This window comes from Haliaeetus leucocephalus, unplaced genomic scaffold (assembly GCF_000737465.1).
Source record: "Haliaeetus leucocephalus isolate CR32 unplaced genomic scaffold, Haliaeetus_leucocephalus-4.0 Scaffold239, whole genome shotgun sequence".
NCBI classification, from domain to species: Eukaryota; Metazoa; Chordata; class Aves; order Accipitriformes; family Accipitridae; genus Haliaeetus; species Haliaeetus leucocephalus.
The window spans coordinates 135,924-208,012 of record NW_010972675.1 but is presented as its reverse complement, the minus strand read 5'-3'; the positions used below and the strand labels follow the sequence as shown (position 1 = coordinate 208,012).

General features: G+C 38.0%; 2 protein-coding genes across 6 annotated transcripts in view; one reads left to right on the top strand and one right to left on the bottom strand.

Annotated features, from left to right (window-relative positions):
- The window catches only part of CPNE3 (copine III), a 52,023-nt gene extending 41,109 nt beyond the window's left edge, over nucleotides 1-10,914 (top strand). For 4 of the 5 annotated variants that reach the window (XM_010568149.1, XM_010568151.1, XM_010568147.1 and 1 more), the window contains 7 exons: nucleotides 524-583; nucleotides 1,342-1,475; nucleotides 1,923-1,977; nucleotides 2,079-2,130; nucleotides 2,771-2,904; nucleotides 4,994-5,230; nucleotides 6,705-10,914. In XM_010568149.1, the coding sequence (XP_010566451.1) occupies nucleotides 524-583; nucleotides 1,342-1,475; nucleotides 1,923-1,977; nucleotides 2,079-2,130; nucleotides 2,771-2,904; nucleotides 4,994-5,230; nucleotides 6,705-6,815 (783 nt within the window). In that variant the 3' untranslated portion in view covers nucleotides 6,816-10,914. The remainder of the gene's footprint in view (nucleotides 1-523; nucleotides 584-1,341; nucleotides 1,476-1,922; nucleotides 1,978-2,078; nucleotides 2,131-2,770; nucleotides 2,905-4,993; nucleotides 5,231-6,704) is intronic. The other variant, XM_010568152.1, reaches the window with a different exon arrangement.
- Nucleotides 10,915-13,415: 2,501 nt separating this feature from the next.
- CNGB3 (cyclic nucleotide gated channel beta 3) lies at nucleotides 13,416-66,058 on the bottom strand (the record flags this gene model as incomplete). Its single annotated transcript, XM_010568156.1, has 15 exons — nucleotides 13,416-15,300; nucleotides 17,778-17,924; nucleotides 22,488-22,606; nucleotides 24,729-24,812; nucleotides 25,850-25,947; nucleotides 26,359-26,518; nucleotides 28,536-28,677; nucleotides 35,768-35,890; nucleotides 39,792-39,856; nucleotides 41,123-41,209; nucleotides 43,150-43,196; nucleotides 45,064-45,276; nucleotides 45,855-46,040; nucleotides 47,495-47,649; nucleotides 65,947-66,058. Coding segments are annotated over 15 exons (1,943 nt in total), but the record flags the coding sequence as incomplete, so codon positions are not given.
- Between the last annotated feature and the right edge of the window lie 6,031 nt (nucleotides 66,059-72,089).

Genomic DNA, 72,089 nt, shown 5'->3' with positions numbered 1-72,089 from the left:
GCCTTCACCCTCAACTTTAAAATGTCTGAAAGTTCCAGACACAGTAAATATTTAAGAGCTCTGATTCATATAAGGAGACAGACTGACAGCTGAATCATGTGTCTGTCCTACCCTATCTCCTCACTTTCTCTTGAAGATGCCATCTATATGGCAAAGGTCGCTTACCAATTTGTAAGGCCATTCCTGAACCACTGCATTTCCCAAGTCACTGTTTTATGGTGAATTAGAATCTGGTAAGTCTGTTGTAATATGTTGTTTTATAAATGATAGTGCTTTTGGAGCTTCTTTGTTGTCTGTCTGTAATTTTGTAAAAGGCCTGATCCTGATGCACTGAGTGTGTGATGGCATACGCTATAAATATCCTCACTGCAGTGGGTGGATGGGATATCTATAGAGTAAAAGTAGTGCCTTGCATGGGTGAAGATAACAAATCCGGAACCTCAAAAGTTGCTGCAATAATACTTATTGTTTTTCTCCCATTAAAAAAAAAAAGTCAATTTCTATCTTTAACTTCTATTTTTAGATCCTAGTAGAATGCACATTCCTTGATTACATCATGGGTGGGTGTCAGCTGAATTTCACAGTAAGTTAAATCATTTATATAAAGTAGCTTTTGAGTTTTGGAACAAACTGAAGCATATAATTGATTGCCCGTGCTCTTAATTTGATTATTGGGGGGGTTTTTTTGCTGTTGTTGTTCTGTAGCATGGAGGGGGGAAGCCATTTTGCTAGAGCCCATCTAGTCTGTTTAGAAAAAATTATTTTCCTTATTCAGGGCACAAAGTTCTGAACCTGTAGTTAGGAGACCAAGGAGACATTTACAGTTCTCTGATTTCCTTCAAGTTTCCTTTTCCTAAGGGCTCCCCCGCCCACCCTTTTTCTGACCAAGGATTTCACTTTTGCCCTTAATGGTGGTTTTCAAGGCCCTTTGCCATTGAGGTCAGAGAACGAACTATCTGTAGGCTTCTGTGATGTCTGGCTAGTCGTACTTCTGAGACAAAATATGTGTATGGCAAGATACAGGATGAAATTAATGTAACAGCTATTGAAGAGCTGCTGTGAATGGTAACTGAAAGTAAAAACACAGCAAAAACCTGACAGATAAAAGTCATTTCAGCCCTTCTGAGAGATGCAGAGCCTTCTGCTGGTTTTGTAGTGGCATTGTTTTAAGAGTGTTAATATTCCAAGAAACCTGCATCTATGTATTGTGCCTGTTAGATTTGTAGATGTCCTGGTAACTACTATTTACAACTCTTTCATGATTTTCACTTTGGCTTTGCCAGAGATAAGAAACATAATTTACCTCTAACAGCAATTTGATATACATATTGCATTTGACAGGTGGGAATAGATTTTACAGGGTCCAATGGGGACCCTCGCTCTCCAGACTCTCTGCATTACCTCAGCCCTAATGGAGTTAATGAATACCTAACAGCCATTTGGTCTGTAGGAATGGTCATTCAGGATTATGATACGTAAGTTTTAGATTTTCATTTAAATAATTTTTTAGGTATGTATTGATTTTTGTGGTAGTTTCTTAAACTGGTGTTGAAGATGCCAGCAGATATATTGGAATGAAACTTCTGAGCTGAAATGTAGAGCTAAAAAATTCTTCATAATCACTGCACGATCGCATACTCAGAAGCAGAAGCTTGTGTCTACAGCAGACAAGCAAGGCTTTTCATCTGTGATGTAAAGAGCAGCATTAATTTAAATAAATGCTTGCATTCTTGCCAATTTGGTGGTAAAGATTGGTTTTGGTCCTAGAAACAGTTATGGGGGGAACTTCCATTTAATTTTGCCTCTTAATGCTTAATAAACAGCATTTTTAATGCTCAAAAGCAGCACTGATTAGCTAACTTACTGAACTGTGACAGCTTTTAAAGGAACACACTTCATTTTCTTTAAAATTACTTTTTTAGAGATAAGATGTTTCCAGCCTTTGGATTTGGTGCACAAATTCCTCCTTCCTTTCAGGTAATGGGATATGTAAATGCACTACATGAGACAACTAAAAGCACTTACTTCAGGAGGAGATTGTATATACAGTCCTGACTATGTCTTTTGTGTATTGGCAGGTGTCACATGAGTTCCCATTAAATTTTAACCCATCAAACCCATTCTGTAATGGTAAGTCTGAGAAAGACCTAGAGAATAAAATGTCGAAGGTGAAGGGATAAACACACTTGAAAAGTGAACTGTGAAGCATGTTGTTCTAATTAAATAATGAGTTTAGTCATGTAGCAGGAAACAGTTTTATGACTGTTTTCTTAGTTAATATAAATAGCATTTGGTCTCTCTTCTGTAATGATTTGTGAAATAAGTGTTTTAAAGAGCTAGGGCACAGTACAGATAAGCTGGGAAGGGTTCTGTCATGTTGTCAAGCCACTTCATTCTACTTCACTGCTGGCGTGGAGTTGTCTGGTTTGAGTATGATCCTAGTGCCTGTTCAATGTGGCCTCTCTGATCACACTAGTAACTACCACAAGCTGCCAGGCAAAGGGAACTGTTGTAATTAGTTACACACACTTGAGTGTATAGTATTTCTATTCACATAAAGCCAAGCATGTTAAGCATGTGCATTAAGCATTGGTCAAGCTGGAGGCCTCCATTGCTCATGAATAATTCTTTTTTTTATCATGATTAGTTTTAAATCTTTGCATCATCACTTTAAATAACTGATATATACAGTGTTTTAGGAAAATGGAGTGCTTCAAAACATCCTAATTCTAATATGAAAAAAATAATATGATCTATTTGTGTTCTCTAGGAATCCAAGGCATTGTTGATGCATATCGGGCTTGTCTTCCTCAAGTGAAGTTATATGGGCCAACAAATTTTTCTCCAATTATAAATCATGTGGCAAGATTTGCTGCTGCAGCTACACAACAGCAAACAGCATCTGTAAGTTCTTTAGGGTAGTATGTGTATTCTGCTTACTTTTTTCTTTCCCTTCTAGTTTATAAATACTATTTTTCTCTTTTAAGTATGTTTCAACAGCTGGCCATTTACTTTGTGAATTGGTGTTTGGTACCATTAAAACGATATAAAAGCTAACTGATTTTTGCAGATCATACACAACAGTTGTCTCCTAAATTAAATAAAGTCTTCAGAGTTGAAATATCAACTTAAAAATACATGGCACTTTTATGAATCTTCTATTCAAAGCTCTTGCAGTGCTATATAGGTGTTAAAGTCTAATTTAAGCCTTGGCATATAGGCGAATGATCTAACGTCAGCTGAGAAAAATCAACTAGACCTTGTTTCATATCAGATAGCTGAGGGACAGAATTCAGTAAGGTATCAAAGAAATGGAGGATATAGCTCCTGACACCTAGTTACCACCATAGATAATTAACTGTCCATACTATAAAGCTTTAGGTGCTATATGTGCTGTGGTCTCCTCCCTATCATAAGTTGTTGACCTTATTAAGAAATAGGAGGTCTGAAAAGCAAGTTTTGAGTAATGAACCATTTAGATAATAATCCATGCAAGTTCAGGAAATCTGAAACCATATATATCCTAAATCATTGATGATAGCAAATACTAGTATCTCAGATGTCATGTAAAATCAGGAAGTAAAATCAGCTATTTTTGCATATTAAAGTACCTGTGGAAACCAATTTGGAAAAGAGCTATTGATTTTCATATGCCAAGAAGTTTGTAAGGTTTTGCTTTGGTAGCCTTTCAGTAGTAACTGTCATCTATATATATATATATAAGGAAAGTAGCAAAACCTCTTGTACTTATTTTTTTCTGAGACTGCAATATGCCTAGCAAGAGCTTTATTTTTTCTGCCTAAAAGCATGTATTGAAGAAATTTTGCTGCCTTGGCCTTTAATGCATATTGTAGGTATTTTGGGTTGGCTTTTGGTTTTGGTGTTGGGTTTTTTTCAGTACAGGGGAAGTATAAGAAGAGAGAAATAAATCTAATGTGATGTGCTATCGTGCCACTGGTTATAGCCTTCTCTGATCGTGGCTGCTTTGTAGATATTCTTGCTGGAGTGGGGGAGTGGAGTGGTGGGAAGCCATGAGAAAAGGTGATACCTGAACACAGAGATAAGGGAAGACCAGTTATTTTGGAGGCAGATAAGGGAAGATGGGAAGCAAACTACTGAAGAGGAAGACTTCTGAGAATACTGGGAGTACCTTTGGAAGTTGCATTTGTGCTGCCCAGGAATCATCTGAAATGAACCAAGTGAGAGAAGACCAGAAGTTCAGGAATTTAGTAGTTTCTGAACTTTGTACTTCTAGTTTGTTCTTGGTACTTCAATCCAGAACAGAGGCGAAGATACCAACTTTTAGAAGCCTTGTCAGTATAGTGGAAGTAACTCAAGTGGTACTTGAATAAATTACCGAAATACTGCAAGGTGGTTTCAGATGCCTAGGTAATTAACTTAATAAAGCAGCTAGAAAACATGATTAAAGGAATTTGAAAAAGGGCATTCTGTTTTTTGGTACAGAAAGATGTGTTTTAATCTATGTTTAGGATTTTAGGGATACATTATGAAAATGAAGGCCTGTTCCATTACCCTTGGTAGCACTTTTTTGTTCATCTGTTCTTAACTGAATGAAACGAAGGCTAGCATTTCATAAAGATATTGATAGACCAGAAAGGAAACAAATACAAGTTTCATAGCTGTTAAACTGCCATCTATCCTAGGACAAATACTTGGAAGATAGGTTAACTGTTGGTTTGTCTGGGGATTTTGGAGAGGAGGAGGAGAAGGGTGATACCATTGGTTTTTTGGGAGGTGGCTGTTTAAAGATTACTTCTTTTAAAGGATTGATTATGTTGTCCTTATAAATTTCTTTGGACTGTACAGATGAAGCCTGACCACAACTTAAGATGTTTGATTGTAAAATTCAGTGAGTGCATTGAACATGCTCAAAGTAACAACAGTATGTAGTCTGTGTGTGCATTTTTCTAAGTGTACATGTCTACACATTTTCTATTTCTCTGTCATAACACAGTGTGTATTGATTTGACAGCAATACTTTATACTTCTGATCATAACGGATGGTGTGATAACAGACCTTGATCAAACTCGAACTGCCATAGTTAATGCTTCGAAATTGCCTATGTCCATTATCATTGTTGGTGTTGGAGGAGCAGACTTCGATGCTATGGAGTTTCTTGATGGTGACAATGGAGTTCTCAGGTCCTCATCAGGAGAACCAGCTGTCAGAGACATTGTCCAGTTTGTGCCATTCAGGAAATTCCAAAATGTAAGTAAACTTAATGGTATGCTTAATAAATATCGTAGAGGTATGCTGGGTTTGCTAGGATAATCCTACGTATAGTCCTAAGCTTTTGCAGTGTCTCTAAAATGAACTCTGAAGTCTGAGATAAGTCTTTATCAAATGCTAAAAAAAAAAAAAAAAAAAAAAAAGACAAAAGACTTCAGCATCTGTAGGATTTCCATTAGGTCTGCTGATGCATGTTTAAAAAGACTCCATTTCTGGTATCAGCACTGCATTTCTGACAAGTTGCTGCAGGGGAATGACCTTTGTATAAATCTCTCCCAGACTTGATTAAACAGATGGATGTGTTTTTCATTTGGGAGGAAGAACTTACTGTGGTTTTGTTCTTATGGTAAAGTGTTTTTTATTGTGGATGCCCATTTGTAAACGTGGATTAGTCTCACATTTTAGTGCAGTGTTAAAATTCAAGGTTAAATCAGGGAGGTCGTAATCAGTAGAAATTGTGTGTGGGCACAATAGTGGTGATAGTTTTCATTTTCATTAAAGCAAATATACCAAAAAAATAGGTGGTGAAAGAATGGAGTCCTGATTTTTTGCTGTAGTACCCAATAAATATGCACAGGCTAATATAGTCCAACTTTTAAATGCCATATCGCTGGAAGTAGCAGATTTAAAAAAAAACAAACAGCAAAACAAAAGTTTCCTCAGGATGGGGAAGATAAGGTCATTATTTTTATTTCCATCCTCATATGTTCTAATTTGGTTTTGTTTCTTCATATTAACCCTATTAATAATACTCCCTATACCTTTGTATTTTGTCTTTGTATTTCTGTTTTTACTTTTGATACAAATTCTTTGTTTAATCTCAGAGCAACTCAGGCAAACTGAAAAGAGAAAGAGAGCAAAATCAATATAGATTATACTTACTGAATAATGCACTTGGATGTAGAGTAACTAGGGTCAATATTCAATATAAAATTACACATTCAAATGCTTTCAGTTTCTAGAAAATGGGGTGCTTTTTTTCCCATGGATACTTAGTATTACAGTAAAAACTATCTCTTAGAAGAGCTGCTCTGTAGCAATACAGTTACTGTGGATGAGACTTGGTGCAAAAGGTTGCAGATGATTAGACAAGCCCCTAAAGTATCATCTTAAGCAGATAGTGGAAGTGTGTTTACATGGCTGAAGTTCAACATCTGCACTCTGTGTGTGTGTATATTTCACATGACAAAAGGTATCTTAAGACATGGCAGCCCTTTGAGCACCCAGCTCCTGTTACTTCAGTGGAACAAGGCAGCCAGCTGATTCCTGGTAATGGGAGCGAGCAGGTAAAGATGTCAGAGAAACTTCCACCTGTCCCACAAGGGCACTGTGTAAAGCCCTCTATAAAATGTCAGACTTTAAATTGGTCTAGTAGAGGAGTTGCTTATTACCCGTCTTAGGATCTCTGTTAAAATTTGGTGAAAACTGAAACTTGATGTTCTTTCTTTCTAAGTCTCCAAAAGAAGCTCTGGCGCAGTGTGTCCTGGCAGAAATCCCTCAGCAAGTGGTGAACTACTTCAGCACCTACAAACTGCAGCCTCCTAAGAATCCTGCTGTAAAGTGAATGGGCTGAACAGGGAAGCTGAGACTTTGTGCTTGCTTTACTTGCTATATCTGCAGACTCTGGTTCTCAAGATACTTCTGTATACCTGTAAACACACACCTCTGTGTGGTAATGTCTGTTAGCTTTTGCCTGCAAATCACTTTGCCAAATGTGCCTTTTAAGGGCCAAAATCTAATTGTGTTAATATTTGATGTTGATTTGAGAGATAGGGCTTGCATGGGTGCATTTTATTTTGCAAAGTAAGAGTGGAAAAAAAGAGGTTGAATATGCAGAGAGAAGGGGAAGAAGGGGTGGAAGTGGAACAGCTGCCTGTTTGATAAATATGGCCAGTGGGAGTGTTCAATTACTTTTGTGGGATCAGTACTGAGGACTGCAGTTTCTCAGTGGTCGTAAAACCAGTCTGAAATGAAAAAGAGGGTATATCCCCACTGAGCAGATAAAAGTTTGTATGTGCTTCAACGAATCTGGAATACTTTAAGCTTCTGTGTCTATTAAGCCACCAGAGCAAAATTTTGTCACAGGAGTTTCATAATTAAACAAGTGCCAGAACAGAGCATAAAGGCCCTCCTTGCATGCCTACTTTACGTTTGCCACTTCAGTGCCTTTGGCCAATGCCTGGGATTCAGGGCTGTGTGAACATAAGCCAAACAAGTCATTAAAGTATATATTCTTTTATAGTATACATTCTCTTAAGGTAGTACAGGAATAACTAGGGTGAATCAAGGTGAACTTCTAACATCTCAGAATACTATTGGCCTTCAAGGCTACTACTGTAAAGGCTGTAAGATGTATTTCAGTGTGTACTGTGCTGGAAAACAGGAACTCCAGATTTTATTTTGGTCAGGGTTTTGTTTTGTTTTGGTTGTGGTTTTTTTTCTTTTTTTTCAATAAGAGTCATGACTACTGATCTTTAAAGGGCTTTTTGTGAAATGGGAATTCACTTTCTAGTTAAAAAGTTTTGTCTGATTTATAACTGCATATTTTCAAGCAAAGGCAGTTCTTGAAAGTGCTACCTATATTGGTTTCGTCATTTTGAATCATGCTTCTTTGTCATGAGCCTACTAATGAAAAGTGCCTGCAAAAACCCCAGTCTTCCTTCTTCTCTCCCAGTAGGAAGACATAAAGTCTCTAAGCTCTAATCGTGTAATCACACTGCGTTTCTCTAGGGCAAACAATTTCTGGTTTATTTTCTTGGCTTGAATTTTCTCTTCACCATTTACACCAAGTGTAAATCATATTGTTTGCTTAGTGGAAAGATGAAGCTTTCTTGTCTCTCAGTTGCATACTGCTTGCTGAGGATCTCTTCTGATCCTGTCAGTGCGTGTAAAGTAAGTGGATGTAAAGGTCTCATTTATCACTTCCAAAATGCCCATCTTGAACATTAATTTTGCAGTTTCACATTTGAAGTGGTTTAGAGTTAGGTATCTGACTGATCTGATTCTGGATGGCTTACCTGTAACATGTAAGAACAGAATGGGCTAACACTAAATTTAGAATACTTTGGCACTCAAGATTGCACCAGGTCATAGTGTATGTGACTTCTTTTTAGTTGCTGGAGCTGCAATGTGTGGTTGGTTTTTTTTGTTTTTTCTTTCCATACATGTATACTCCTGTCAAGAATCTGAATTCACATTAACATTGATGGATGAAAGGTATATGTACCAAGATTGTCTTACACATCCTGTAAAACATACCAAGTGTTTTGTAGAAAGTTGACTAGTTACCAATCATGAATGAATGTGTTATTCTCCACTCCATTTTCCTTGGTGGATGGGGTCCTGAATAGTTTCAGTAGTGGAATACTGAGGAAGAGATTTTGTTTCATATTAAGCCAAGCTCTTTCTTTTTTAAATCTAATTCATGTGTTTATATAAAAATTTACAGACATCTTTTTATCAGCGTAGTGCAAATGTGTTTCTACTTCATACATAAATTATAATGAAGTGTCATGCCAGATATGCAACACAAAATATTAAGATCAAGGAAGTAGTTATAATGAACCTAAATCACACTGCTGCAAATTGATATTGTATGATTTTGGAACAGTAAACTGTTTCACAGCTACATGCTCCATGTACAGAGATAACTGGATGCAGTATTAATGCTTTGTCTAGATTAATTGAAGTGGGCGAGTACTACTGATAGGAGTACAGGATACTACTGAAGTTCCTCTGAGCTGTCTGCCAAAAATATAATGCTGCATCTGAGTTCTGTTACCAATTCTGTTTTAAGTTGCCATGGAAGTGCATTTAAATGCATTTACCTATGTTAATAGGTATTATTGTACTAAATACCTGCTTAATATAAAATAAAACCTTCTGTTTTGTCTGTATTTTATACAGTAATTCTGAGTTTCTACAGTAGAGAATTCATTATCTCTTACTGGAAAAGTGCCCCCATGTTCCTCAAGCTTAGGGAATTAAATAGCATATCAACAATACCTACTTCTTAATGTGCCCTATTCTATGTAAAAGAAAAGTGTTTCAAACCTGACGGTGACAAGAACCATTTTTCAGGTATAATTTCTCTTAGAGGTGTACAGCTAACACTTGTTGAAAAATTTAGAAACTTACAAGTTAAGCTGAAGCAATATTCTGAGTCAAGGAATGCAGCAGATTGTGAATCAAGGGGGAGGGGAGTTACTATGTTGTTTTGCCATTTTTTGTTTGTTTTTACATGTAAAAAATGCCTTATTAGCTTGAGGGTGACAAAGCAAAATATTGTCAGTTTTGTAAAGTGAATGTGCTTATAGTTCACTTGCACCACCTTGTGATAAAAATCATGTATAGCAGTTTTTGTAATCAGATGCTTTTTGCCATTTAATGGTCTTGATTATATACATGTGTACAGCAGAGAAATAACCTGTAACCTCTATTTTTTACTTTCCTATGTATTTCATTTCTGATGAAGTTAACTGATTTACAGTATATATGCATTCAAAATATAATTTCAATATCCTGTTACTCTGTTGTGCTTTTGTATTCAGCATTTTCTATGTAATGATAAATGCTGCTTTTGCAGTTCCTATGATGAGTATTCCACAGGCTGAACAGCTCAGATTTATAACAAGTATTATCAGATGAAAGGAAAAATGCCTTTTCACTCAGTGGTTATGAATGTGCAGTGTATATTTCATAAAGCATCTTATACTGGCTTTTAGCAAGAAGATATTCTGAAATGGGATGGTTTTAGCAGTGACTGTTTCATGCTCTTTGCCATGTTAGAGTTCTCCCATGCATGGTATTTCATACAATTATCAGATTTTCCAAAACTTTTTTCAGAACAGTGTCTACATTTTAAGTAGAGAGTCATGGAGATTTGGTTATTTTAATTTTCAAATACATCGTTCTACTCCACCCTTCGGTTTCTTTACATTCAAGTGTAGTCAAGTCTGAGATGCTTTTATTGGCAGAGATACTAGAGACATAGTATTGCAGCAGAGCGTGATGCCATACAGAACCTGAGTGAGCTTTGATACTGGAAGTTCCGTTTTCTAAGTGCTTCAGAGTAATTCACTCAACTTCTCCACCAGTCAAGGATCCACAGGGTAGAATTAGTTCCTGAAAGGATTTAATAGATCTTGACATTTCTTGTGCTGTTCTTTCTGGTGAAAACCCTATAAATAGTTGCAACTTGGATTCCTGGACCCTTCCTCCCCTTGCCTATGCCTAAAAATGGTGGAATTCAGGGAAGGGGAAAATACTCCAACAATAGAAAAGTAGAATGTCAGAGAAAACCAGATGGATGTTACTTGTGTGTGGCCATGATCTTCTGCAAACACTGACACTTCTCTTTCATTTTGGGTCTAAGGAACTCAAGAACTGTGCATAACGGTAATTTTGCAGACAGAACTGACAGGCTTTCCTGCAATCCTGAGCTGTTAAGAGCTGTACCAAAGCAGCAACTTGTGGGATGATGCTCTGTTGCTGCACTGTAACACTTGCTGCTGCAGTCTCAGCCCTTACTTTGTAATATATGTCAGTGCACGATTGATGAACTTAAAAATGCCAATAGTGAAAATGTTTGAAGTTACCTGGTAGCACGTGTAGGCAGAAGGGGATTGGATCTTTTGCAATGAGAGAGTGGTTTACTAATTAATATAAAAAATGTTAAAATATGGGAGGTCATGTTTTTTCTCTCTTTCCATAATGTTTTGACAACTCTCAAAAAAAATTGAGAATCATATATTGTAATGAATTCATAGATCATCATTATTCACAGAAGGCCTCATTTGTGAAGCAGTTCTGCAATATTTCTAATTTTGAGATTGTATTGAGACGTTCCTGGATGTGCAATAGATGAGTAAGTTTTTATGATTAATCTTATAATTTTCTACCTCTGTTGTGACATCCTTTTTTTTACATACCAAACAAGTAACATACAATTAAAGATCGTTCTTTCCATGTAGCAGTTGAACCTTGACCTCACTGTTAATGCAGCAGAACTTTCTTTTTGAAAGAGATTTGGGTTTTTGTCATGTCAGAGGATGTGTGGAATACACAACATGTGGAGTTCAATCATCCAGCTTTGACTTGGTGAAAGCTCCTACTGATTCTGGTTGGGCTGCCAGCTTTGCCTGTGATGAGAGAAGTTCAAAGGCGTTAAAAGAGCAGGCCTACAGAATGCATAGCCTGCAGGATCATATATAGCCTGCAAATTGAATGTTTAATTTTGGCACGGTGCCTTCTGTGGTTGGCTGGTTAGCTGAGGAGCTGTGAAGCCTGCCCTTGCAATTTCTTGGCTTGGCCTCTGTGTAATGGTTTTAGTTCCCAAAACTGTTGATCTAGTGGTGTCCCGTCCCGCTCGGTGGGCTCAGGGGAGGTGATCTTTTAGATGGACCATTGCCGCACACAGGAGTCATGACAATGACTCAGGAGGGACAGGGAAAATTTCAACACCCTGTTTCACTTGGCGAATCCCGGGGTAGGAGTCATGACAATGGCTCCTAAATGCTCAAAATATGTTTTATTTAATGTTGACTTATAACACAAGTGTGGCTAACTTTGGCGTAGCAGATACTTTGAATAAAAAACTTGACACCTAACAGCCGTAGCAAAATACTCCTAACAACAAGGTAGGAGGAAGAGAAAAGAGAGAGAGAGAGAGGAAAGAGAAAAAAGGAGAGGCATCACCACCCTTGGATCGAGCGAGGAAGGAGTCTCAGAAGTAGCTGTGTGAATTCCTCAGGTGGATTCCTCAGGCAGCAGGCAGCCGCCTGGGGCTTGGTCTCTCCCCCTTTTTCACCCTCGTCCGAGAGGTCTTTGCGCAAGTGTTGTGGGGTTTTCTCGAAAGTTCTTGGGGGGGTGGGGAGGGTGTGTGTGTCTGTGTGTGTTACTGATGTCCCCTTATCCCATTGAACTTGTTTATACAACTGCCATGGTAAGGGCCTGTGGCAAAACTCCAAGCCTGTGGCAAAACTCCAAACCTGTGGCAAAATGCCTGAAGTGCAAATGCTAGCAAACTTCTCAGAAAGAGAATTGCCAGAAAGCCTCTGAGGCACAACCGCTAGAAAGCCTCCCAGAAACAGTTCACTACCCCACCTCCGCAGGGCCCGTCCTGTTTTGGCTGCTTGCTGCTACATGCTTGGTTGGCTGAGACAAAATGGTTGCCACAGTCTCTCACAAGTCTCTTGGTTCCTCACAGGTGGGGACTGAAAGTGGATAGGGGGAGAGGGGAGTTGCAAACCCATGGAAGAGAAAAAAGTAAGTGAGAATTAAGCTTAAAATACAGCTTCAGCCTTTTGTTTAATATTGCATCCCTTTCTGTGATGAGTCAATAGAGAATGCTGACAGTGTGGGAGCTCCCTGTTAGGAAGCTGTATGCCACTCAGCTGTGGCACTCATAAAGGATTTACTTTAGTTCACAGGTATGATGTAGCTCAGCCCTGGTAAGGCACAGGGCTCACTTTGCACCATCAATCGAGGTCTCTGATAGAGGTGAACAACTGGAGCATTGGTTGAAACTCTGCACCACATAGTCAGAAAGTGCAAATCCTGCTTTTTGTAAAATAGCCTTTATTTTTGAAATGGCCGGTTTAAATACCAAGATTCTTCAGAAAGTTAGCCAGTATCAGCTGCTTGCTCTTCAGAGAGCATTATTAGTGCCCCATCCCTTGAGAAGATCAAGTGTGTAAATCAGCAGCCCAAAGTTAAAGGTCACCCCTGGGGTGGGGGCTAATATCCAAGTCTCTGCCATGTTTATTCACCAGTCAAAGACTACTGGGGCAGATGTTCCTGCTTTCAGAGAGCTGGCAATAATTCTGTAGTCTGCTTCCCCCTTGTGGATTTTGTGATTTTATTTTTCGACAATGGTTTTGTTTTGTGGCCCTCTGTCCCAAGCTAAAACATCCCAACGCACAGCATCACAGCTTTCTGCACTGAGCCATGCTGGTCACAAAAGCAGGTCACTGATTACAAGTATAAGGGGAGGAGAGAGAAGGATCGAGAGAAACATGAGTAACCTCAGCAACAGCAGGGCAGTAACCAGAAAAAGGATAACTATGGGAAACCAGAAAAGAAAATAGAAAAGAACACATACAAAAATTAAGAGCAAACTGAGCAGCAGGAACAGCAGTAAGAAAGCAAGGATAAACAGGAGAGGGAAGAGGAGAAGCAGGAACAAGACAGAGTAAGAGATAAGGGAGAGCATGGATCAAACAAGAAACAAGTGGTCCTGAAATACAGTCTGAGCTCTAATTCCTATTACATCAAAGGTTGTCTCTTCAGGCTCAAGGTTAAGAGGTAAGTATATAAATAATTTGTCCAGTTGTCAGGGGAGGAAGAAGAGAAGAAGAGGAACTGGGGTAGATTTTTCTCTTGAGTAGTCTCTACTATTATCTTCTGTACTCAAAAGCAAAGTCACGCTAGCCCTCTGGATTCAGCAAGACAATAGATGGGGCCACAGCCCAAAGCACCATCTATTGCTTGTTTTTCTCTTTAACTTCAACTTTAAGGATCTCTCCTTCTCCTGCTCTGGGAGATGGAGACATACTAATGATCAGAGACTCATTACTGGTTCCCCTGTGCATAACAGCAGGTTTAGGCTTAGCGCCTGTATTTGGCTCTTCCTTTTGTGCAGGAGGTGCAGATGGGGCTGCGGGCTCCACGAGTTTCTTCTCTTCTCGTTCAGGCTTATTCTCTACTTCAGCCTGAGTTTCCTAGAAACAAGAAATTAAATGTTTTCCAATGCTGCAGAAGAAATTCAGGAAGTAGTTCTATTCTGTATATGCAGTGGAAAGGCACAGCATGGATACTGTGATGCAACATATGTAAATTTGTATTTAGATGCTGAAAATCAGTTTCTAAATGAAAAACACAATTTCAGAATCAGAATGTCAACATAAAACCTAGGAGAAGCTTGTGGATTGTGATAGTATCTGCTTCTTATTAATACAGCAGGATGAAACAGGCACGTTTTGGGGCACGCAACCCTTCCTCAGGTCTTGCCTTCCTTTATGTACTTACACTAGTATAGAAAGAAAAGGTGTTACGTAAATCTCGTCATGTTGCCCAGTGCCCCAATTCCTTGGCAAAGCCTATTTGCTGTTAAGTTCACAAACACACATTAAATTGACCAATGTTTCTGCTCCAATCATAGTGTTGTAGTCATTTGTGTAAGCAAAGTTCTTTATTTAACTTAAAAAAATAAATAAAAGCACAGCCAGTTCACCTATAAAAACAGAAAAAGATTCTGCCACCTTTCGGTAAATATGTAGAACTGAGCAGGTTCTTATTAACATTTCTCAGAACAGAATATAATATGGGAATTATTTTTAATCAAGTAAAATAGCAGTTTTCCCATAAGTGCAATATGTTAGAGATGTAGTCAGTTTTAGCTGTGTGGGCTACACTTTAAATTTTGTCTTCAGGATTTTTGACAACCAGAAATCAGACTTTGAATTGGAAGGGTCCACCATGTGCTTGAGTCAGCTGGATCAGATTACTGTTAGGATATTTCTGTATTTACTGTTGTGAACATAAAATTAGAAGATAGGATGCCCTTAGGGTCTTTGTAACGTCTATTTTATCCTTACTTTCTTTAAGGATTTTTGTTTGCTTGCTTTTTCCCTTGCTTTTTCTTTGCTTTTGTTTTCTCTATTCTGCATAGAGTCCAGGTCCAGGAAGATTTGAGCCAAATTTTAGAATTAGTGTTTACAGAGGTTAGGTACAGTGATTATATCTCAGCTACTGAGAGTTTTTTTCTGTCGATTGCAGTAACACTGCATTTTTATCTACTCTGTTTGCCTAAGCCCTCCCAGTGTCTTTCAGCACCTGGAAGAATCTAGTCTATTTTCTGTGGCATTACCTGAGTGTCTTCTTGTCTCTTCAGCTGCAGCAGCCTGGCAAGGCCTTCTTTTCCTTTTCCTCCAAGCATCGCTTTAAACAATTTTGGAGTTTCCTGTTTCTGCCCGAAGAGACCGGCCAAGCCCCGTGGTTGTTGCACTGGTGGTCCTGGAGGAGGTTTCCCCTTTGTCTTCAGCAGCACCCTGGAGACAGGAAGGAATGAGAACACACAGCATTGCTGTGAAACCAAGCAAAGTTCCTGCAAAACTAAAATGTCATATTCATGGATGAAAATCTGGCAACTTTTCCGGCCAATTTTTTTTGGTCCTGAGTCCAGTGGCAAGAGCAAAGCTGGAAATGGTAAAGGTAAGCCTCTACAGCTGGAGGCTACTGCTCAAATTTGCAGCTGCTTCCCTGTATCCTGGAGAATAAACAAGTGCAGGCTCAAATTAAGGTGTTGCAAAGCAGATGAGAATTTTATAAGGTGAGAAGTAGTATGGAGGGAGATGGATGCCTTGTACCTGAGGTGGCAGTCTCTTACCTGGCCTTCTGGATGGAAATTCAGAGAGCATTTAGTGCTCAATTGGGAGTCCAGCTGATGCTTGTTCAAGTAATAGTTTACCAAGCTAACTTCCAGCATGGCTTATCTCTCACAGGTCAGGTTAGACAGCGGTACTTACTTTTAGTCTTCTTCAGTAGAAGACGACACCCTGAAGATATAAAAATTACTGCCAAGCATGTGGCAGACAAGATTTTCACACCTTTCTATAGCTGTACTGATTTGCAGCCATAACGACAAGAAGTGAGAACGAATGACAAGGGTAAAGAGTAGATGATAGTTCCGAGATAGATGGAACCAGTGAAAAGCAGAGGATTCCTGTGCTGATTTAAGGCTTTTTATGAACAAGGACTATACTTGCAGTCTGAAGTACAGTAAATCCCATAATACTACAATTTTCTTAAGCATCTTGTAGTTTGTAACTTTGGCAATTTCAGAAGTGAAGATTTTACTTTTTTTAAAGTTTTATTGACATAAATTTAAAAAGTACACTTCAGCAGCTTGCGTGGGTTTATTATGTAAAAAACATACAGTGACTATAAGGCAGCTGATAATAGAACAAATTTCTTCCTTTGATTTTATTTCAAGGAGGCCTTTAAAGGTGTGGGATGGCCAATGCAATCCCACAGAGAACTCTAACATAAATGTTCCAGGGCAGAGCAACTGATAACTTGATTCCAAAACTGAACAGAACTGCAATCTTTAACAAAACAGTGCACAAATCTCCTGTCGATGCCTAGTTTTTCTAGAGACATGGCTGACCATATGCAGAGCATGGGAGTTTTGGAAGAATTAGTGGATACCTAGACAGGTGACCAGAATACATGCAGGTATTACATATCTTTCAAATTAAACAGGATATCCTGTATCTGTTCTGATATCTAGAGAGGGCTTTGAGCTCAAATAGGAGTGCAGATATGAAGGATGGATGATTAAGCTCCTGCAGCTGAGAAAAGGTTATCTGGAGGAAAAAGAATTTAATGGCTTGGCAGGGTATGATTAGGATGGGGAAGAAAGCAGAAGGCAGCAGCGTGGGACAGAGAGACAGGAATAACAAGTAACTGGTCATACAACTGTTTAGAAAAAAGGTGGAGAAAAGTCAGGATGGATGAATGCTGGGGACCATCAGTCAGTGGATTTGTTCCACCTTTCTACCTGTTGATGCTAGTTTTGAAAATTGGGAAATCAGCCCATTCTGTGTCTATGTTCCTTATTCCTCAGGGATGTGATGATTCTCAAGATACTGTTGTTTGACAACCAGGCCTGTTGAAACATGCTGAACGCAACCATCTGCTAGCACTTTTGCTAAACAAAACATCACTCCTGTGCTATGTTTAGTCTTCTCTGGTAGAATTTCAACTGTCTGGGAGCAACCTTCCAACCTTTGCTAGCAATGCAAGGCAACAGCTGAGAACAATAAGAGTGCTGAAGTATACTAATAATGACAAACTGTTTCAAGTATTTGGACCTTTTACAAGGTAGCAAGGTACACATTTTGTTTTATGACAAAATCTGACAATATTTTGCCCTTTCAAAGCTGGAGAAATGGTGACCCTAGCAAGCTATAGCCAAAGCAAGATGAACAGCAGTTAGGGTTTGAAATCCCATTTCAGAATCCTTTTGAACAAAATGCACACCTCTCTAATCTGTGTACTTCCATCTTGTTGGGCCTTGCTTTAAATCCATTCCTAACTACTTCTTAAGGTTTTGGAAATGCATACAAGTCTGTGGGTGCATTGAAGTGTATCTCTGTAGAATTGTGAGTGTTCGGTTGCATCTTTGAAAACCTACTCTTTAACTGACATCTGTCCTGCAGTTTCTTTCTTGGCTATGTAAGGAGTCCTGATATGCATCTGTATCTCCTATTTGTTTTGTTACCTTAAACACAATGGAGAAGGCAACTACATTCAGGACTTCATTCTACTTACCACATTTCCACAACCCTTGAAATCCCTGCCAAGACCATGACTTCCACTAGATACTACTGGGCAAATTGACCTCTAAAACAAATGTGTTTACATCTGTTTCTTTTCTAAGAAAGGAATGCAAATCTGTCTAGAAGCCACAACTGTCCATTCTGCAGCTAAATAATGTGATTTAAAAACTGTTATTAGGACATACTTTGCTTTCTTCATAAGAAGTTTTTCAGAGTCAGGATAGTGCACCAAGATTTCATTGAGCGTTTTCTTGTCCAGAATGAAAAGGTTGGCAAAACCATGAGCCACCACATCAGCAGTCCTTCGATTTCCTCCACCTGCAGCTAATAGGCTGGAATGAAAATAAAAATCATCTGTCACATCGTTACTTGACCTAGTGAGAAATCTCTTTGCTGGTGGTTGTACATTAAAGTCATCATAAAGCTCACTTACGTACCCAACTGTTGTGTCTGACGTTCTATAAAGGCCCTTTATGGTTGGGATTAGAAATATCTTTTTGCCTCAGGAAGGCAAATTGTCACTACTGGTCAGGCATATGTAGATGCTAAGGACTGTGAAAAGTCTTGCTAGGTAGAGACATTTCTCCCAAGAGACACCCACTTCAAGGACTGCGTTTGTTTTAGTCCTCATGTGAACTTGGCATCTCCTCAATTTTATTGTTGAAAATTATTTACATCAGAAGTAGAGCAGCACAAGTCTGTTATTGCTGAGTGTTATTTACAGTGAATGAATGATTCTTCAAGAATTTTAATTTTCCTGAGTGAATAACTTCTGTGGGACTCTGGTTTTCAGTTTTCTCACATACCACATCTCACATTTGAATGTTGGCAAATTGAATGATACAGGTTAGGAAGGTCTTTCAGGCTGACAGTTACAAATGTCTCTGCCAGAAGAAGGAGACTATTTTGTTTTCAAAGTAAGGCATTAGACCAGTTTAGCAAGCAGAAGTTGGCCATAGGAAGGATATCCACGTAAGAATTAGATGTTGTACAAATAAAAATTAATTTGTTCATCTTGCATTAAGCAAATGAAATGAAGAGACTTCACTTCTTAGCTTGGGTAGTACGCAAGAGAAGTTGCATTTTGCTCTTAGTACTAAAATTGCCTTATTACTATGTTCAAGGAGATCTACGCTAAAATTTGTCCCTTAAATATTTCCCAATGAGTTAATACTTTCAGAGAATATTTAGTAATCTCCAAATTTAAAAGTTATTAATAAAGGATAGTCTGGACCCCGTAAAATATGAAGAAATACTTATCTAAAATATTAATCAAGGATATACAAATATTGGTTTTAGTATGAAATATATACTATATTTATAAATATTAGATCATACAGATAATATATTTTATTTATAAAGGATAGTATGAGACATCTGCAACTGTGTGTACTAGGCTATTTTTACACACATAAACACACACACGCACAGTGGTTTTCTGCAACCCAAGACAGCAATCGATATATGAACTCAAGCTGAAAATGCAGTATATTGTCTTCTTTTTAAACAACTCTGTACAATTCCTCAGATAGAATAAATCTATTTGCACAATAAGAAAAGCAGCTAAAGAAAATTGCAAACAGCTTTAAGTTCTGATGAATCACTTCTCAACAAGTCATTGAACAATCATTTTCAGGCTTTCCTAACAGAAAGCTCATTTTATCGAGGCAGACTAGGACTGAAGAGATCAGCTTTTTCATTATTGTGAAGATGTGAGGTGAATTTTACAAGTAAGGCAGCCCTTACTCAAACAGAATCATCTTTGACTAAGGACAGCATTATGGACTTCATCACTGAATCTGTTTTGGCTAGTGTTCTAGGAGTTACATGATAGACCATATCTTTAAAAATAACTACATGTGCCTTGCAATGGTTCTTGATAATGTAATATCTATATTAATAGAGAAATTTGCTTTTTTTACCTTACATTTTTTACTTCAGTTGTTAGCCTGAAATGCTGTAATATTAGTATGAGATGATAACTTTTGAATTCTTATGCTAGAAAATTTAATTTTGAGGTATAAAGTTGTCAAAGTAAGTGATGACTCAGCTTATCTATTACTTTTTTTAAAAGCTGATCTCTGTAGGAAGCTGCTGTTCATTGAAATTAGCAGATCAATCCAGGGAATGGTGTGCGTATCAGCTGAACGTGCAAGGTTGTGGCAGCTCAGCTCAGCACCTATGTGCATATAGAGAGAACTGGTAAGTCAGGAAAGGGAAATAGGTCTGGGTCTTGCTTCTGACCAGGATGTTAAACACCGAAGGACAGAGCTCATTGAAAAGAAGCAGCTGCCACTTTGTGGGAAATCCTGGCCCAGAGTGGAAAATGTAATCTTTCACAAAGCTAAATACTGCCTGTAGTTTTGATTTTTTTTTAATAAAAAGTTAAAGTTACCAAACAGCTGAAAGGCTGAAGCTGACACCAAAAACTTAGAGATCTTCCTGTCAAAAATTTACATATAATAGAGAAAAGTTTTAATTTTTCCAGAATTATCATTTTCTGATAGGAAATAGTTCTAGTGAAATATCAGTAAATGGATGAATGATGACAGCTGGTTTAAAGTATAAATTTGTCTGGACTAATGAAGTGTTGTGTTATAGCTGAATTTCTCTCTTTCTCAATTGTCTGTGCAGACAGGCTCTCATTAAGGCAGCAATCTGTTTGTCTCTGATTCTAAGATTATTTTGCTTCCCCAAACTGATATTATCTATACAGAAAAGTAGTAACGAGGCTAAGATGTTAATTGGAAGGCAACTCCTATTAGTTAATCTGTTTCTGTAATAATTTTCAAGGATGAAATTGGCGAAGGACTTGCTTGAACATTAGTCTTGCATTGGCCTTCTAGTATAATTCAGGGAAATTTTTTGAAATAAACATTTTTTGTTTTCTCAACTCCTTTGCCCTCAGAGACTTTTTAAGCATCATTTACATGCATTTTGAACAGAGTGAGATTAAATAACGAGTGTCTTATAAATTGTGTAGTTAAACCACTCTGAATAAAGCTGACCTATTTCTCTAAACAAATCTTGAATCAGAAGTCAGAAGGAAATCAGTCTGATATCAGGTGATAATTACGCTATGAATACTGAGGGGAAAATTTGGATGTGCTAAATGAAGCAGTATTTCATCCATTAAAAAAATTTTTTTTCATTTGCTTCTGCTATACAGTATTCAGAAGACCTTGACAAAACTTACATAGGAAGGCGCTATACAAACTCATTATTTTCTAACACTTTGCCACAAGGAAGAGGATAAATCTCTACTGATACACTTAGTGCTTCATGTCTTTGCTTTTCTTCAATTTTGGAGATGTCTGCCAGTTGCTGTGTCTTTTCTCCTCGAGTTTATCCACTGCCTGACATTTATATGCAAATTACGTGTGTCTGAATAGTATGCTGCCACAGTAGGTCAATGATGAATAAAACAAGACTTGTAGGGTTGTAGCATTGCTGAGGGTTTTACTGGCCATATTGGCAATTGTGTAAAGAGTAACACGTATTGGGAAATGAATCTTTAAAGGCCGTTGTGTAGTTCTCACATGGAAACACGTGCTCACCTGTATTAGATCAAAAGTTTGAAAATCCCTTCCTTGTTTTAAAACCAGTCATTATCATTTCTCAGTTTAAAAAATAAAGTCCTTGCTCCAAATACAAGACTAATAAATAATTGAAAACTATGTGCATGTTATATATCTGGGCTGCTGTAGCTTGTCCTTTTATCTTTTCATTATTCAGCCCTTACTGAAAACCAGTGTATTCTTAGCCTTTCCACATAACTTATAAAGCATTTTGTTTTGAGGCTTTGCTCAGGTATTATATTGTCACACAGAGAAATACCTTTCAAATAACCTTCTCTCAAAGAGCTGATATAATTTCACTTCCCCACTCAATGAAAAAGTTCTGAATCTATGAGATATATCAGGTTTTTTCCACTTGAGGTCTAAGCAAGTTCTGGATACACGTCACTGGATAAACGGGAATGTTTCCCCTACTACAAAGGGAGACACAAGTAGAAGATAAATGTAAACCTGGCAAAGATCTGATTACCACTTTTCAAAAGGCAGATTAAAGCTACCAGCAAGAGGATTAACAGTAACAGAAAGGCAGCTGGAAGAAATCAAGGATCCAGTTTATCACATGCAGCAGCACATTTATTTTATTACTTTTCTTCAGGCCAACCTCAGCAGGGGATGTAGTGCCTAAAATCTAGCACTTGGTTGGCTAATTGGGTACCATGGCATGTAAGAGTTAATAGATTTTGCATAGCAACCACATGGAGAATATAGAAAACATTTGTAGCCACAAGAGAAGAATTTTTCTTCTCCAGACCTAAAAACTCAGAACCAAAAGTCTGGTCTGTCAGCCTTTTTCTTGTTTTGTATGCTCTTAAACAAATACATTTTCAAATGTGGATGCCTGATTTTTGGCAACTTAATCCCTACTTCAGCTCCTAAATGAACTAGTTTTATTTGCTATTCTTTTAGACTTTTTAACTCTTTTGTTGGAAATTAATTATCATTTTTACCATCTGCTGTGTAAGGGCACCTAGTCTCACTATACAGGCAATAAAATGCATTTGGTCCTGCCGTATTGCAGACCTCAGAACAGGAAGATGTGTTAAATCTTTTAAATGCTGAAGGAGAAATTTGTCTGTATACTCCTGTGTACATTGACCAAAACACTGGTCTCAGATCTTGCCAGATTAGCCTCTGATGCTTCACTTACTTAGAATTTCCTTCACTTACCTGCACCTCCTTGCTCAGTGTCCTCTTGGTTGATCCTACCCACTTTCTAGCCTCCCCATGGTAGCTGTCGTGCTTACCACAGAGAAGTTAAACAACCATTGATTATTTGACCAGTTCTAAAGAAAGTGTTAAAAATAGAGATGGACCTACCTGATCTCCCCAAATACAGCTCCTGCTCTTAGGGTAACCAGGACTTTTTTACCATCAGGTCCACCAAGGACTTGAACTTCACCCTGTTTGATGATGTACATCTCTCTGCCAATCTCTCCCTGGGCACAAAAACACATAAAGATCCCATGTTTTAGCAGCACAGTGGTTTTTTGTTAGAATAATCTGACAGACTCTTCTTTAAATATCTTTCCTCTTTCTCATAAACAGGTTTACTAGTATTACGGAGAAATAAATGTTTGAGCTACTTTTCCTAGCACTGAGCACAAGCACAAGGACTGACTTTGGCAGTTCCAATTGTGATTTGGGACAATATTTGAACAGGAGTAAGACCATCTAGGCCAGCTTGGAAAAAGAAGAGTAGATAATAATCAGGATTGTAGCAGTCATTTCCATCAGCTGTTCTCGTGGAAACTAAAGTACTGCAGAAGTGTATTTAATAACAGAGAAGTGCAAAAAAGCCCATGCTTTATGGTCTAAATTACTTCTAATCATCATTTATCTATTTTAAAAGGAAAATAAGAATAAACAATCATTCAAAACTTCATCAACTTTTATGTAATCACTGGATAGTTTAAGAGATTATTCATTTATTTATTATCCTCCACATGATCTACTAAGATTCAAAGGTGTGACATCAATATATATAACAAAAAGCAGGCAGACTGGAGCAATATAATGGACTTCATGAACATGATCATAAAAGTCCTCACAACATCTAAGTAAGGCAGGCAAATAACTATTTTTCCACTCGTGCAGCTGGAGTAACTGAGGCAAAGCAGCAATTTCATTTTAAAAGTGAAAAGGCAACAACAACAAAGCCGGGACTGAAAACATGGGGCGTACACTTGCTATCCCTTCACTTGCTCTTCCAAGCCTGCATGCAGGCCTCCTCGGTAAAGTACAATGAGGTCAAGATACATCCAAGGAGGACGTAGTTCCAACAGGGTTTTATTCCCTACTATGTGTTACAGCACTAATAGGATTACTATGGTTGTTGGCCACATAGTAGATCTATAAAAATGAGAGGCCTTTTAGCTCTGAATCAAGCTGGAATAAACTGATAACTCAATTTCCCATAATCCATCCTTGTTGAGAACTGCTTTGCATCTGGCTGTGGTATCAACACTTTGAATCTGTTACTGTCATTTATTTCTCTGTTGTGGCAGAGTTCCAGCCGCAGTCTAAGATCCTTCATGCTGTGCATTGTACAAGCAAACACACCAAACTACTCTTCTACCCTTTCTAGCCAACAGTAATTCTGGGATTGGTCTTTGAAAGGACATGCGTGATCCTTTGGTGCATTCACAAATGTTTAACTTCCTACACTGTAAAGTCAGTGGGACTACTCGGCAATCAGGAAGAGGATCCTATGCTTTACTTTTGGAGGGAGCAGGACCTTAGTGAACATGCTGGACCAGAACTGCTAAAGACAAGTTAAGGGGTTCTGATGGTCACTTCTGAGTGTGGTATGAACTGTGGGTTGCTTGCCAGAACAGTAACAGTACTGATGCTTCATCCGCCCCATGCTTTAATTACATCCTACACTGCCTATAAGTATGTTTACATGCCTTCTGAAAACAGACTTCAGCTCACTTGGTCAGAAGCTGAGCTATCTACCTGTTTTACTGTAAGGCCATGTTTGAGCCAAAATGGTAAGAGAAAAATAGACGTCTTTGCAAAGGGACAGTGTGACAGCATTCAGCTGGAAGTATGGAGACAGCTCAGAGCTGTGAGTGAAGGCAGAGCAAGATCAGATCCTGCTCTAAGGAGCAGTATGGGATGCAGTGTATTTTCTACATACTTGGATAATTCCACTTAAGAGTTTCTGAATGCACAAATGAAGCACATGCAGAGCATCATAGTTTGAGATCTGTAGGCTAGGTTTGTTTGTATATATTTATAAAAAAAATTAAGCTTGCTCCATTTTAAATATTAAAACTTCATGATGTATCATTAGATAAGCCTTATTTACATTAAATACTTTCCCATATTACTATAATCTTATGTTTGATAATGTAAGTAATAAAATCCATATAGTCTTGTTCTAGGTTGAAATTTGAGAGCACATTTGTTATTATTGCACAGAGTACCTTAATTACTTTTATGCTATCTAATTCACTCAGGATTAATTTTATTTAAAGGACACTGTTGACCAATATCTGAACTCTTTTTCTAAAACACATGCTATAATTATTATTTGACAGAGACAACAATGCTCACCTTTTTGCAGACAAAGTCACCAGGTAAATACACAATGGATTTCAACCTTAGCAGCATGTCATATATCATCTGGGTATCACACCCCTGTTAAAATAGTTAGAATTGATTGCTCTATTAATTCAGTAGCACAAGTGACTATCAGTGCTTACACTGGGCAGTAAAACCCCAAAATACATGAATGATCCAGGGATTCATAAGTGGAATGCAACCTCAAAACATCATAAGGATCAGCTTTTAGAGCAGAGAAAAGACTGAAAGAATTGTCATTTCAAATACTTCTTATAAAGTCCTCTTTAAGTTGAACATCTCTTAATTTTTTACAAAGTAAGCTTCTGTACATCTAAATTTGCTGTGGAAGCTCAGTTAGTGTTATGTTCAGGAATTTATGGGTCTTTTATGTGAATGTATTTTACTGATCCAGGGAAAAAAAACAGATCATGTCAAATGTTCCTATGAATCTATGAATTCCACGTCTTCAGCAAATGTGGCAGAAACTGTGCAGCTATGTTTATACTGAGATATCATGTGATTTCTTGCAATTATCCTAGCAAACAAATTAGTGTTAAGGTTACTGTATGTCAAGACTACTCCTTAAGTACTAAGACTACAATCTTAAGTAAATACCACATTTAAATTGTATCTCTGGAAATCTATCATGATAATAAAGAGAAAGCTCCTTTGCACAAAAAGTTACTAAAAAGTAGCATTCATTACATCAAAGTTGTGTTGCCAGAACACATAGCATTTGTGATCTCTCAGGCAGACCTAGGTGGTATACATTAAGGTGGACTGTGTTAAAAATTACATTCTTCTATGTCTGACTCTTGAGATTAGTTATACTCTGAAATCATTTACACTCTGACCATAACATCAGCTTTAGTATGTCGACATAACAGGACTGTGTTTTAATCTCATTTGTTTTTTTATAGTTTTTTTGACACAAAATTCAAAGGCAGGCACTTGGCTTTGTCCTGATATGTCTCCATTAACTGAGATATTTCTTACACCTATTTTGCCTTGCATATTAACGAACATGTTCTTAAGTGTTGCAAGATGGACAAAACAAGGTTTCTGTCTCAGGAATACCACACATTTCTGCATTCTCCTGTAAAACTACTTGCTTTGAATAAGTCAACTTTATTGACAATGGCAAAGTTCACATCAATTGCAATGGCTAATTGCATTTTGGTTGGCATCTGCTCCAGTAATTCTGATTCATCTGTAAAAGAAAAATAAAAGCAAACTCTGTTAGTTAGAAAATATAAAGGAAGAATAAAAGAATGTCCATATAAATGAGCATTGTACAGAAAAATAACTTAATGCAGCTATTCTAGCATTTATGAGTTCAAATGAGAAATCTGGTAATATACTTTTACTAAGATATTGTCTTTTAAGTTGCATATCTTGTCTAAAGGTATAACCAAAACATTATATAAATTAATAGAATCTGTGAAGTAGTAAGTGCCATATTGCTTTGGATTTTTTTTCTTTTCTAAACTAAGTTGAATACTCTCTTCTCACTTCTCTCATGTAATTCAGAAAAGGAGAAATGTGAATTTCACCCTGTATATGTATCTATACAACCACTCTCACTTGAAGTTGCTACATAACTGGAATTAGAAAGTCTTACCCAGCATTCCCTGAGAGTCCCATGTATATTCATACCAGGTTCGAACACGATTTTGGACCACTCTTGGAATAGAATAAGTGTTCATATAGGACACAGTGTTGTCCATACAGGAACGGTAATAGTTCTGTCCTGCTGTGGCTGCTCCAATTACATCTCTCATCTGCAAACATCAGTTGTTGTTACTACGCATTTTAACAAAAAATAGTCTTGATTTGAATATCGTGCACCAACATATAAAAAGAATAAAATACTTGTTTGCAAAATCACTGATTAATTATACATTCAGCTGCATGTTTTGAATAGGTCCTTCATCCGCTTTTTCAGAAGCGTTACAGATTTAATCTAATTGTGTTGGAAATTCTATATTTATGATTTTAAAGGGATCATTTGTGCGTTTTAACTTATTCTTCTGTCTCATATTTCTGGACATGGATGAAAAATGTAGATAATGCTTTTCTTAAAAATCCATAATAAAGCTACTCTGCATTTGGTGTGCAATGCAAGTCAGAAGTGAAGCAAACTGGGCTAAATTTCTCTAACAACATCAGCTGGCACCACTAGAATTAAGAACCTACCGCTGTTTAAGTAGCTAAGAGAATCTAAATCAATCCTAAAAATGCACTTTGAACTGAAAGGTGACCTTGAAGTTTTTAGTGCAGGAACATCATTTAACATTCCAACACAAATGTAATTTAGTTTTTAGAAAGTGCATGAGTTAATGGTCATAGATATTCCTTCTTCAAAACATAACTATATAGACATTTTTTTAGTAGGATGGATTTATGTTGCAGTGGCCAAGGATTAGTGTGCCAGTGGGCTGAATTCTGCTCTTTATTACAGAGATACAATTGATTGCAATAGGAATAACAATTTTTAGGCAAGTGTGCTAAACCAGGAATAACTTGGTAATTTTAAGAGCTCTTTGTAAACAGAAATTATAAAAAAAATGCAGTGAATATGTTCATGTGTTAAGATTTAAGGATTGAGTCTGCAAATTAGTGTACTAGTTACAAAACCCAATCTGCAGAATCTTCTTGGGGAATGGTGCTTTCATTGACAGTTATATCAATTTAGGAAAAAAATATAAATATCCAAACTCCAAAGTTTAATCCAATACACTTGAATTCAATAGTTTTCCAGAAGAAATATCTTATATGCACTACTTTGTTTTATTCTTGGTAATTCTTGTTTGTGGATGAATTTTAAATCCTACAGGCAAGAGTCTGTTTCATGATGGTTATCTTTTCTTGCACTTCTAAATGACAAGGGACATATGCAATTTTTAACTGTTTGATTGAACTTTTTGAATCCTGTATTCAAAATAAAAATTACATTTCAGTTTTCATTTTTATTTTTTTATAATAATTCTTCCAATAACAGACATGTACAAATCAAAAAGTCTGGAATGATTTCTACAGGAATCTGATAAATCACAGTATCACGTAGGAACCATGGCATTTCTTTTTCTATAGGCAAGGCATTTTAAAACCATGCGTTTGTTTTTCTGTAGGGAAGGTATTTTAAAACCTATGGATCTAAAGCCCAAGTTTAGTAGTTATAAGCCAGAAATAGTTCAGTTTTATTCATTTGGAAATATAACTGATGTGCTGTGGTTTGCTGTGCTATGGGCTTTTTTTTTTCCCTCCTGCCAAATAAGAACCAAAAGAAATAAAAAACAGTTAATTTTCAGGTTAGCAAATATATTGTAATTTATGGAAGAGAGCAGAATTCTAGTTTGACAAAAATCATAGGATTTGCATTAACAGTATTCTATTGGCAGTAGTATCAAGCATGACTTATTCAATAATTTGTACATATTAATACATACCTATAATTATATTTTTTCTATCAGATTTAACAGTATAATGTGAATGTCAAGGAACTGGCTCCTTGGCTGTGAGGAAGAAAAAAGGAATTATGCATAGTTTCAAAAATCATCCATGTCCTGCAGAGTCTTGGCTTTAAATCAGCTTGTGTGCAAAAGGACTACAAGACTGGGAACTGATTAAACACATGTATTTGTCAGAAGAATAAGTACAGATGACAGTTAAATAGAAGGACATTCAGATGGAGGCTAAACTTTTTCCTAGAACAGAACTCTATTAAATTGAATATATTATCACTACCACTACATTACAGTAATTTGAATGTATCTAGTTATTGATTTTTTTATGTACCTGACCAATTAAGCTGGAGAAGACAAAGACACCCAAGAAAAAATTCAGCAGTTGAAAAACTATTTCAAACAGAGTTTGTGGTTCTGGAAGGCCACCGATGGTGATTAAAGTACGAACTGCCCAGTAGTAACACCTCAGATACCTGTGGATACAGAGAGCATTTTTGTTACTGACTGTTGGTATTTATGTGTTTGAAGTTAAGGATATACGTACCTGAGTTGGGCCTTTTAGTGATACTTTTCAGTCCAAAAGACCTTCAGCACTTTTTATGAAGGGTTATGATTTTACTAATGATACAGTTGTGTAAATCATATTGAGCTGAATGTTCTCACTGACAGCAAAATAAGAATACATGGGGAATGCAGCGGTCACTTACTGTTCTCCAATAACTATGCAGCATTACAGAAGACTTCTGTAACAAATTGCCAAGGTGGACATTACTGTGTTAGAATGCTACCAGTGAAGGTGCCATGATGTTAAAAGCAGTGTAAAAATGTTAGAGACTTCCCAGAGTTTATCTGTAGCACACTAGATGCACACACACCTGAAGGTCTCTTCCATGGCTTCACTTGATAACACCAGTGTGAAGCCTTTTGGTGGGTACAACAAATGCAGTGTTGATCTTCTTGTGTCCATTCATTTTCCTAGTCCTTTAACCATGTTAGGTCTTCCTTCCGCTCTGCTTCTTAAGCACCCTTCATTGGCTCTGCCTCCTGGGTTATGTCAAACAGAAGTTATATGTTTCCACAAGCTGTGTGTTAATCCAGCTTCTCCAAACCAATTCACTTATTCAGCACTGCAGGGTTGACTCCTGCATTAACTTCTAGTGGCTGGCCTCCACTACGCCTTCTGTCACCTTTAACAAACACATTCTTGCCTTCTTCACTACTTTCCCTCATGCCTGGGAAGAGCTTTCCCTCAATGGCTACAAAACCACCTTGTTAGCACCCTTCAAGACTTTTCTCAGAACTCTCTTGGTGTAGAAACCAAACATAGCAGTGAGCAATGGGCAGTCACTAAGACACTGCTTCAATGTATGGCTCATATTGACTCCTTCACTGTATCCATCTGCTGTCTGTCACTTCTCATACCTGAAGTGTGAGCTCTTTGGACAAAGATTTTTTTGTTCTGTTTGTACAGCACTCTTTGTACAGCTTTGTCCATGACAGAGCCTGTTGCATTCAAGCAGTGTATTTCTATTAGTATGATAACACAAGTTTATGAAACAGCAAAGGACCTGGACAGAATTTTTTTTATTATTATTATTTTGTGAGGATAGTCACACTAACTCTCTTTTTTTTTTTAGTACATATATATATATATGTAAAGTGCCTTGGCATATCTAAGATTCTTTTTTAAGAATCTGTTTATCTAAGATTTATGTTTCTAGAACATGGCACCACTAGTACTGCAGTATTCCCCCTACTGTGCAGTGGGGATTAATTAGCTCAAATCATTGCTGTGAATGTGCCATCATTTCCTTCTTTTCTGGGCCTACAAGTAATTTGTTTAGGAATATTTTTAAAAGTCTCCTATTAATTAGAATTTGACTTCCTAAGTCTCTGTACAATCAGACTTCAGCTTCACTAATGATTAGGAATGGAGGTTCATTTTCCTTAATTGTACAATGAGATTTTCTATTATTTCATCTATGACTATTGCTTCTGAAACAATGAAGATTACTTCTATTTGTTGAATTTCATTGAGTTTGAAATTAAGAAAAAAACACACACAAGAAATATTTTCGGAGATGCTTGTTTTGAAATAGATAGTTTTGCATGCATCTTCTCATGCCTACCCTGAATCCGAGGCCACCTGATCTGCTTGCAGACTTCAGGTGTACATTTTAATTTGGTGGCCTCCACTTTTAAATTCCTCTCTTATTAAGGTACGAACTCCACTCCTATTAATAAATGGTCCATGTAACAATACAATTGGAGGGTCAGTTTGTGTAAATATGAGAAAATAAACTCACAATAACAATCAATTCCAATGAGGGGTTTTATTTAAATCACTCGAAAGTGTTTCCAAGTCTTTCACCTAAAATGTCAGGCTTTACAAAGCAATTGATTTTTGCTTTTCATTACGAAGTCACTTTTTTCTTGGTTGTAGATTAATGAAATGCATCAACAATTATCACTTTTACCATAGTTTTCTAGTTTTAGATTTTAACAGCCAGAACTGGCTGTTTTCATTCAGAGATCTGCCATCATATAATTTTTCCTTGTTAGGGGTGCAAAATGAACAGCTGGATTAGACCACTATAATGTTTTCACTTGGGTTAAAAAAAAAAAATCATCACCTATGGATGCTTCCAGCAAAGTATGCATAAGTGGCAGCTTTCTCTTAGACTTCTGTAGCATAAATAAGTAGTAAGAAAAAGCCTCAGATCTGTTTTGGAAAAATTGCAGATTTAAGCATAAAATGATGTCTCTAGCTTGTCTGAGGGGAATTATCATATAAAGCATATTGATATCATATTCCTTTGCCATAACTGAGAATGCTGTAGTGCGTGAAACATGTCTAATTTATTAATATAAAAGTAAAGAAATTAATATTACTCTGTGCTAGTTACTATAGGAAACAAAAGTAATTAACCAACTCCCTCACCCCCAATGGCCTTGGGTGCCAAGCTTGCTAAGTCCACCATGATAGGCAATATAATCTTCATTCTGGGAATGTCTACAAAGAATGAAAGCAGCTCCTCAAAGAAATTTAGGGGTCACATTCTTCTTTGCAGTGTTGTATATGCAAAATATGAGATATCTTTTCCAGATCTGCCCACCCCTTTCTGAACTTGTTAATACAGTATATTCTTCTGCAATTTTTCTTCAAAAGAAACTTTCTACTGGCAGTCACATGATATTCACTATCTCTTAGGCACAGTTTTTATATTTTCTCCATTTACACATTTTGTTGTTTTTATTTTAATCTGAAATGAAAGTTACACAGTTGAAATATAAAGCAGCTTTTTCCCTAAGAAGGGGAAAAATCAGATTGTAAATTTTGTTTAAGGAAAGCCAGAAAAAACAGATTCCTATTTCAACAGTATTAGCAGCTCTGCTTCCTACTAGCTAGTGTCTGGAAACAATCATTGCTTACCATACAGCTTACTACCCTGCTATAAAATTACTGTTGAAGCAAATAACATGAGACAAGAAAAGGATTTTCCCTCCGCACAACATAGAATATATGTTTATCCTTCAGGCAATCAAACTACTAGATTTTTCCCTAAAATAAGTCCTAGGTATGAAAACATTCAGAAACACTGCAAATAAGATAACTTGTAATATTATGTCAATAGAAATATCTTTGTCATAAAAGTCCATTTCAGAATATGCTAAAATTCTTACATGGTCTTGGTTAATACAGGTAAATCAAATCTTTGTGCATGTGGCTATCAGATTTTAAGGTGGTATTCACACATTCATTTCAGCCCAGGGAAGCATTATTTCAGGGCTGTCACATTTGACTCCTCTCAGATTACAGCCAGGATGGGTTTAGGCAGAGTAAAGAAGTGGCCTTTATAAACTGGTACTCTAATGACCTTCTTAGTACCTCTTTTTCTTGAGTGACTTATTCATCGGGTGGCTGTGGGTATGATGATCTTAGGCAGAATGGTGTAAATTACAAAGCTTTTATCTAAAAAGTACGGCTGCAAGTAGCAGGTCTGAAAGCATCAGGTCTGACATACTTATGAGTTGGGCTGTGCATTCACAGATTGTCTGGAGGCAGATAACTGCCTTTGTATAGCAAGCACTGCAAGTATGACACATCAGACCTATTGCAAGTGCAATGTATAGCTGATACCCACGAGACACCTTTTAAGATATGCCAGTCTTACTGGGTGTTGGGCAATGCATACCAAAGAAGTAGAGTTGTTCTACACATGCACAGTGACCATTTTCTGGGACTTCCAGATATCTGCTAAGTCTGTGCCCCGAGCAGAAAGGCAGCAAGCTACAGAGAAACATAATCAGGATGCAAATAGACGTCTTGATTAATAAATATGCCAGTGAATTTTGCAGACTACTTGTGGATGACTTGCAAGCAGCAGAAGAATTACACCATGAGCAAAGTCGAATGATTTGTTTTGTCTAAATTTAATGCTGACCTGTGGGGTTTGCATGGGAATTTCAGCTCCTGAGTTTTAGTTCCCTTATGGGCAGTGATGAAAGAGACAGATACTTCCATGGGACAATTCAGGACAACACTACATTCCTGCCTTGAATCCCTTTCTAGAGGATTTGTCCATTTTCCTGAGGAATTAGGGAGACGGATCTCTTAGTAGTTAAATTAGATTGTAAATATACACATACAGTTCAAATTGTTCACTTAGCTATAATAAAAAGACCTTTTCAATATCCTGCTGCCGTGGTTACATAGGCTCTACACTATGGTGTTGCATCAGGGATGCTATCCTTCTGCATTAGGGGACACTGAGGTCTCTCTGACTAATACAAGCTCATGAGTGCAGTTTTAATGCTGGAACATCTTGTGTGGCTAATTTGGGTGTGTTGCAGAGGGGTAAAGTTGACTGCCTTTTGCACCTCAGGTCAAAGGCATTTTGATTGAAGGCTGCCACGCAAAAGACCTCAAATCTTCCTGGACTGGCACTAACACTTCAGAGTCTGGACATGATGTGGAAAAGAATACAGCTAGCAGAAATTTGCAAAAAGAGCTACTTTGATAATTTTGTTTGTGGTTTGAGTGCTTTGTACAGCTGTTCATTAAAAATTGAAGATCAGCAGTTAGTATGTCTGCTCAGGAACATATATGTAATCAAATTGATAAGGGAAACTGTTGTCTGTGTATTCTTTTAGCCTGGAAAGTAAAAAAAAAAAAGATCCTAGAAGTGCTTACATTTTTAAGAACTGGTTTTGGCCATAACTAGCAACATTTTATGGACACAGCAGGGATTCTACATAAAACATTCATGCCACTAAATCAGTGCCAGATCATTTGCTTTGGGTCAGTGTAATCTGAGACCACTAGAATTTTGATTTATTTGTCAAACTGCTTACTGTCATTTTTTTTTTAATTAGCTAAGAAGTTATGTTTGTCTTATCTTCTTTCTGAATGTGTTCCCTTTCTGTGTGAAACCAATGGCATATTTTGCTTCAAATATTGGCAACTCTGACTGCCATGTGAAAGGAAATTACATCTGCACTGCTGTGCCATAATATATACTGCAGTTCTGGTCACTTTTTCTGACAGATTTTTCCCAGATTGTTCTTAATTCCTGCTTTCCAAAGAAATGAATATAACTAGAAGTATCTTGTCCGATATGTTTAAGTTCACATGGCATCTCCAATAATAACTAATGTTCACACAATGCCTCTCTGTTAAAAATCCCCAAATATTTGACACTCAGATAATATGTCATGCCTGATTCTCTAAGGCAATGACTATCCTGTACAGAAGGCATTTGCTGTTAGTGAGATACTGAGCTATACTTCATGAAATGCAGCTCAGCATGGGATACTCTTTGGGGATCCATGTACATGGGACCATATAATCCAGCATGAGTTAGAAGCAGGCAAAAGAATGAAGTCATACATTCACCAACCAATGTCAAGATGAGGTAGATAAATGGCTTAATGAAGCTTACATGTATATATTCTAATATGCATTTTATTTCAGCTTCTCAGTTTAATGTAGACCTTGAATTATCAGTTTATTATCATTGTTTATAAAAAATTCTGCCCTAAATCCCATTTAAGTTCAGTGTGACATCATTTGAGAAGTGTTTTTGTCTCCTTGTGGAAAAGGTATCACAAAATATTAAAATACCTGACCATTGCCTCTAGGCACAACCGCATTTTCTGTGATCAAACTAGCAAATAATTTCTACCAATTGTTTCCCTGAGTGAAATGTAAAATATTCTTGTCTGTGAAAAACAAGAAGACTTTCTTGCCTGTTCTCTAGGCTGTTCTGAAGAAGAATTAAAAGATTGAAGACTGAGTAAGCTCTCTACTTTCAGAGTGTTCAAGTTGCTCAGTCTTAGTTACCTTATTTTTTAATTATGAGGCAAGTTTTCCCAAGAATGACATTAACAAAAATAGTTATAATGGAAATTCTTTCTGCATTTTTCTTGTCAGATTTCTGGAAGCCTTGATCCTGCAAATAAATACCTGTGTATAATTTCACTTACATAAGCGGTCTCACCTGAGCTCTATGACTTGCTTGCACGTGTCTGACTGCAGTTCTCAAGCTGTGTATTTTAGCGGTGTGTGGAAACCAGCCATGTCATTTTTTTTGAAAGAGAACCCTAACTATAAAAAATCAATGCTGCTTTACACAGTGTGTTTTACTCTCAAAGGCTATTTTCTTACCCTTCAGGATAGTGACTTCACACCAAACTCATGAAGTCTGAAAAAATTACAAGCAAGAGAAGCATGTCTCCAAGAGAAACATGAAATGTTGTTTAAAGGGTGATTTATGACAGCAGTAATATATTATATGCTGTTTTGCAAAGAATGTAATTAATGAACAAATTGAGCTTCTGTGACTTTAACTATATTATGGCCTTTGAAAGAAATGAACATTTATACATCTGAACCTACAAGATATGTTTTTATATAACTACACACAAAATATATTATGACTTTGCTATTTTCTCTTGCTTCATCTCCATCATCTTAATGTATGTCCGTTACTTGGCACCCAGCCTAGTACTGTCACAAGGAGTTTATGGAAAAGTGTGCCAACATCTAGTCCTTCCCACTAGAGACACTCTGCCACATGTTTAAGCATGACCTTCTCAAAAGATCAGAGAAAGTGGGTGGAATTTTTTTCAGACCAATCACCATGGTGTTTAGAGGGACTAAAATGTTGCATTTTAATGACACAATGCTGTGTGGCAGAAAAAAAATCTATGCCTCTGATTCCTTTGAGGGATTGTTCTGCAATCTTTCTAACAGTTCCCATGTGCATATGCAATCAGTAAGTTTAATTTATGACCCTTGTTGCTTTCTAAATGTTTAATTAAGTTAGTGCTTAGCACTGACTCATAAACCTATAAAAGCAGTAAACTGATTATTCACTGCACCTGCCCTCCTAATATGTGTTAGTAATGAAAGCTGCTAATCAGCAGCCATGGTGCTAAAAGTTTTCTATCAAAGCACTTGTAAAGTAAGGGCATGCCTTGCAAGCAAAAGCATGGGAGAAGGAGGGGGATGCAGGAAGGAGCAAAATCAACAAAAATCTCTTGCAAGAGAAAAGAACTTACATGTTTCCTTTGCCATCGTACACCCATCTAGTGCTGCCAAGTCCTTCATAGTCTGAAGCCCAATAATACAGGCATGCATTAATGTGCAAGATAAACAGCAAGTATCCAGTTGTTCGAATGACCCTATAAAAGTCAACAGATTCTTTTAAAACAACTTACATTTTTCCTTCCTTTTAATATGGAACCCACTGCTTTTTTGGATCAACAGTGTTTATGTTAAGCATCCACTAAGTAGTTCCCCACCTGTATTGATTCTGTGAAAAAAAGAGCTGGCAGTTACCTGTCCCTCATGTTTGTCCAAGGTCAAATAAATATCTTTCCTAGAATATTTGACACAGGGTAATTTCTAAATTATCATTCCCTGAGTACTTCATAATCCTCTGCATTAACTGGCTGTGAATATTTACAGACATTTGAAGCTATATTAATGAGGCTAGAGGGTACAAATTAATGTGTTTGCCAAACTCTGTTCAAGATAGGCTCTAAACTTGTGAACCAAAGCCAAGAAATGTCTGAGGTCAGAAATGAACTGTTTTACAAGAGCTGTGCTAGGAAGTCTGCAGTAGATCCGCTAAATAGTATGATTTACTGGCTACAGCAGGAGTTATATCATTCCTAATCCCAGTTCTTATGCTTATGGCCAGTTCTTTGAAGAACATCAACGATGAACTACTTAAGCACCAAGCAGCTTTCTGTTTAATACAATAATGATCTCATTGTATATCCTCTGTTCAGTGCATGAGGATCAAAAGGAAGATCTCCTGGATTTAGCTCTCCATTCAAATATTCATACAGGCAAGGGATAAATAAGCAGGAAAAGTACAGGACTTGCCTAAACACAGGAAGTCTGGTACATAATGAGTTCATCTGCTACAGCTAGAATTCAGTGCAGTTTGCAGTGCATAGTAACTGAGTGCATGGTTTTATGAAAATTTTATAAGATCTAACTAAGTTAGGTCTATAAACTAAGTTAATGGGAGATAACATCTCTGTGGTTGCTTCTGTATTATGCATTCCCTTGCTGTTTCTTGAGGTGCCATTGCATGCCCTCCTTTGCCTCTCCATGCCATTGAGCAATTTATCTACAGGTACTCTTCGTCTTTAGGATGTTGACAAATGAATGCCACTTCTCTCTTTAAATGTTGGTGTTCTTCCAGGACAGCTCTGTTTAGGATTGTAAGCTTTTACGAACAGCAGATAGCGGATGCGATCTAGTAATATTACAATATTGACCATGCTGGGTCTTGTGCACAAGTTTGAATCCATGCAGCTGGACTCCTGAGGTCAGAGTAAAGGTTTTGAAAGCCTTTGCTACAATATGTATTATATTTCTCTAGGCACATGTTGAATCTACCACAATGGGTAGGTAAGATGTAGTAACTTTTGCTAGCTGTATTTCAAAACTAATGAGTTTGAGAAGAGAGTCCAACCAGGCACATATACTTGATGTGTAGAAGTTTAGTTTGACATTATCCAGTTAATTGGTGCCTTATCGCTCAGACGGTGACCATACCAAGATCTCAGATCAAAACAACATTGCTACATTCAAATAAAATGCAGTGGTTTGCACAAACAGCCCATCTTTTTTTTTTTTGTATTTTTCAGCTCCCATCTGTACTCTTCTGTATAACTACCTCTCTTCTCCACTTGTTCTTTTTCTTTCCTTACCCTAATGCCTTCTGGTAAGACAATTAAAAGATCTTTGCCATATAAATGTTTTTACTAATGAGTACCTCAAAAACTTGGAGTCAGTGTTTTCTGAAGTATGTTTTAAAGCATTGTATCAGGGCATGGCATGGCATATTTAATAGGTGTTTTGCAAATACAAAATATAACATTTTGGTAGGACAGTATGCAGACATTTTTTTTTGACCACAAACCTTAGCAATGCACTGATGGGAAAGCCTATAGATAATAAAGTGTTAATACTGTTAACGCCATATATGCTGAGCAATATTGAAATCCATGTTCCCTACCATTGTTTTTCTGCACATCTTCAAAGAGATTTAAAATTACATTTCAGTTATGAAGAGTGCTCTATTTCACAAGTTTCAGGTTTCTGGCCTCTTAAGGGTATGAGGTAGAAAATGGATTCACTTTGTAATATTTACATTCTGCAATTTACATTCTGCATTTTACATTCTGCAAGTGATTAAATACTGGAAAATGCAAGTGGGCCTGTGACCAGGAAGAAAAGACACAAGCAGCAACAGACAGTTGTGGCACTCAACAAATACCATGCTACAATACTGTCTAACAAGGCAGAACAGCTTTGCAGAGTAGCTGGCTCTGTCTTTTCAGCTACTTCGTACATTTTACATGACCAGTGAGATCTTACTCTGTGTGTCAGCCTTTCCAAACCAGCACCTTCCCTGTTTTTTGACACACAAATCAACATCACATTTTTCAAAGTTAGGCTAGTTTGAAGATACACGCATCCCATTCTCAACTTGCCTTTTAAACAATCATTTCCCATCCCATACTTTTATATAGTGTGAAACTGTCCATTGCAAAACTGCTTATTTGGGTGAAAATAGGTTTGCTAATTTGTTTCCATTTCCTTGAAATCCATTTACACACAACATTGTTGTTACATACGAACTAATTACTTGATTCCAAACCATCTATATTAAAAATCTGTATCTCCCAGGACTTACTACAAATATTATAGGAGATACAGAAGAGTCGTTGAATTATGACTCCAAAGCAAAGGACATAATATGGGAAATAATTAATTTTAAAAGTTCTCAACATTAGAAAAAATTAAAAAGTACAAGCAAGGCAGATGAAAACCCATTCTTTTTAATGAGATTAGAAATTGGAGAAGATAGGGAGGCAGTGATTCAGCAACTGACAAGAAATTTCTTCATCTTGTGGAAATTCAGAAAAGCCTCTCTTGTACCAACAAGAATTTAAAAAAAGAAAGAAAAAAACCCCCCAACAACCAAACAACAAAAGACTCTTCAATAAGTGAAAGGAGAGGGCAACATGAGAATAAGCTTTGTGGAGGTTACCATCTTCAAAAATACTTTAGTAGAATTTTCAAACTTCTAAGTTTTGTTTCATTTCACAGGTACACAAAAATATGAAAGAGATGATGTTTCAACCTCTTCAAATTTAACTAGTCTCTAAATCTCATAAAATATCACATTTGCAATATATAAATACCAAGTCTATCATTTAAGTGCAATAATGTCTGAAATAGAATAAGACAGTAAACAGCAGATTCTTATTTCTACAGCAGCAGCACACAAGAACAATACATGCCCCAAAACTGGGACAGGGAAAAAAAATCTGTTGGCGTAGGAGTTGCACAAGATAAACTAGGGCTGATGACATTGACAGTAGATGACAATAATGGTGACACAGTAGATACGTTCATTGTCTCTTAGCAGCATCACTGACAGCTGAGGGGCCTATGAAACTTGCCATAACCATGTCCATGGACTGCTTGAGTTGGAATAAAAATTCTTCTTGTCAATGCAGAAGGTGAGAACATAGTGCAGCAGACAACAGTCATAATCACTATTTGAGATCTGTGCTGAGTTGATTCTCATTCCAAGTTTAGTCAATGCAGTGGATGATCAAGTTTCTGTATATGCCAGGTTCATGGTGAGAGCATATTTGAAGAAAAATATTGACACAGGCTCAAGCTCTTAAGTTTTATTAAGTACAAATAAACAGCTACTGAGGATTTGGCACTGCTATTAGCAACCTGAAGGAACTGTTCTTTAGCTCTTTCACTGAAGAAACTTCCTTCTGATACTTCTGATCAGTTAAATTTTGGCAGGAGCCTATGTTTGGTGCACATTTTGCCTGAACCAGGCCAGCTGAACTGAGCTAGATTTCATTTTACAGTTGTTATTTTAATGATGACAGTAAAGACAGATATTTTAAAAATCTTAAATTGAACAATAAAAGATGTATCATATTCCATCCAATGCTTCACTGACAACTCATGAAATCAAATGAAATGCATTCTGTGCCAAGCTTTGCATGCTACAAGAGTTTAATAAGCACATACCTGTAGATGTATGCTTTGTCCAGAATAGCTTCCAAACGATCATTAAACTCAAAGAATGTGTTATGCTGAATGGGAAACAAATGAAAGTAACTCAATCACTATTCTTCATTACACGTCTTATTATAATAGTACTGACATTAGTTCATATACACATTTTGAAAATAATGGATTTTTCAGTAGTCTGACTTTCTTTAAACATTTAACTAAATAGTGAACTGCAAAACCAAAGATGAAAATTGAGTTAAACATTGTTTTGGGTGTTAAGTGTCCCATTAATCTGATTATAGAAATAACCTTGCTGTTTAGGTCAGACTGCTTCAGATGAATGACTTCTATTTCCTCAAACAAATATAATTGCTTGGGCAACTTTATCAGAGAGAATTACACACATAAAAATCCCTTTTTTCTCTTTCTGAAATTCCAATAATTCTCCAGTAACTCATCATATGTATCAACAACCACATACTAGATGATACCATGTAGTATCAACTGCTGCTATATCGAATTCTTCCTGTTATTTGTAGTTTAGCTTTCATGATAGCCCTTAATATTCACATGTAGCTTTTTTCTTTGTTTTTATTCAGTACACATCTGTTTGCCTTATATGAGGTACTATTTAACTTTTCATTCTTTCATATTGTTTTGGTTCTGATTTATGGAATTTTGAAGTTTTGTTGAAAACTGAAGAGTACCCTGATTTTATTCTCAGAGTTCTTGTGTCTCCCTCCAATTTTAAATGAAAGCCAATTCTTTGTCAACATACTGATTATGTGAAGGGGAATGTATTTAGTTGCAGAGTGACCTACTAGATACTGTGAAATGCAGGGAGAGGGTTGCTGTCTAATCCCTTCTCAGACCCTTCATTGCACAGCTCCAGATGTCTTTGGACTCAATAACAAAAGTGGATTTGTGCTTGTTAAGTATGCTGTGTATAGTTTATGTTGTCCTTAAAATTCCCTCCTTTGCTCCTAAACACCTGAAATTACTAACAGAAGGGGAAAATACATTAACTAGTGATCTTAAATTAATTTTTCTGATCTTTGAAAACCAAACAGGTAATTTAAGATTAATCTAATTTAAATAATGGAAACAAACCAGCCTTAGTGACAGAATACCTTTTGAAAGTAGGAAATAATAAAGTCAGAAGAAAGCTTCATTTGGCTAGACTATAACTTGTGTTTTTTGTTGGTTTATTTTCTGATGTTGTAGCTTATCCTGAAGGTATTTTCCAATTTCTAAATTTCATATTCCTAAATATTATAAACAACTTTCAATTGGGTTGTAAAAACATTTCTGTGTGGTTAGCCATCCATCACTAACACAGATCTTACCTTTAGCATCCTATTTGCTCTAAATGCTGGGTTAAATCCAAAGAAGAAGTATAAAATGTCAAACGGCAATACTGATACCACATCGAGCTGTTGAAGAGCAGAGAGGTCAATTTAAACTTCACAATAATCATAATGCATTTACTTGCTGTCAAAAACCTACTTAGATTGGATCGTGATTGAGTGTAATATTTGAACAGTCAGCATGCTAAGCCTGTAACTTCCCAAGTACTGACAGGCAAGATTATCTCTTTGAAAAAACACCAACAGCTTTGCTCTGCCCTGCTTTTAAGTCCCCCATGCCTGAGATTTTAATCTGTTTCATGGGGATTATTAACAGTATCTCAGATATTTGGTTGCTAATAGATTCTGTTATTTCGATTACAGTTCTGACGAGAATAAAATGGTAGGCATGTGGCTGGTGAGTGGAGGTGGGGAGAGAAATCCACAAGCCCTTCTTAGAAGTCCTACAGCTTTAAAACCAGACTGCCTAAAGCAACCTGGGGGAGCACAATGAATTAGACTCCTTGCTTGCAACCTCCAGAAGCCATGTGTTCCAAACAACAGGTTCATCATAGGATGGTAAGTCTGGTTGTTGGGGTTTTTTTTAATAGATATTGTCTTTTGTTACATTTGGGTGCTTCTTCTTCCCATATCAGTAAGATTTTCAACATCTCCCTGCAGTCCATCAACTGTGTGATTACTCTTCTTATCTGCCTACTTTATTCTTCCCAAGAATTCTGTGAAGGGAAGGAAAGCTGTGGCAAACTTGGCTTTGCCTTTTTAAAGATCCTGTGATGCCTTGCTCTCTTGCTGATATCATTTGGGAACAAAAGAGGGATGTGGAACTGTAGGCTTCATCTCACTGTAATAAAAAATGCCTTTGCTCTGAAAGATGCAACTCATGTTGGCAGCAACTAGCATGCAGCACTGACCTTTTATTCCATGCAAGTAAGATGCAGTTAATAACCAAACTATGTTAAAAAAGCAAAGCAAACCAAAAAATTGATTGAGGACAAACAGCCTTTTATGGCTTCTCTACCTCTCTTAGGCACATGTCTAAGAGGAGGCAAAATTTAGTCAGAAGTGCTTTAATATCAGTAACTGTTAATTAGTACTTAATCATATGACAAATTCCCAGATTATATCTATATCTTGCATGTGGTGAGAACACTCAACTCTCATTAGTTTCTGCAGAAATCAAGAGCACTAAACATACTGCAAGTGTGGACTTAAAATAAAAACATACATATTGTCTTAGTTCTCTTGCTGTAGGTTTGACTCTGTCCTACTCACTTACCTGTACAGCGTATATCCTGTACTTTTGGATAGCTTAACCTCAAGTATATAAGTAGTAATACCACAGTCACTGACACAAATTTAACTCTAAAACAAGGCAGGTGCAAAAGTATTTACAGAAGAGGAGGGGGCAATAAGTGACATTTCAGAGATGTGGGCTCAATGTCACAGAAGTGTATGTGTATCAGAAATTCAATAGACTACCTATCCTCTGTTGGCAAAAACAATATTTAGGAACAAAATGACCAATTTTGCTAAATCAAATGCATCTTTGTTTTTACAAAGTGCAAGGAGCATCAAAAATCTAATTTTTTGTTTACTTGTGTGAGTGATGACCTATTCAGTACCATGAGGTATTTCATAAGAGTTCACCGAATAGGATTATCATCTAACTTAAAGACTTTTTGTTTAATGAATCTCTGGCAAACCATGCTATTGTCTTGCAGTGTGTGCAGGGATGACCTCACACAAATAAATCAAAACAGAGAATTGTATTAATTCAATTTTATTAATTTATTATTATTCAGTATTAATATTTATAATGGCATTTATAATTATTCTGTTTTACAATTAAACACTGTTTATGAAGATGGCAGTCTTCAGCTGGTGCGCACTGACATGCCATCAAGCCAATGCTTTCTGGTGATGTTCTTAAACCAAGAGTGACTTTCACTGAATGAAAAAAATTCTGTGAAATCCTACAGCCAGACAGTAACATAGGGTCTGCTTACCCGAAACTTCATAGAGTTGTGGTAGAATTTCTTCATTTCCACTCTGTCTGACTACAGTGATAACAAAAGGAGAAAAAGGCATAGTCAAGAACAGAATGTCAAGAGTAAGCTTCTGGTACTCAATAATAATTCACTTCTGATAGTAGGGATGATGACAGTTATATTAATGATGGTCTAAGAATATGAATGGAGAAAGATCTGTAGGAAGAAGAAGTACTTTTATTAGACCAGTTTACATTAGACCACATTTTATTAGACCTACCTGAAAAAATCAAGTTTGAGGTTTGTCCGATTTTTTCCAAGTCTGGCTGTTGGTCTAGCAAAGTACATTACATTTTTCCCACAAATCTTCCTTCTCAAGACATCTGTACCAGTTGGTGCTTGACCCCAACCCCTTCAATTTCAGGGACAAAAACTCCATTTGACTTCAGTGGTTCCAAGAAAAATGCAAAGAACATTTCTGATGGTGCTGTATAAAATTAGCTCTTTGAAAGCTAGTATTAACATGCTAGCATTATTAGCATTATAATAATCAACATTACATTGATTAGTAATGATTAGCTGTTTATTTTTAAATTGCTCTCCATGAGAACTGATGCTAATACCTTAATAGGAAAGGGTAATCACAAGTATCTAAAGAAATGTCTGTTACTATACTTTCTGTATTTATACCAGGGACACTTTAAAAATAGCTTTAAAATCTTAAGGATATTTCCAGCCAACTTTTCACTATTATCCATTTAAATATTAAACTAAATGCAGGAGATCAGGCAGTAGATGATCTCTTCATGGACTAAAATCTATGAATTGTACAAACAGCTTCAAGGGAAATACAAGGTAAGCTTCCTACGTTAGAGTTTTAACCTTGTTCATAAAACATGAGTTTTGTAGGATTTAGGTAAGATTGCCAGTTACTGAATGTCTTGGCATGGAAAAATACATTATACTGCACTGCATTTAATGTCTATCTAAATATATTTGCACAGTTTTATCTGAGATTCCTCTGTAAAGGTATCAGTATTATCTTGTATGCACAATGTGTACAATTTTATGTAAAAGCACTGAACTAAAGCTAGTTCCAAATTGCATTCGAAGACATATAATTTTGAATTTTCTGTCTGTTGGGCACAGTAGTGTCACGGAAGCTACCTAAACTCATTTTTTTCCTCATTAGGCTTTCTTCTATAAGAAGTTACAGAATCAAAAGCAGGGAAGATTTTAAAGAAAAGTAAATGTTCTAGATGCCCTTTAGATATGTTAAGGGCAAACTTTTACCTTTTTTCAGATGCTTTCATAGAGTTTTATTTTACATTTTTCTATAAAAAGGTAACACAAAAATAGTAGCAAGAAGCAAAATTGAATGTACCTATTTTCCCAAAATAAAATCTCTCAAATAAATTATTTTTAAAGCATCCCTAAATTACAGGGATTTGCTCTGATTTTGCCCCCCCCCAATCTCACAATCTGTAACAAAACACACATATCCTGTCCAGCCCTAGAAGAATATGCACTGTCTTCAACTATGATTCTTGCACAAGGTGAACAGAAAGCTGAAAGTTTCACACAATCATACACCTGCATACATGTATGAGTACATAGTCATATAATCACTGATTCCAGTGAAGCTGCACCAGTTCAGTCCTGGCAAGAAAGAGCTTTATGTCTGTTCCGACTGCTCTCATCTGTTACTTTCAAATATGTTTTTTTCTTTTTTTTTAAGAATGTAGACAATGGATATGTTTCCTTCTTCCCAAATAGGATAATGGAAGGCCAGTGAAGAACATAGGTATCCTCTGATAAATAAAAAAGTTACATATATTTGACATAGCAGGAAAAAATGTGTCAGATTAGAGGGAATTTCTATAAAGTACTTTAACACACAACTACTACCTGTGGAAATCCCACTTCCAATACTTACTATTATGTCTCCACCTCTTAAAAATTGCACTCGGGGCTGGAAAATCAGTAAGTCACACAGGTAGCAGATATCACAAAGGATGTCCATGGTAAACCAATATATTGTATTACTTGGGGTTTGATATGGGAACACAAAGCGAAGGGGAATAAACCAGCAATTCCAATTATACGCGACTGTCACAAGCATGAGCCATGCTACGTAACGGTGATCTGAAAGAAAAAAAACATTGAATTTACAGACATGAACTTAGAATCTTTTCTGATTCTTTTAGACACATTTCTACTGTAGTCTCTGGGAATGTTTCTTCCCAGAGCAACCTACCATTCTCCCTTTTTCAACAGCACAGGCTGATAAAGTGATATAGGCTGGAACTAGGAGTCACAAAAAGAATTTGCAAAAGGGAAAAAAGATGAGTTTATGAGAGCATATAGAATTTAATGTATCTGGAGAAACTCAATACATATTGCATGCTGCTGGTGTGTGTTATAACTGACAAAAGAATTATTTGGCCCTATTGAATAGGACAAATTCTAGATCAAGAATCAGAAGACTTGGGTTTTTAATTGTGGTTGGTTTGCATACCAGCTTTGTGCATACCATCTGTACAACTGTTGTCACTTTTCCTGTCTTTTCCCTGTTTGGAATAAATGTTCTTTGGGGCAGGGTCTGTGTGTCCCTCTGAGTTGCAAACTGGAGTGTGGATCTTATGGTGGCTTATAGGTACTATGTAATCATAGGTCACTTCAGTATGCCTTTACCTCATTCTATTGCATAGCTTTTAATTTACCTGTGTATGAGTCTATGCTGTCTGGTAGCTGCAGATGCTCCATGTATTTTTTCAGTGGAGGTTTTTTGAATTTGCAGCACAGCATATCGCAGTAATGATCCTCCTCTGGCTTTGATTCTGCATCCTCTTTCTTTTCTTCTTTTTTTTCTTCTTTTGGTGGGGGTGGATGCTTCTTCTTTGATGGTGCTAGAAGATGCAGCGTAGAATGCCACAAACAGTGATATCTTTGTAATGGCTCAATTACTACACCCTGGTTTAGCACGTACAAGAGCCTTATCATGCTAAAAACTCTTCTAAAAACACTTGGCAGTGACTAAAGCTACAATTCATTATAATACGGAATGCATTGGAAAACAGATTGGAGAATAAAGTCACCACTGATAATCATGTACATCTGCTCTCAAGAACAGGACACTTTATGTTACGGAGTGCGATATATATATTACTGTATTTCCTTGGACAGTGCTCACAACTAATGCTGTAAAAGACTGACAAGAAATAAGGTAATTCATAATTTAACATTCATTAATACAACTGGGCATTTCTCTTTACATGACTGTTGCAAATAAAGCATGCAGTTAGGATGGAGATAAGAAAAGATGACTGTGCCATGGGCTGATCTCTCCCCTCTCCTGAGATCTCATACGCAAGATGCAGCAGGTGAAACTAATGGGAAGCCTACAGTTTTGTATATTTCTAGGCTTACAAAAGTCTTGTGGCACTCCTTTGAGTCCAGTTCTTCCATCTTTGGGCTGGATAATTTTGTCCATACATTTGTCCCATTAATTCTGGTGGCTTTACCTCTGAGAAGGATACACAGTCTTAGCAGTAAACTGGCAAACTGGATCTATAATGATTTAGGAAATAAATGACTGTAAGTTCTACCAAGAGAGCAAAAGAGGTAAAAGACCAAAGAAATAATTTTTTTTAAAAAGGAATTCCTTTATCAGCTGGGATAGTTTATGATACTTCAGGCACTATTTTTTGCAGCCTATTAAAAAACAGGTAAGTAATAAACAGCTTCTAAAAAATGTCAGAATATACAATCACCACACTCAATTCTTTGGGAAAAGGAAAAAAAAAGTAAAACTTTCTTCTGAAGAGGAAAAACATCATATTTTTTTATGTTTCATATTTTGACAAAAGTCAATATTTAATTAATTTCAGATGAGTTTGCTCTATTCAAGGCATGTACTTTGAGTCCTCAGTGTGTCTGGAAGATTGCTGCCATGGCTAAAATTTTATTTACTTTTACACAGCAGAGCTAATCTCAGAGAGACTAATGTCTACTCATAAGATACTTATGTTTCTTCATATGTTTCAGATTCATTCCCATGAATAAACATATCTGGGAGTTATTTTAAAATATAGAAAACTGCTTGACAGGGATGATTCTAGACATTACCCAAGTTTTTTTTCCCCAGTTCTTCAGTGATGGGGTTCAAAGGTAGCTCATACCTAAGGACCTGGCTTGTTTAGCTAATATGGATAAATTGACTTCAGTGGGCACAAACTGATCCATTTCAGTGGGTAAACATGCTATACTTACTTGAAAATTTTATCACAGTATTTTCTGTTCCCACAAAATAGTTTTCATCTTTAAACTCAAAAAATGCACAGTTATTTCTTGAGTCACTTACAAGCTGTAGGACTGCCTTCAGGGGAGGACAGCACTGGGTCTTTCAGCTTTTCCTTGTATACTGTTGTCCTTTCCCGCATTTTTCTGACAATCTCCTGAAGCTGGGCATCAGCATACTCATTTGTTTGGAAACCTGAAGGTGTTGGCTTCTGTATGCTAATTAAAACAAAAGGGAAAAAGCTTAATGTACTGGAAAGCAGTGGAAAGAAACAGTGCTAAATCTACTTCTGAGGAGAAGTCAGACATTAAGATTAGACCTTTATTGGCCACAGTGCTTATTCACATCACTTAATTCATGGTAGGTGGACATCTAAGTTAACTGTTCTTGCTTCCTGCTTATGCCAGCAGCAGTCTACACGACATTTCAGGCAGAGGAGGTCAGGGTACCCTGTGCTCTGCATAGCCCACTGAACTAATGACTTTTCACTACTGCTTTTCACCAAGTTCTACTGTGGCTATGTAAGGCCTAGAGCTTATCCCGTGTATTTGCTAATATACAAGGCACGCTCTTCCCATCTGTGCATAAAAATGTGCTCGTTATTATACTGTAATATCCTAATGATGACAGGACATAACCGAGTTAGAGAGTGATGTGCAGGTGGGGGAGGAGAGACTATGCTTACTTTATGCTTCCTAACACGGAAAGTTTATTTCATCTGGGTTTTGTCAAGGGTCTTAGCTAACATGAGGTAAAAAGTGCATCTGTTTTAGTAAGTGGAAACAAAACACTGGTGTTCTTGCTGAAGTTTCTTCGGTTTCCACTAAGCACTCACAGCATTTCCTCAAACCTGAGGACCACTGATTTTCAAATACCTGCAAACTCACATTCTGGACTGAAACTAATGTTTTTAATAGGATCTATGCATGCTGCACAGTCAATTAGAAAATCTAGGTGAGAGTGATTCTTGATCAACTCTTTTGGGCTTATTCATACTTGAAATTTCATCCTCAATTACATGCTACTGTCTGATTATGCAAACTAGGGCTGTTTTGGAGTGCCACCCAGCTGGCAGCTGGGCCATGCATTTGTACTTCTGTATCCTAGACTCAACACTTCTCAGCTGGTGTCACGCACTGGTGTCAGAACTGGCTGGAAACGGCTGTGACCAGCACAAGGCAGCTCAAGGCTTCCTCCCACACATGTCACAACTGCCACCCCTGTACCAAAACCCTGCCAGCTATGCCCAGTACAGGGAGTACAGCAGAGAATTGTTCTTTCTTTCTTAACAGTTTTTCAGCTCTGTCCCAAATACCATGGGGATGTGGATGTTACAGTAAGAGAAGAGGCAGACCAAGAGTGAAGCATGCCCCAAATTTCCAGATTCTTGAGAACACCTTCCCAAAGGTGAGTAGAGGGAAAGTGGTATGACAGCACCTTGGGTAGGCAAGAAACGAAAAACATTGCGAACTGATCTTTGAATAAACACCATGTCTCCTCAAGACCTAAACCTACATTGAAGTTCCTAACAGGAGCTATAACTAAAAAAGGAGAGGGTCAGAGTGGGATGTGTGTAGCTTTTTGAGAAGCATGCTTTTCTGGAGGCACAACACATATCATGATGCCCAAGGAAGTATAATTTAAGGATGTGAAAATCCTTCAGCAATAAACTATTGGATAAAATGGAGGGAAGCTGTTAAAGGCAGAAGAAGAAGAAATCTGGAAGTACGTGCTTATCATTCCTCTAATTTAAGTCTTCTGTAGTGTCTATTTTTTAAAACTTCCCAGACAGGAGATTTATCAGGCAGTTCTCATATACATTGTAATCTCATCACAGTTCCTTTTGTGTCACATATTCCCTTTGCTCAGGCTATCTTCAATGTAATGAAATCCTTTCTTATTTTGAGCTAACATGTCACAACTAGTTTTTCAGCTTCTATGCAAAGAATTTCTTAGTCTTTGCTGTTGCTGTATTTGCTCAGGGCATTAGCTATCTTATAGTAAAATACACTTAACACAAGTGTCATGCCAAAGGCCCCTTCTATCTGCTTTCTAGGGATAAGCTATAAATTGTGTGGGATTTTCTTGTTATTTCACAGCCTTTCCAATAAAAGTTAAAGTCTCCTCTGCCATGAGTTTGGTCCTTTATCATTGCAATTTAGCCCAAAGGAACCATGTTGTTATTTGGTACTGATCAGAAACTATGTGACTTTGTTTAAAGTTATTTGCCCCACAGTTGATGAGAAATTGATTTTCCTTGCCCTACTTCTCATTTGGTTTGTGTTATTTCCTCCTCTATTATTTCTACTAACAAAATGCTTACTTTAAATTTTCTCTGGTTACTGCAGATGGAAGAGGCTGCATGTTGAACACTGCTAATTTGAAGATGTGTATTGTACGTGTGCTTTGTGTGGAGGCACACTTTAAATTGCCTTGGCTAATGAAGCCCATTCAAACTCGACTAAATCACTTCTAATAAACTTGACTCCATCTCTCGCATTAGGTGGTGCTAGGATTTGTCTCTAGGCTGATATGTTATTCTTTAAGCAAATTTATCTCTGACCTTTTTGCAATATGTTACAATAAACCTAGGTCTATATTACTTACTACACCATATAGTCCTTTACAGAGCAGAAATGTTTACTCCTTACAGAAGTAATAATTTCACATGGCCTAGGAAATGAAAAAGTTAGGACCACAACTCATGTACTATGCACACAGTTTTGTTATTACCTCAAACATACTTTGTTTAACAATAGCAACATATGTAACAATAGAATTATAATAATAATGTAGTTTTCTTATGTTTTTGTCGTGGTTTAACCCCAGCCAGCAACTAAGCACCACGCAGCTGCTCACTCACTCCCCCCCACTCAGTGGGATGGGGGAGAAAATCGGGAAAAGAAGTAAAACTCCTGGGTTGAGATAAGAATGGTTTAATAGAATAGAAAAGAAGAAACTAATAATGATAATGATAACACTAATAAAATGACAACAGTAATAATAAAAGGGTCGGAATGTACAAATGATGCGCAGCGCAATTGCTCACCACCCGCCGACTGACACACAGCCAGTCCCCGAGCGGCGATTCCCCCGCCCCCACTTCCCACTTCCTAAAGTAGATGGGACATCCCATGGTATGGAATACCCTGTTGGCCACTTTGGGTCAGCTGCCCTGGCTGTGTCCTGTGCCAACTTCTTGTGCCCCTCCAGCTTTCTCGCTGGCTGGGCATGAGAAGCTGAAAAATCCTTGACTTTAGTCTAAACACTACTGAGCAACAACTGAAAACATCAGTGTTATCAACATTCTTCGCATACCGAACTCAAAACATAGCACTGTACCAGCTACTAGGAAGACAGTTAACTCTGTCCCAGCTGAAACCAGGACAGTTTTAAATTTGTAGGTTTTATCTTTTTCACTTATAGGTTTATACTTGTTTGTTCAGTGAATAAAATTACAGTGCCTTAATTCTCCCCATGCTGAGAGAAAAGATTTAGACACCTATAGCATAGTGGAAGAAAATGGCCTTGAAAGAACAGGCCATGGAAATACTGTGTTGAGTGTGCTAATGTATGTAACATCTCTTAAGTACCGTGGCTTGGAAGTTTTCTGTCTTAAGAGTTCAAACAAAACAGTGATCAAGAAATGCAATAGGTTATTTCAGGATAAATCAAGTTTACCCTTTTCTAAGTTGCAATCTAGAGTTTAATTCTTTCTTGATTTTTGGCCATGAACACCAAGTACCTGAGTTTAATTCCATGTTCTATCTACATGGTGACCGCTGAGAAAATGTATTTCATAAATGTATGCTGCTGCCTGAAAAAAATTCATACCACTTTTTGCTGATTTCAGTTATAACCCCTCTTTTTGCAGCACTTAAGAAACTTTCTCTTATCTTCCTGGAAATAAAATTCTTGATCTTGCAATAGAACTTTTAATGCTTTTATTGAGCTCTGACATTATGGTTTATGATTACATTTACAACCTGTGTCTTGAAAAAATAATCTGTTGTCTTGAATAAATTATGGAGACTCTCTAATTCAAATAACCAATTTTCAGAAGGATATGACAATGCATAGCTATACAAACATGCAAAAACCATGATGGTATAGCTGAGAAAGATTTCAGCGAGATAAAAAAATGTAGTTCTAGGCACCATGAAAGATTGATTCAAAAACACATTCTCAATTTGTGCTGACAATCCCAGTGTGGGTAATGCTATAGAAACCAGAACCTTCTATCTGTCCCCGGTTCCAAGTCTAAGCTCACACATCCTAAATGACTAGGAAACCTAATGTTTCTCTGAAATAGAAAAAAATACGTTAGTCATCTGCTTGGTACAGGAACAGGGGTATTCCGAAAAGCTAACTTTAGCTATTCTGATTATGCTCCATTTATAGTCAATAGAAGGCTTCTCTGAGGAGAGGTTCAGAATGACTAAGATTGGTTTCTGCTCTGAATTGCCTGTGAAAGGAGCCTATCCTCCTTTACCTGCACTGGAAGCTGATGGAGTTTTAGGAGTGAGCTTTAATATTTTCTTTAATGATGTCGGTACAAAATGTAGCATTGTGCTAATGATGTTTGATAGGACATTGGATTTGGAAGATTGAAAAGTAGGACTGATTCCTACACAGGAAAAATTGAATTATTTGAACCGAGTAATAGAAACGAGAACAAATCTAAAGTTACATAATGCAGACATGCATTTAGAAACAAATTGTAAGAATTTCTTTTGTAAATGGTGGGATCATCAATTGCAGATGACAAAAGGATAAATATCCAAGTGTTTTAGTCAACAGCAAGGTGCCTATGAGCCATATTGTAATCTGGCTACACTGGTACAAATATAATCATAGACTGAATCTGACATATTGCCAGTGAAGGAAAAATTACTATTGGTATATAAGCCAACGGTGGGAATTGTACTGACCAGCTATACTCAAAAGGTGAATTCATGTAGGAAACTGTATAAAGCCTCTTAGAATGATCAAGGCTGCTGGGAACATAGCTTTAAAAAGGGCAGCAAAACAGACTGAGAGGCAGTAGGATTGTTGTGTATAAATTCAAATTTTGGTGGAGAACTGTGTAGGGAAACAAGTATCTGAGCTGAGGAAGAGTATTGTAATAATAATAAATGTGAATAGAAATGCCACAAAGTAATATGAGTTAAAGGTCTGAAGAAAGTTTCTAAGCCTTTTAAGTCCGGGATACTAGACAGCCTTCTAATGTGAGTGAGGAGCAGTTGAAACAAGCATGACAGACTTCAAGATTATCTATCTTAGCTAAGATCATGAAAACTATTGCAGGCAGTGGTTCCTGAGAATGTAAGGCAATGTGTGCAGCATGACAGGAAATCCTTTTTAGCAAACAAACTTGAAACACATAAAGGTTTGGAAAGTGAATGAGTGACTTAACTTGTACAGATACCACCAGGTCCACTACTACCAAAAATCTCAACAGTTCAAGTGCTAAGAAAGTGAGTTTCTAAGATAAATATATCATCTTACAGTCTTGAAACAAACTGTTGACAAGTTAGATTCCATGGAATTTCAAAAAGCTCTTAATTAAATTTTAATTTTCATTAGCAGTCTGGAAACAAGTATCTTCCTCTGCCCCATCATCTCTTCTTTTAAGAGGGAAAACGTTTGAGAGAGACCCATCTTTAGTGATCCAGAAGGTTATGTCTTTCTCTATTTGCTGCATATTTTGAAATACTAGTAGTACATTAAGTTGTCTTTGCAATAAAAAAGAATAAAATACATTTCTATTTTCATTCTATTTTGGGACTGAACTGTTCTTCACTGTACAATTTGAATTTAAATGGATGTTACTTTTGTCCTACTATTTTCTTACATATTTCTGTAATTTAAACATAGTGATATAATAATATATGTGTTGGTTTTGATTATATATAGAAGCAAGAATAGGCCATAAGCATTAGTAAGCTTCATGTGGATGACATGTAAATAAAACTTTCTGTTGGATTTCGTGACTTTCCCTCAGTTCAAAGTCTTTGTACAGAAATTATGCTCGTTTGGGTGCTAAGCAAGTGTTCTTGAAGTAAGATGCAGACATCATCCATTTCCCAGATCTCATGTTGTATTCATACAGCAAAACGGATATAGAAGCAACAATGTTCAAGGAAGGCACTATCTTTCAGAGTTATCTACTGGCATTGGACTCAGAACAAACTTCTTGATGCAGTGCAGACTGAAATCTAATCATCTAGGCTGCATGAGATTCCTCCTGTTTAGTTCAAAGGTTTGTCACAGCAGCTTCTTTGACAATCCTCCTAGTTACTCAATCACAACAGGCTGCGAATCCTCTAATCTTCTTTACAGTACTCTCTAAGGAGAAGTCTGTCTCAATGCTGAACACATGGAACTCTCACTGAGGTACCAGATTAAAATGTGAATAAGATTTTATTTTAATTAGTAATTTTGCAGTATGAACTATACAAAATAAAGTAGTATGAATGTTGAAAATATCAATTAAATTTGAAAAATCATCTCTCTTTAATGTCACTGGTGATATAAAGTTGTTTAATTGCACTGGATATTTACTATGATGTTAAAAATAAGGGCGGCATAATTTCTGACACTGATTGCTTTAGAACAAAAGTATAATATTCTGAGAAGGAACCATATGATAATAAGTGAGGCAGTCTTGCCTCACTTATTTCCTTATCTGCTGCTGTTGTGTCATTGGGGCTTTCTTATCTTTAAGTGATTAAATCTGTCTGGGGCATCTGGCTCTTATCAGGAATTTTTAAAGATATTTCTTATCATATATATACATAGCATCTGCTACATTCAAACACATTTAAATGCAAACTCATAACTTATTTACATAAGCATATAATGATTTATGGCTAAAGAAGAAAAGTCTTAATCAGAGTATGATCCAGTGCTGTACAGAATTCATGAGCACAGCACAAATCCTTCTTCAAACTTTCTATTCTTCAGTTTTTATTAATACACAGGAAATAAAAAGCTGAAATGAAAACACTATAATATTTCCCAAAGTGAATTTAAAAAAAAAAAGTTGCAATAAAATGTCTCAAACTTGAAAAACTTAATTTTCAATAGATGCTTTCATTTCTCATATGTTTTAATACAGATCCTAAAAAATCACACAAGCATAGGACTGTAGAGAACTTTGAGACATCCTGTATTGCTATTCCTGACAGGTTCTTGTGTAACCTGTTCTTAAATATGTCTAGTGATGGCCCACAAAGCCGCTCTATCACTCCCCCTCCTCAACTGGGCAGGGGAGGGAAAAAATAATGGAAGGCTCGTGGGTCGAGATAGGGACAGGCAGGGCAAAACAGGCTCGACTTAGGGAAATTAGTTTCATTTATTACCAATCAAATCAGAGTAGGATAATGAGAAATAAAACTAAATCTTAAAAACAACTTCCCCCCACCCCTCCCTTCTTCCCGGGCTCAACTTTACTCCCAAATTCTCTAACTCCTCCCCCTCAGCAGCGCAGGGGGAGGGGGAATGGGGGTTGGGGTCAGTTTGTCACATGTTGTCTCTGCCGCTCCTTCCTCCTCATGGGGAGGACTCCTCACACTCTTCCCCTGCTCCAGTGTGGGGTCCCTCCCATGGGAGACAGTTCTCCATGAACTTCTCCAATGTGAGTCCTTCCCACGGGCTGCAGTTCTTCATGAACTGCTCCAGCATGGGTGCCCTCCATGGCATGCAGTCCTTCAGGAGCACACTGCTCCAGTGTGGGTCTCTTCCATGGGGTCACAAGTCCTGCCAGAAAACCTGCTCCAGCGTGGGCTCCTCTCTCCACAGGTCTGCAGGTCCTGCCAGGAGCCTGCTCCAGTGCGGGCTTCCCACAGGGTCACAGCTGCCTTCGGGCACCCACCTGCTCCAGCATGGGGTCCTCCATGGGCTGCAGGTGGATATCTGCTCCACCGTGGACCTCCCTGGGCTGCAGGGGGACAGCCTGCCTCACCGTGGTCTTCCCCATGTTCTGCAGGGGAATCTCTGCTCTGGTGCCTGGAGCACCTCCTCCCCCTCCTTCTTCACTGACCTGGGGGTCTGCAGGGTTGTGTCTCTCACATATTCTCACTCTTCTCTCCTGGCTGCTGTTGTGCAGTATTTTTTCCCTTTTTAAATATGTTATTGCAAAGGTACTACCACTGTTGCTGATGGGCTCGGCCTTGGCCAGCGGTGGGTCCGTCTTGGAGCCGGCTGGCATTGGCTCTGTCGGACATAGGGGAAGCTTCTAGCAGCTTCTCACAGAAGCCACCCCTGTAGCCCCCTGCTGCCAAAACCTGGCCACGCAAACCCAATACATCTTCCTAAAGAATTTATTCTAGTGCTTCACTAGCCTCATTGTATGAATTTTTCTTAACATAAATCTCTTTTGGTACAATTTGTCCTATCCACTGTGAACACGGGATAAAATTTATAGTCCCTTTTCTTTTATCTTACTTTTTGGCTGTTTAAACGTTTTCATGTTCTAACTGTTTTTTTTTTGCAAAGGAAAAAAGATTTGGGAAAAGGGTAATAATTGTATGATGACTAAGAATATTAGTTAATTTTATAATTTTCAGTGTGCAGAGGTGTAAGTACCTGAATAAGAATCTTTTAGCTGATATACGCTTCAGGAAGCTTTAATTCAACTAGCAAGAGTAAAAATACAAGGAAAAGAAGTGGTGGCATAGATTCAGCTTGCGTGGCAACTAAAGTTGCTCCACTATTGGGAACACTGGCAGACTTTCACAATATACTGAACTTCATGCCATGTACTATTGTTGCCGATGCTAATTATATAAAATTAGCTTGGTACAACCAACTTTGTTGCAACTCTACCTTCATTAGTGGTAAATACAGCCACCTGTGTAGGACCTCATTTCATGTAGCTTTCCCAGTATCACAAAGAAACTTGGTGAGAGATAGAAAGAACCCATTTCTCTGAGATGACTTCCAATTACCGCTATCAAAGACAGGTAGGCTCCTGCCACATTCTTTTCCAAATTCAGCAACAAAGTTGGCATGTTCCCTGCGGACAACAGATCATCACGCATCTCCTCCTGAGTATCATTCATCCAGGACACCAAATAAGACTGGGCTGCCAGACGCCTTTGACTTCTCATCTGATCCTCATATCTCTGCCTGTCACTGTTTCCTCTGTTCCTCTCTTGTGCTGCACAACATGGGATGTTTTCATCTTAAATAGCTAATATTTGGAAAATGAGTAAATAAGTGGAGACACGGTGTTTTAAAAAGAAGTGTTGGACAAGATTAATTATAAGCATGAATATTTACACTTGTCATGAAGTAATAATCAGTTTTCCTTTACTAAATGACAATAAGCATGTCTTAGATTTATATGTCTGTTAGATTTATCAAGAAAGACCCTGATGTATGTGCAAATGTTTGGTGTAAATGTAATTGAAATATAAGTGCAATTTAAATACAAATATTTTATACTACACACACTAGTTTACCTGTCACAATGCTCATTGCTTTGCTTTTTTCCCCACAGTTGACTCAACAGATAATAGCAGAGATAGCATTTTTAATAAATTATCATTTCTTCCATCACAAAAAAAGGTATCTTCCTACTTTGAAAAATGTTAGGTCAATGGAGGATTTACACAAAATACTTTTAATTAAAGAAATAAATCAGCGGCAAAGTATGACAAACTATACCCTTGTTTTCTTACATATACTAAAAAAAGAATTTCTCTCATTTAGACAGTCAAAAATAAATATGTATGAGTATTACGAATATATAATTTAAAATAATGCAAGGAAAGAAAAAAAAAAAAGCAGCATTTCAGTCTGTGTAATGACATTCCTGTCTTTTTACTTGCTTCATTTAGTTTTCAAGGAAATCGCTACCTTTTTAACTTCAGGCTACCTACTTGATTGTCGTGCAGAGTGAGTGGCATTAAATAGCATGGGTAACTGCATCCTGCAGAATGGATAGAATTTAAAGGCTGTAGGAAAATACATCTCAGCAATGATTACAGCAAGTTTAATCCATTTTGGTATAGGCAGCACACCATCACCTTTCTATTTAATTTGCAGGTTCTCAATTTAGCCATTGCAGAAATTCAAGCACTAAAAGTGACAAGCTCTGAAAGGAAGACCTAAGCAGAAGGAATATAAGTGCTAAGAAAAGTATTTTGATTTTTTAATATATTAATGTCTTTTCAGTCAGGCTTACAAACTGTACTGGATGTGTTCCATCTGTTTACAATTTCAAGTACTGCAGTGGTTAGCTGGAAACAACTAAGGAAAGGTATTAGTCTCTTCATAGAATATACATGTAACTATGTCTAAACTAGGGTTTTTCAGAAGTGCCCAGGATTGGCCTTGTTTTACTTTATTTCAAGTTGATTGGAATTTAGTGCCATGAATGTCATCTTTTTGGGTCTCCGGTGTTCCTACAGTAATCAAGGATTTCTGGAGACTCTGCAAAGGGTTGATACTGGTTTTGTTTCACCAGGGAGCTGAGATTTTGTTCTTGTGATAGGACATAGTTTCTCTAAGATGCATCAGCTTGGTGAATTGATGTGTTGCAACTAGTGGATGGCAAGCACTAATAAGCACAGTAATTTTCTTGGTCGAGGTAATTGAGCTAAATGAAGTGCATTACTCACTAAGAACATGCTACCAGCAGGAGCTCTCTTTATTAACCTGGCTATGCACCACATAGCAAATTGCCTCTTAATCTTTGTTTGTTTTGTTATCTTTTTTTGCTATTAGCCAAATTAGAGAGGAAAAAATCTCCTTTACGGGCCTGAGAAGGACTGGTATAGCCTACTAGGTAATAGGATGTGGCTATGAAAAAGGCAAACTACGAGCACAAAACTCAGTCTTCCTGAACTACCTGTGCTCATATGGTGGTTTGCAACACTGGAGCTCCCTTTTTTTGAAAATGTTGAACACTGGGTTCCTGCAAAAGCAGAATCAGAAGAGTACGTTTACAGGGTAAGAATGTTAAACTTATTTTGTATAATTTTTGTATTTTATTAAAATTTATTTAGTGCATTTTACAGGAACATGTTTTGTTCATAATACCTAGATTCTGAAGGTGACATATCAGATAGCCCAGAATGTGTAAGATCTTAAAGTGAAATCCAAAAGCATTCAAAGTCCCAGTTACCCACTGTATTTTTTTCTTCATGGACCTTTGGATATGTGGCCCACAAATATGGATTGCCATTTTACACAGCATTTTGCAGAGTAGGGTTCATGATCCTTGACTGGGGTTTCAGAGTACTGCCTTAGTATAAATAGTACATTGTAATCACTTTGGTAATCTGGGAAGATGAAACACTCTTATCCAGGCTTAAAGGCTTTTAAAAGACACAGAGGAGAGAAAAGGTCATAGAAGCTCTTTGTATCCCTCCATTTTCTCTGATCTATGCTCTCAGGTGCTTTGTTTACCATTCTTCCGTACTCTACTTTTTCTAGGACTTGCTGCACCTTCTTTGTCTTGTCCCCTGATGCCAGGCATCGACTACTACTTGTTTCTTAGGCATCTGTCTCCCCTCTACTCTTACATGCCAAAACACTTCATACAGTCCTCCTCTTCATCGGCTACCACATGCCACAGGCTCCTTATTGGTTCCCAGCCTTCAGTGTGGGGTCATACAAAGGTCTCTCCTATGTCACCTTTGCGATCATCTAAGTCATGTCTTTGTGTTTTTTTTTTTTTGTTAGATTTTGGGTTCCAAACAGTACCCTCACGAAGCATGTTGTCATTTTCTCTTGAGTACACATGGCTATATTTCTCTGTTTGTGGAGCAAGGTGGTCTGAAGACCTTTGCTTTCATTGGCGGCTGTAGTGCTTGGCCCACAACTACAGCTCCCACTGAGCGGCAAGTGTGACTGGGCCTGGGCCTGGCCGTGGGCCCCACCGATCCTCACCCACCCCCGCAGGCTGACATCCCGCCTGCCCTCAGCCCAGCCTGGCCTGGCTGCCCCAGGGCTGGGTCTGACCCCGGTTCCCCTCACCGGGCACTGACTGACTGACGGGCTGACTGCCTTCCTGGCTTGGCCCCGGATCTGCCTTGTCACCACAGACGTGCCTGGTGATCTGGGCTCTGGGCTGGCCTTGGCTGCTACCTCTGGGCCTGCCCCGCTCGCCTTGCTTGGGGCCGGGCCTGGGCCCTGGCTGGGGAGGCCCCTGCCCTGTCCACCATGCTGCCAGCTCCCTGTCCCCGAGGCAGGGGCTGGTCCTTGCAGCTCCCTGGCAATGTGCCATATTTGCTTAAGCGCTACGCATATCTCCTGTGAAATGCTTGCTCTGCATTTCAAAGAAGTGCAGGATTGTGTATGCACATATGTGTTTTTATGAACCCTCCCCAACAGAAAGCAATCTCGATATATTATTAAGGCCGCAATGATGTTTTGTGCTGGTTCCTTGTTAATAAGACTCCGCTGTCTTCTATTAGAGTGCAAATTAGGTCCTGAGTGTTGTTTTGTTCCCTCATTTCTTGCTGTGAAGAGGCAGTGTAGTCTTAGCCCTCCCTCCCAGAGATTATTATTGCTCAGTAAATAGCTATTCATGGAAATTACCTACCGTTCTGTTACATTATCATTAAAGATGGAGGGGAGAAACAATATATTGGCAGACAGGGTTGACTCGTGTGCAATCCTATCTAAGCCATTAGGAAACAGACATTAAAAGTTTCAGTCACTTGGCCACAATTCAGCACCTTGGCACATCAGCCATTCTTGTGTGTCTCCTCTTTCAGATGTAGTGTTCAGGTGGCTGAGACCAGTGCTGTGTCTTTCTACTGTTTATTAATGTCCATCGTCATGTACTGCTGTATTTTAAAAATGAGGAAGTGCTGAGAGGGAAAGCCAGAAAAAATTTTTTTTTTTTTCTTTTGGACAGTTTCTATGGGAATTTTCAGGAGTAAATGCAGTCTTTGTCAAAGCTGTTGTTGACTTAGCAAGAGAAAAGATGGTTTGTTATTTCAGAGGAAGTTAAAAAACCCTGTTTTCCTATTAATAGATAATACAGGCTGCACCATGAGTAAAAAGCTACTCTAATGCAACTGAACTGAAGAAGGACATAGCTGGTGCACAATCTTGCAAACTGTCATACATATAAGTGGTCTTACTGATTTCAGATAAGTTAATTACATTAGTATAATTGTTCATAAAACAGTATTACCTAAGATTTTAAAATTTAAAGTCCTTACATGGAAGCTTATTACCTCCCCCTGAAATTCTGCATGGAGAGGCACAGGTCTAATCCAAATGAAAAGTGTGCTGTTTCAAACGGGACAACTGCCTTCTTCCCTCTTCCTTACTCTATGTATCTGAGGCTTACACAGATGCATTTTAAAAAATTAAAAGTCACAGTAACAGAAGATAAGGTGAAACCTTTTCTGTTAACATAATTTCCATGAAAGTTGAGGTGCTCTGGATATATATGGATTGTGAACAGATATATATCCACAAACCTTACCTTATTATGTATCTCACTCACAGTCTACAGGCATACTGGTGATTTCTTACTGTGCAGATCAAGTGACTTTTTATTAAACTTTCACTCTTGGAGGATAGTATAGAAAAATAGTCTATCTAAGTAAGTCAAAGCACAGTACCAGGACCCTGAATACACCAACAGGCCTTAATGGCCCTGAGCAGCCTCCAGTGGGACTTCCACCCACACTCTCTGCCCATGGGCCTGGGATGTCCACTTAAGCTCAGGCCTTAATCACTGCCTGAGCTATGCCTAGGTGTCTATAGCTCCATTTCTGTCTCTGGTGCTGTCTCCTGGGTGGAATTTGGAGCCATTTTGTAGCCTTGTCTCCAGTCCTGTCCCTGACCCAGTCTTTTTTCTCCTAACTGGGCTCCCTGGATGGACCCTAAACCTGGTTCATCACTTTGGCTTGTTGATGGACCCTGTTACTAGGATCCTGCTCTGCTTGCTGTGTTCAGACCCTGTGGGACTACACCTTGTTGATAAGGACACTGCTTGTGCTGGGGTTACTCTTGGCTCCCATCTCCCCTTCCCTCAGATACTGCCCTGAAATACAGCTGGACGAAATCTGAGATTTCAGTTAAGAAAATTCTGCCAACCATTTCACCAGCCTTGAATTCATTCAACCAACCAAATTATGGCTCTTTCCCTAACAGTATCATAGAATCATAGAATAGTTTGGTTTGGAAGGGACCTTTAAAGATCATCTAGTCCAACCCCTCTGCCATGGGCAGGGACATCTTCCACTAGATCAAGTTGCTCAAAGCCCCATCCAACCTGGCCTTGAACACTTCCAGGGATGGGGCACCCACAACTTCTCTGGGCAAGCATTGTCTCACCACCCTCATCACAAAAAAATTTGTTCTTTACATCTAATCTAAATCTACTCAGTTTTAGTTTAAAACCATTACTCCTTGACCTGTCCCTACAGGGCCTGGAAAAAAGTCTCTCTCCATCTTTCTTATAAGCCCCTTTTATATATTGAAATGCTGCAATAAGGTCTCCCTGGAGCCTTCTCTTCTCCAGACTGGACAACCTCAACTGTCTCAGCCTTTCCTCATAGGAGAGGTGTTCCATCCCTCTGATCATTTTTGTGCCCCTCCTCTGGACCTGCTCTAACAGGTCCATGCCTTTGTTGTACAGAGGACCCCAGAGCTGGAGGTACTATACCATGTGGGGTCTCATGAGAGTGGAGTAGAGGGGCAGAATCATCTCCCTTGACCTGTTGGTCACACTTCTTTTTATGCAGCTCAGGATACTGTTGGCTTTCTGGGCTGCAAGCACACATTGCAAGCTCATAGCTAATTTTTCATTCACCAGTATCTCTAAGTCCTTCTCTGCAGGGCTACTCTCAATCCATTTATCACCCAGCCTGTGTTGATACTGGTGATTGCCCTGACCCAGGTGCAGGACCTTGCACTTGGCCTTGTTGAACTTCACGAGGTTCATATGGGTCCACTCCTCAAGGTCTCTCTGGATGGCATCCCTTCCCTCCAATGAATGAACTGTACCACTCAGGTTGGTGTTGTCTGCAAACTTGCTGAGGGTGCACTCAATCTCACTGTCTATGTAAATAATAAAGATATCAAATAGTATTGCTCCCAATGCAGACCCCCAAGGGATACCGCTTGTTACTAATCTCCATTTGGACATTATCTACATGTAGATTAAACAGTGACAGGGGAAACTACCGGACAATGGAACTCTCAGTTGACTATCTTGTTGAGTTGTATGAACAGTTCTTGATATGGTTTTGAATAGTCAAACTGGCACTTTTCCAAGTAATTCCCAGGTATGGGAATACCCAGAATTTGGCATTGAGCAAAGATAGTTCACAACTGACACTTCTTTCAGGAGGCATTTTGTATTGTTCTAGCTGGCCTCAGTGCTGGAGAGTGATCTGAACACATTTCATTTACTGCTATTTTTGTAGACTACATATATCTATTTGACTCAAATTCTCCATATGCATACACATTTACTTAGCTTTCCTCTCATGATAAAGGCAGTTGATCTCCTTAAAAATATTCTAGTGAGTAAATTTGAACTCATAGACTCAATAAGGTAGTGACCTTGATCAAGAATAGTGTCTGAATAGACTCTCATGAATCTTCAGGGGCAACGAATTAAATTCTCTCAAAGGCACATTTTAAAAATTATTCTCCCTCCACCTCTGAAAGTCATATAATAGATGTTTAGTTTAGTTTCATACCAATGCAATGACACCAGCCCTATGCCTTCCAAGCTGTGCTGCAGAATTTAGCAGGTAACTGTTTTGACAGTAGAATTTACCAAAGATTTACTGTATTTTTAGAAGCTCTTGCTCAAATTAGACTGACTAGATATATCCGGATGCACACATGACAGTGACTCAGAACGGTTCTGAGAGGAGAAGGTTTAACATAAAGATTTTTAATTTCCTTTTAACAGATGGATTTTGTCTTCTACTAATAAGCAACATACCCCTTTGTTTCATAAGCATATTGTAATCATGTTAACCATGGTTACGGGATTTACCAGTGGAACTGTAAGCATCTAATAATATATCCTACAATGACAAAAAAGGAGATGCTTTATCTAGGTTTTCATTGTTGACCTACTGATTCACATTCAAATTACCAAGTTATTTATAACATTTCCAGCCATTCTAGTCAGAGTTATTTTTAATTGCATGTATTATTTTATAGAGGCGTATACAGTAGTATTTTGCTTGATTATTCCTTGTCACTGCAGTACAAAGTCTGTCTTAGTGAAGGAGAGGAAACAGATAATCTTCTCTATAAATTAAATAACTCTATGTCAGGTAAAGACTTTAGCTTTGTGTCATCAGTGTAATCAAAATCATAGAAGGCAAAAGCAAGCAGGAGGAGTTTCTATCCTGTTCTGTACTGAATGTATCCATTAATTTCCACTCAAAGGGATCTCAACAGGCTGTAGGCACAGACAGGCAGGAACTTCATGAAGCTTAGCAAAGGCAAATGCAAGTTTCCATACCTGGAATGGAATAACCCCATGCAAGAGTAAAGACTTGGAGCTGACTGACTAGAAAACAGCTTTGCATAAAAGGATCTGGGGGTCCTGGTGGACAAAAAATTGCATATGAATCGATGATGAGTTCTTTCAGCAATGAAGGCTAACTACATGCTATGCTTTAGAAAAAGCATAGCCAGCTGATTGAAGGGGAGCCGTTATTTCCTTCCATGTGACATTTATGAGTTTGCATCTGTATCCAGCTGTAGTCTCCCCTGTACCTGGAAAGCACTACCCACATGGTGCAACACTAGCAGAGGGCTATTAAGATGACTGGGGACTAGAGAACAGGATATATGAGGAGATGCTGAGAAAGCCAGGTTTGTTCAGACTGGAGATGAAAAGTTGAGTAGATGGAGGTAATTGCAGTATTCCACTACCCAATGAGCGGTTCTAGAGAACGTGGACCCAGACTGTTCTTGGAGGTGCACAGCAAAAGGATGAGAAGCAACGGAAGCAAGTTAGAGCAAAGGAAAATTTAATTATATGTAAGGTAATAATTTTCATAATAAGCATAGTCAAACCATGGAGCAGATTGCCCAGAGAAACTGTGGAAACTCCATTCTTGGAGATACACATTCACAATTATACTGAACAAAGTTCTAGGCAACCTGATCTAATTTGGGAGTTGGGTCTAACCTCTAAATTTGTCCTGCTCTTAGAAGAAGTTTGGACCTCATTCCTTCTGGAGCAGTCTTCCAACCTGAGCTGTTCTATGAAGCTGTTTAATAGCTGTTTAATCAGTGACACAGACAGTGGGTTTGAGTGCAGCCACAGCCCAGAAAGCCAACCATATCCTGGGCTGCATAAAATGAAACATGGCCAGCAGGTCAAGCGAGGTTATTCTGCCCCTCTACTCTGCTCTGGTGACACCCCACCTGGAGTCCTGCATCCAGCTCTGGAGTCCTCAGTACAGGAAAGACATGGACCTGTTGGAGTGGGTCGAGAGGAGGGCTGCAAAAATGATCAGAGGGATGGAACACCTCTCCTGTGAGGAAAGGTTGAGAGAATTGGGGTTGTTTAGGCTGGAGAAGAGAAGGCTCTGGGGAAACCTTATTGCAGCCTTTCAATACTTAAAGAGGGCCTATAAGGAAGATGGGGACAGACTTTTTAATAGAGCCTGTAGTGATAGAACAAGGGGTAATGGTTTTAAACTAAAAGAGGGTAGATTTAGACTGGATATAAGGAAGACATTTTTTACGATGAGGGTGGTGAAACACAGGAACAGGTTGCCCAGAGAGGTGGTAGATGCCCCATCCCTGGAAACATTCAAGGTCAGGTTGGACGGGGCTCTGAGCGACCTGATCTAGTTGAGGATGTCCCAGCTCATTGTAGGGGGGTTGGACTACATGACCTTTAAACGTTCCTTCCAACCTAAACAATTCTATGATTCTATGAATCTATGCTTCTGTAATGAATGTAGGCTATTCCAAGACTATTGTTTTCTGGACTTCATATTTATTTCTATTTTAGCAAAACAAACAGTCACCTAAACTTTTTCCAAAGGTTGAATGACCCTAGATTTTCCCCTGAAGGAACATTACTGTTTAATTTATTTGTCTCTTCTCAGGAAGAGACAGTCTTAATCCTCTGGTTGTGCAGAGTAATACTGATTTAATGGTGTAATTCAGCAACAAATGTGCAGGGTAAAAAGCTTTTAAGTCAGAATGATGTGACAAACATTCCAGCTATTCAGGGCAGAATCCTGGAACTTATTCTTTGCTAAGGTAGAGTAATAATAACTGAGCAACAGCATTGTTAGAATTAGTATATAAGTGTAGTTGAGCAAATCCTTTTCCTCATTCCTGCAATTTAGGATGATGTTCACAACAAAATATCAAAAGCACATACTAAATGAATACCTCATATATATGGTTGCCTTAGAAATCAAATAAAGCTCTTCAGATCCTTATAGGACAGGAGGGACATTTAATGAACTGAAATATGGCACACAGAAATGTTAAGTCAGGATGTCTGAAAAAAAGCTTCAAATTTTTTAATTGAATTTACTCACTTGGCATCTTCTTTCCCATCATTGAGCTGATGTTGTTCCTGTTGAATTGCCTTAGCTGGTTCAGTTGATTTTTCAGTTTTTGAAGGCTCAGGTTCTTTTGCTGGTACTGCATCTAGAAAAAAGGTTTTAATTTTTGAATATCAATTTTAAAAGAATTATGATAATACTTTTGGAGGAATCACAGCTTGGCTGCCATTATTTCTTCAGTGGACAAGCATTACATGATACTGATTCTGGGACCTGATCTTTGAATAATTTCCTGCTTAAATCAATCTTAGTGCCAGCTTTACAGAACATGTTTATGGTGAGTGTTCCTTTTAGAATACGTAACTTATTTGTGGTTTTTAAACTAGATGCATCTGTAACCAGCTCAACAATGGTCAATACAGAGCTCTTATATATTTATAAGCAACACGAACTCATGCAGTAAGATACAATTTTAGTGTGTGCTTATTTAAAAAAATATGTAGAGGACAGATAGATAGATCTCTCCAGAAATGCCTTGTGAAATACAGGAAGAAAAATTAAGTGTAGCTTGTTTGCTTATGCATAGAAATGCTAATGACATTATTTATACTCCAGTATTTGAATTGCATTAAACCTCTTTTTGCTTCAGCTGCCATGACAGTCCTGTTTGTTGCTGAGTAAATTATGATTTAAATATATCATTAGGGATGTGAGTGTGTAGAACTTTGGCTAGTCTATTTCTTCTTTTTTGTTAGAAGTAGCTTTTTTAAAGCAGTTTAAGTGGGAAGTTTGTAGAGTTTGAAACAAACTATGCAAATTGTATAGTCTCTTGCCATTTAAGTGGCCTTATGTGATTAATTTTTACAATTAATCCTATATTTTTATTTTAAATTTTCATGATGACAAATAATTTGAAAGCTCTCATCAGTCTGACACTTTGCATAAAGGAGGAACAAGCTCAGCCTTCATAAATACTTTAAGTAATATGATTATACAGGAAAAAGCTTGGCAGCAAAACATCATAGCAAATAAATCAGGAGCCTGTTGTGTATGCTGTATTTTAAATTCAAGATAGCTCAAAGAAAATCAGACCTTGAGTATTTTGGATAGATAGTGTAAGATTAGTCTTCTGATAGTTAATCTCCATATTTAGAGAGTTGTTATTCATTTCAGAGGGGTAAAAGCAGTTACACCGGTAAACTGTTAAGCTGCTCAGCTGGAAGGTGGTTGCTTGAAATGGCATTGAAACAAAACTTAGTGAAGGACAGCAGGTCAGTTTGTTTACAGCACTTGATAAACCAAACTACCCTCCTACCACCATTTATTCAGATTTGGGATAATATTTTCTTCCAGGCATCTATTAGGAACAGATGCAATGTTTCTTGAGCTGAGTTTCAGACTTTTACTGGATGGACAATTGATTACAGGACCAGTGGGGCATTTCTAGCATTTTTTCTTAGTATTTATGTTAAGAAGCGAGAACACCCTGTGTGAGCCCTGCTACTCTTACAGGAATTAATTTCTTAAACAGGATCAAAGACAAGACCTAGACAGAGGTATCTGTGGACGCCAGAAATACTCAAGCCAGAGTCAGACAAGGAACTGAAGAGAAGGCAAAGAAATCCATGTTACCCAACGTCAGCTGGGTTTTGACAGCAAGTTCAGGGGTTAATTTTCAAATAGTCCCTTGGGGAAATGTAGCACTATTAAGTATGAGTGGACAGTCTGCAGGATTTGTACTACTTATCACCTGTAGGCTGGGAAGAATTTTGTGAGGAATTCCATTTAAAACTCTGATATTCGATTCAATTTATGACTTAAATTGATAACAGTATCTCATCCACTTAATGGAAATGCAGATTATTGTTTCCTTTCTTCAGCAGTTAGTATTGCAGCACTATCTTGAGGAAAAGTCTGTTGAAAATATAACACTAGGGAATGTTTCATCTTACCCGAAGGATCTGCCAGGGAATTTCCAAGGTACAGAATAACACACATTCAGGAAAGTGAGGACTCCAAAGAGGACTGTTGCCATTCCTGTCCCCAGGAAGATTCAAGAGAGGATGAAAGAGTTTCTTACCATTTGATTACAGGAGTTCAAAATGCTTTTCTGGGAGTTCCAGTCAAAAAGGCTTTTTTTAGGAAGGAGAATTTTAAAACAGGTTCAGGTTTCTAGCACAGTGAACACATTCTCATAGTGAAATAAAATTTATTTCTCCTAGGAATTTCATAGACATCCTCTGTAAGAAAATGGCAGAGGAGCTGCAGTTACAGAAAATAAAGGGGGTTTGGACCTATTTATAACTGACTCATTTGTGGGTCTTGCTACAAAACCTTAACCTGTTAAAATTCTATTTAACTCTTTCCCTAGGGGATCTCTACAAATGATGCTACTGACTTTGTGCTTTACTTGGCACGTAGTCCTGCTGTGGTTTTGTGGTCAACATGACGTGATCTAGAAAAAAGATGCAAGAGCCCAAAATTTCAGCACTTGCTGAGGTTTCTGCTCCCTTCTGAATTCATGGTTTGTAGTTTCCCAGTTCTCCCTGCCCTGACGGCCCCAGCCAAAAAGCCATGTACTCAACAGTGAAAGAAAGGCTAATCTCAAAATTTCTGTAATTATCTCACTTTAGGAATTTTCTTTGTAATAGTAATTGCCCCTAGTTACATCTATACTAGCAGAGAATACAACCTGATAGGAGCAATCAGAACAGTGAAATGGTGCTGAAGGCCTGGCATCCAATCTATATTTGTTTGAGGCAGCTGTATTTCAAACCAGGTCTATTGTGATCCTCTGAAATGGATGACCATCAGCAGCATGAGTAAAGTAGGTTTACTCATGACGTGCTTCTTCTGGTTTAGTTTTATTCTAAAGGAATCCAGTCATGCATTCCTAGAGGGTTTTTTTGGTGAAAAAACAGAGCACAGTGGGGGACAATCAGGAGATTTGTTTCAGAAGGGCATTCTTCACCTGAAACAAAGTGCCAGTATAGACACACTACCTAGAGTAACAGGCTCCTGAATAAGACAATCCATCTCTGGAATGACAACATGTGTATTGGAAGAGAAGACCACAAAATAAAAAATATATGTTGCTTGCACATAAGCATCCCATTGCAGAAGGATAATGGCTTCTCAGCCTCCTAGATATTCTCAAGGTATTCAGTCTGAGGTCTGAACCTACACCAGCCATTAAATGCTGACTGGACTCAAACTGATGGAAAACATTGTAATCCCATGAATATTCCAAATTTCCACAAGTTTTTAGAGTTCATAAATCTCCAGGACCAGCACAGGACTTACTTGCATTAAGGATTAGGATATCACAGCCTAACACCACTGCCAGCTGTGTGTCAAGTTTTAGTTGTTTCTTTCTGTGTGAAATTGTGTGGGCTGTCCTTATAGTCACATTTAAAAACCCCTATTCGCTCTTTGCTGCTTAAATCTAGCTTATACTCCCCTGACTTATGAGACCAGCCCCAAAAGAATGCCTTTAAGAACAATGTGGTAGTGATTTTAGGGAACATTTAGAGTACAACAATTGGTTTCTAGAAGAACAGATCCATCAGGTAGATGGCAAAGCTTACGGGACAACAAAGAAATCTTCTATTGGCTTTACATAACTTTGGTCATGGTAAAGAAATCATGAGAAAAAGGAGCCAGAACTATGCTGAGGCACTAACATCTAAAGCAATTTTCAAACCAGATAGATCCATACTTACTCAACAAAATAAGGGATTTGAATTCTTCTAAATGATTTCCATTTCCATTATATTGGAATATAAGTAGGTAAAGCTGCCAAGGTATTAGCAGTGGCAGTTGAGGAATGCAGCCCACTGGTGTCTACGTATTCTAGATCATTTGGACTCCCCATAAGAATAACATAATTTAAAATGGACTTGGGGTAAGTGTTGCTGGTTCTGTTTTAAGATGGAAGGGAAAAGCGCCAGTTGTGGTAGTATATCTCTGAGGGCAAAACACTGCTTGATGGAATCCCTCAAAAAGATAGCTGGTTAACTTCAGAGGCCCACTGAAACTTCATCATACCAGTGATCTGCCTAGGATAGCAAGGAGCAAGGAACACAATGCAGGTTATAAAATTGATTTGTTTCCCTCTCTTAGTCTTTCAGATTTTTCTGATTTTCCACAGGTCTTTGTTGTTCCAAGAGAGACTTAGGCCAGGCAAAAAAGTAATAAAAAAGACTATTGGTGGGATGTCAGTCTTTTACCTGTGTTATCTTAGGCAGGTTGATGATGCTCCCAGCTGAAAGTTAGTATTACTGAACTTTCATTGTTTATTCTTGTCCCCTATTTTCATACTTCCAGTAAAATAACATTGGAATAGTATTGCAGGATTAGGTTAGAGTAGCCAGAAGATCTCTGCATGTTGGAGGAGTATATCCAACTTATTCCAAGGCTGCTCAGCTCTCTTGTTCCTGTTTCCATAAAGCAGTTTTTATCTTCAGTTTTCACTTCACAATTTTGGACAGAGACCCTTGACAGTCTTTCCAAATTAATTTGATTTCCTACCACCATACACACACACACACACACTTGCAAAATAGCCCATAGCAGAGTATTTCCCATTCCTGTAGTGGAGCAAAAAAGAGAATACTTTACTTATCTGTGGAAGTAAATACTTATCTGTCCTTTTTGATTGATAATTTAGATTTTTCTTCCTCTGCAACTCAAAAGGCTAAATGTTGGGGTTTTTATTAAAACTGTGTAATAATCACATGAAACCAGGAGTTCAAGCTTTGCAAAAAGCAGAATACCGTGAGGCTAAGCATAACACTGGAAGACATGGCAAAGTTGTTTTTAGTTTAAACCTGCTTATGTAGGACCAACTCCACTGTCATGTTTCTAAGATTTAGCACTATACACACTGTCCTAAAACTGTAGGCATTAGTCCTAAGGACCTTTTTCCACAGAGGAAGCTGTTGGTATAGGTAGATTTGTCAATGCCAGGACACAGCACTGCAGAGTTGCCCTTCTTGCCATAATCAGTTTGATTCTTCTAAAGCCTTCACTCAGTGTATGTAAGTATTGGTGGATCCAAAAATCTCTTTCATAGGCCTAGCCCCACAGAGGTGTTGCTGACTTCTCTTCTGGCAATAGGCAATGCCAGCAAAGGACTCTAAAACCTCATGGATCCACTGAGATAAGTGTTATCTTGTGGCCATGAATATTATCGTGATCCTTCCACTGGCAGAGCATAAAATGTTACTTACTAACATAGTAAGTACTTAGAAAACGGAAGGGCAGATTAAGTCAGTCATTTTACACTAATTAATAATTTACTGTACTTCCCATTCCTATTCCTGCTGTTACTGGTGTTCTTCAAAAGCCCTAGATTTGCAAAAGACAATGGTCACCCCTCCAGCCTGGCTAGAACAGCTCCTTCCTCTTATTCCCTCCAAAGGTCAACGTGGAGACTGAGGTGCTGAGCTGCCAGCTGTGAGAGACTGAAAGAGTTAATGTCTCAAACATTGTGGCGGGGCAAGTTCTGCATAACAATGATGAAACCCAGGTGAGAAGCCAGTTGGCCACAGGACAACAGGGCGTGGAGTGCATGCCGGAGGATGCGCAATTCTGTGTTCTAATACACTGAGCAGGGCAGCTCACCATGCATGGCCAGAGGTCAAGCAACAGGCATGCCTGCAGGGAGGGAGAAGTTACTCCCCAAATAACCCTCAAGTCCACCAACCCATTTCCCGAAGGTTCTGAAAGCAAAAACCCCTCATGACACCTAATTAGCCTGATCAGTTTGTGTGCTTGCCCAAAGGAGGGGCAAGGAGATTATCGAAAGACACAAATTGAAGCCCCATGTGCGCATGCCCTCTGGAACTGGACCTCTAGCCTGGCTGCACCAATGCTGGACCCAGCTGGTGAAATCTTTCTCTTTTCTTTCTCTCTCTCTCTGTCTTTTTTTCACAATCCCCACACCTCATCCCTTTAGACATAAACTGATGACCAAGTCTGGGACTCGGAGTGGATCCAGCCACCCCTAGGCTCCTCTCTGAGAAGGAGTCTAGAAAGCAAGGGGGTCTGCTCTGAACCTCATGACACAACAGAAGGGGTCTCATTTTCTTCCTGCATTGATCCCCAAATAAGCAAGGCTTGCAGTATATGTTTGGTGACCATGGTTAGCACGTTACATGGTTTAATGGTGTAGT